The sequence below is a fragment of the Zingiber officinale genome, chromosome 9A, assembly GCF_018446385.1.
Source record: "Zingiber officinale cultivar Zhangliang chromosome 9A, Zo_v1.1, whole genome shotgun sequence".
NCBI lineage: Eukaryota > Viridiplantae > Streptophyta > Magnoliopsida > Zingiberales > Zingiberaceae > Zingiber > Zingiber officinale.
Window position 1 is genome coordinate 116666635 of NC_056002.1, and position 64075 is coordinate 116730709.

Genomic DNA, 64075 nt, shown 5'->3' on the forward strand with positions numbered 1-64075 from the left:
ATGCCCCATCCAAGTGGACCTCCCAAGTCCATCTTCTTCCTCTAGCTTCTTGCTCTCTTGGCAGTTAGTCCTCAGAAGAGCGGCCTCGCTTTGATACCAATTGTTAGGACCTTGATGTCCGCTAGAGGGGGAGTGAATAGCGTCTCATTGCGTGTTCGTCAGTTGTGTCTTGATGATATGCAGTGGAATACAAAGACAAAAACAACTAATGCTAACACCTAGGGTTTACTTGGTATCCACCTCAAGATGAGGTGACTAATCCAAGGATCCACATGACACGCTCACTCCACTATGAAAACCTCCTTCTCGGTCGCAGCCGGAGGCGGAGAAGCCTCATACAACACTCACACACAACACAACACAAATACAACAAGAGGAAACAAAAATACAATGCAACACACTCCTCTTCTTGCTTACTTGTGCTTGTCGTCACCTCTTGAACCTTGGAGAAACTCCCCAAATGCCTTCAAGAATTGGCGTGAGTAGATCGGAGAAGCTCACTGTGAATCGCTGGAGAACGGCGCAAAAGATCGCAAGAGTTCTGCTGAGAAAAAGCTCCGCATAGGCTTTCTACAGTAGCTCAAATCGATTGAATTCATCCCCAATCGATCACCACGTCACATCCGGACAATCCCAGCCGTCCACCACCTGCATCCTGCACAACGGTCGAATCCGAATCGATCGACCGATCGATTGGGAACATCTGGATCGATCGGTGGATCGATCCAGAAGCATTCTGTGCTTCTCGCGATCGCGCGAGAACACCCCTGCCCAATCGATCAACCGATCGATTGGCAACTCCCGATCGATTGGGAGAGCTTCTGTGCTCGCGATTTCTTGACCTCAATCGATCGACTGATCGATTGGGTCATTCCAACAATCGCGCACACTCCAATCGATCGGCTGATCGATTGGAGCCTGTTCAATCGATCGCCCGATCGATTGAACACCCTGGACTTGACTCAAACTCAAGTCCAGCTTCCCAAACCTAACTCCCGGTCAACCGTGACCTATTAGGTTTGCACGCCTAGCATTTGTCTACTTCCGACCAACCTCAAACTAGCCTTCTAGCCTCCTCCATTAGCCTTGCGTCTCTCGGATATCTCCCCATCCTTCACGCCTTGCCTTCTGGAGCTTCCATCGGCCTCATCCTAGTTGTCGAGTTCTCCTCTCCAAGTCACACTAGGACTTACCTTGCCAAGACCACATGCTTGGACTTACAACCTTTGCCAAGATCACAATTGGACTTTCCAATTGCCTGACTCCTCACCAGGACTTTCCTTTTGCCAAGATCACACTTGGACTTTCCAATTGTCTGGCTCCTCACCAGGACTTTCCCTTTGCCTAGCTATACTAGGACTTTTCAATTGCCTGATCTTACTTATCAGGACTTTCACCACCAAGTCTAGTCAACACTGACCTACTTGGATTTTCACTCTTGCCAACCTTCCTGTTGGACTTACCTTTGCCTAATCTCCAATTAGGACTTTCCCAGTCAAGTCTCCTGTCAACCTTGACCTACTTGACTTCTCTTTTGCCTAACATCTAGTTAGGACTTTCCCAGATGCCTAAACTCCAGTTAGGACTTTTCCACTGCCTAACCTCCAGTTAGGACTTCACCACTACCTAACCTCTAGTTAGGACTTCACCATTGCCTAATCTCCAGTTAGGACTTCACCACTGCCTAACCTCCAGTTAGGATTTCTCCACTGCCTAACATCCAGTTATGACTTCCAGACACCTAGCCTCCAGTTAGAACTTACCCAGTCAAGTCTCTTGTCATCCTTAACCTACTTGACTTGTCTTCTTCTCAACCTGGTCACCTCTTTGACCATCTCCATAACCGGATGATTGCCCTAGCAATCTCCATATATTGTCAAACATCAAAACTCAAATCTCCACTCAAACTTGACTGAATTTAAGTTTAGTCAAACTGGTTAAACTTACCTAGGAAAATTGCTCCAACATCAAACACTTTATATGTATATTATTTATATATTGATGTTTTAATCTCACATTTTCAATAGCCAATTAATAATAATAATAATAATAATAATAATAATATTATTATTATTATTATTATTATTTTTTGATTCGGTCCTATGAAAAAATTTTATTGACCATCAAAATAAATAAAGAAGTTGAATTATCAATCTAATATCTTTAGATTAACTATCAATTAAAAGAAACTCAATTGTAAACTCATCTTGTCAAAAATATTTTTACAAAATTATATAAGTCAGAATAATTTTTTCAAGGTGAAAAATTATTTGTTTCATACTTAATGAAATTGAATAGTAAAGCCATCTTATAATGTGGTGCAGTAATTATTTGATAGTGTTGTTAAAATAAAAAATATTTTTGAGATAAAATTATTAATAGGTTGTGCTTTTTGAGAATTTTTTTTAAAGAGATTTTTATTTGTAAAATTTGAGATGATCTCTTCTTGTTGTTATCATAAAAGATGATTTGATGATGTTCATATGGTATTTTCTCTGTCTATCTCTAAGTTATATAAAAGACTATAAATTATAAAGTTAACATATAGTCAATCAACAAATAATTAGAAAAAAATTAGAGATGGAAAGAATTTTTTCTGGAAGATATGTATATGCCCGAAATTAATCCCCTGTTCACTACAGTAAATGAGACCTTCCCCTCTTTTTTCATTGTTGTTAGTGATTTATTTCATCCATGTTAATGTTGAGATGGATTGATAGAGACGTTGAGTTTACGGCCATTGTTATCCAATATTAAAACTTAAAAAGAAAAAGAATGCTATGGAAAATGCGGTATTATGCCTCCACCACCACGAGTCATTGGCCTACCTATCCTGTGATCGACCGGCTATGCGCGGTGGGCAACCGTTGGGATTTGAATTGGCGAAGCGGGCCGGTGGGCCTTCGAAACGGACGGCAGCAACGCCGAGTATGGTTCTGCCAAAGGGATCTTGGCCACCCATTCTACACTCTTCCGATAGAAGGCTGAATCATGGCCGGAGGATTCGGAGTCAGTACCACGATACATTATTAACTTCAAATCTCTGTCCTCACTCAAGTCGCCTGCTGGAATGCGAATGAGAAGAAGCTGGTGGCGATCTGAAGATTCTGAGCCGAATTTCTTACTGTTGCAGCGAGAATTCGTCTCCATTCGTGTTCCATTGCGCTCGAAAGGTGAGTGCCGTCCTCAGTTTTGTTTTTGATTTGTATGGTTGTCCTGTGTTCGAGATTAGGGTTTCCCATTCGGACTCGAGGCTGATGGGAACTTTGATCCGTTCCTGTTTGAGATTCATGAATCTTGATTTCTGGTGGAAGGTTGGATTTTGATGTATTTTTGGAATATATGGCTACGGTTCTCACGTTTGTGTTGCAGGTGGTCTACATTCGGCGTATTGGATGGACGTTGACTAGGCTTATCTCAGTTCATAGAGCGTTTTTGGATTCCATTCTATTATCTCAGCTCATCAACTTGAGTTCTGTATACTTGCCTCTCTTTATTTTCTTCCTACATCGTGAATGCTCTAGTAGTTACTTTTCCCGAATTTGAATTTACACCCCAATTTCTAGCAGAATAATCGGTCCACAAGCTGGTGTTTAATGCTTTTATGTCTTTGGCCCATGAAAATTTTTCCTTTGATCGGGGAAGCTCTTTCCCATGGTTTGGAACTTGTTCCTAAATCATGGTTCATCAAATTGGGATTGGAGTGCCAGTCTCAAAGCATTAGAAAGTGAGAATGGCTAATAATAAAGGGAGAGGTGCTCTGAAAGATGAAGGATCTTCTTCCACCGATGTCCATGATGCAAATGGTAATGAAATCCAGAGGCTAAGATCCTTAAATGGGTACGCACTGTGATTTTCTGGCCATATGACACTTGTTCTTTTATCTTCATTGCATTTGCAAAATCTAAATTTATTTCTCTTGTTTAGACGTGTCCATACCATCTCAGCTTATTTTCTCTTATTTTATCATCTATTAAAGATACATCTAAAAACTCCGGACTAATAAGTAAATATTTGATTTGTCATTTTACAAATCAATTGTAGGAGGACCACTGGTCCAACACGTCGATCAACCAAAGGACAATGGACGACCGAAGAGGTAAGATTAACCCACATTTATTACTTTTGTAGTTTGTTGTTATCAACAAATTTTCTTTATAAAAGAAGTGTGATTAAATAAAATCCTTCTTCTTATTCTTTTTTTTTTCATTTCTTTTTTTCCTACTATAACTGGAGTTGCATATATACTGGTGCGAGGTAGTTGATACTTTAAGTATATACTTGTGTGTATGAAGTGTGTGCTATAGTTGAATTCTTTTGTTTTTCCATGCTTTTCAGATATCACATCAATTATCTAACCTCCTTATCTTTCTCATTAGAGAATGTTTTTAGAGTGCAGACTAATTGTAATCCTTCTGTATCATTTGATCTTACACATTCAACTCTCATTTTTTAACCTAAAGTTTCTCCTTATATTTCTGTAAATCACCCTATATGCATATTCTGATAATTATTAGTCATACTCTAGAGCCTCCAACTCATATTGGATTCTATGATTTTTTATTTCACTTTGTTGTCATACTCTGCATCCTTGTCTGAGTTGATTTCCATACTTGTTCATTATCCCATGAAATCTAGTGAGTATTTGGGAGTCACCCCCAGGACCGCTCACTGGTTATGATTGTTGATTTCCTTATTATGCTAGTTTGTATTTTTTTAATATAGTTTATGCATGCAGGATACCATATTGTGCAGAGCTGTCCAGCATTTTAAAGGCAAAAACTGGAAAATGATAGGTATGCTATTATCAAGAAAAAATGTGTATGTTATAATTAAGTCTCTCTCACACACTCTCTCTCTACATATAATTCTCATAATTTGTTTTTGAATTAACCTTTTATTGTGTATTTTAGTCTATTCTGTTTTGTGGTCTGATCATTTGTATAGAAAGTTAGAAACTAATCATTGACTGATAGACAGTGATTTAAGCTATCTAATGGAAGCATCTTCTCAAGAAGATACATATTCTAAAAACTTTTTGACTCTATATTTCTTTAATAATTTGCTAAATAATCTATCTTTTATTTCATTTTTATATACTTTGGACTCAATACTAGTGTTGTTGCTGATTTTGATGCTTTTAGGAACTTGTTAAGAACACTAAATATTTTTAAAGGTGGAATTGCAATACATTAGTAAAACTAGGGGCCAAATAAACCAATAGATTAGTTTTATGGGATTCCTTGTATTATTTGTAATGATGGAAATTTTCACATACCATTTTAATGTGATCTTCAAATGATGAATAAATCAATCATAGTTGTTCATTTTGACTATTTTTTGATCTTCTTTATGCCTGTTCAATTGTTATTTATGTTCGGCTTGCTGTTTCTTGCGTTTTGTAACTATCATTTTCTTTTCTTGATGAGCTTTATTCATTATTGGATTTTACTTTTCCTTTTGTTCTTGTGTTATTCTTTTTTATCTTATCTTGAAGTAAACACATGTTTTCTTTGTTTCTCTTGATTCACAGCTGAATGCTTTCCAGACAGGACTGACGTCCAATGCCTACATAGGTGGCAAAAGGTTTTGAATCCAGAGCTTGTGAAAGGACCATGGTCAAAGGAGGTGGGAGTCTATTGAGAATGATGCTATGATTTGCTTAGGCTCTTTCCTTTGAAATTTCTTGTGTCCTGATTACACTATGGTAATTCTTGTTTTTTTTCTATAATAGGAAGATGAAACTATAATTGAAATGGTAAGAAAGTTTGGACCCAAAAAATGGTCAGCAATTGCGCAAGCATTACCTGGACGCATTGGGAAGCAGTGCAGGGAAAGGTAAAGTACAAAGTAGTGTCTTAACCAATTCTCTTGACCAGAGTATCAAGTATAGAATTGACCAGAGTATCAAATATATAATCAGTCTACTTGTTTAAGAAATAAAATCTACAGCAAAGTTTGAAGATCTTCAGATGCAAATTAGGGACAAAATCCACCATATTTACAATGTCATGTCAGTATCAACAGAGTTGGAGATGGCAAAATGTACTTTGAGATTAGATAGTATGAATGTGTGACTACAACTTAGATGACTAATGGCATTTTATCATAACATGTTTTTAATAAAGAAGTTTCAGAGTTAGATTAACTTTGCAGTGTAAACATGATTTAAAATAGTTGGAAAATAAATTCTTGCTTAGATACGTGTTAGGTTTTATAGAAATTTTGTTAGAATAATCATTTGTTTTCTTATAGAAGTGAGTATAATGGATCTGAACAACAAAACTAGAAAAAGATTCTTGTGTTGGTCCTTTGATAGTTCAAGAGATTGACAATTGAACCTTAGTGATTTTCAAAGTTATTTTGATATCATTGACACCCCATTTTTAGTTTATTTGCTAAATTAAGACAAGCAATAATTACTCTGGACTGGGACTTCTAGTGCCAGTTTTACTAGAATATACTTTTTAAAGGTTTTCTGCTCCTAAATATCTGTCATGGATTTGAACATGAAGAGATGAATTCTGTTGTTTGTTTCTTGAATTATTCCAACAGTTCCTTTTGTCGCTGTTGTTAATATCTCTGTCCATCAAACATGAGCATGGCATATGCTATTTTATCTCTAAATGACAGATTTGCTACTAATGGGGGATCCTTTAGCAAATTTAACCTAACTCTTTCACTACAACTCTAATAAACTTTTAAAATTGTATCCAGGGGAAAAAAGTAATTTTCTCTTGCAGACTAGAGTTAGTTGTAAAGTAAATATAATTAGTTGATATCTTTTTTTTCTTCTTACTATTGTTTGTTTTACCAATTATTCTTCTTTTATCATCTCATATTTATTTCATATTTCAAATTCGTGATAATTGACAAAACTAATATTTAAAGGAAATTATCTGTAGGTGGCATAATCATCTTAAGCCCTCCATAAATAGGGAGCCATGGACACAAGAAGAGGAAGTTACACTTATTCATGCTCATCAAATTTATGGAAACAAATGGGCAGAGTTAACAAAGTGTTTACCTGGCAGGTGAGAAAAGATTTGAGTTGCATATCCACTTGCTTCATAAACATACATGCTTGAATAGTTATAGTTCTATTTGTTGCTATTCACACCATGGTAATCTCAACTATTTAAAGTTCGTGGTTTATATCTTATCCCTCTATTAACTTTATATTGAATACTTATTTCTGCTAAAGATGTCAATGCGATGTGCCCTTCACATATATTTGAGGTCCTCATTTTAGATGTTAACACTATTGAATTCTATGTTAAATAATTATTTCTAGTATAGATGTCAATTGTTCGTACTTGTGCCAGGTATGGTTTGGGCTTGAGATTTCTCAGTTCTAGGCCCAGCATGGGCATTGACACAACTGCCACCCAAATTTAATAATGAAATAAAATATTTGAAAAATAAAAAAAATAAATGTTAAATAAAAATGTATTAGATACTTTACAAAAAAAATATGAAGACTAACTTAGTAAAATTTTGAATTATTATAGGGATAAAATGGTAATTTACACTTTCTCAAAAAGGAATCATAAAACACACTAATGAGGCCAATTAAGGTTGGGCTGTGCTAAGCATATTTTACTTGGCTCAATTGTCACCTCTAGTTCCCACTTTTCTAGAGAAGCGTTAACTCTACATAATTACAAAATAAGAAAAACTCTGTAGGTACAAAAGAGCTTAAATTTAGACTAAAAAATTGTAGATAGTCTAGATAATTCATAGGATGTTTATTGACTTTTCTATTTTTGTAGGTACAAGAGAACTACTATTTTTGTAGTTCCCACTTTTCTATGAACTAGGAATTCATAGGATGTTTATTGACTTGTTAAAGCTAGAATAATAATATTATATATGTAAGAAAGGGAAAATCACCAGTGCTGATAAAGTCATTATATGAGATAGTCTAGATAATTCTGACAGGATCCAAGTTTGATGGAAAAGTAGAATATAAGAGGCAAGAAAGTAAATGAAAGTGTAACAATAAAGAAGATACAGAGTGCTGCATTTATGACTGTCATTCCACAAACAATTTGGATATGATCTGGGAGACTGGGACTATGGAAGCTTCTAATAGGGCTGCTGTTGTTGGTCCTCTATTGTATGGTTGTAGTGGTTGAGACTTGATATAAGTATAGCCTACTCTGCAATGCAAGATGGGGGAAGGGCTAAGCATGTGAATAATGAAGGAGGTAGAATAAACAAAGAGTAGACATGTTAAGCACCTCAATTATTATCTTCGCCGTGGTAGGAGTGATGGGGAAAAAAGTAGTGGACTCAAAGAATATTACATTAACCAAAACAAAAAGTTTAATATAACTTGGGACAATAACAATGATTGCTCTTTTGTAATTTAGATTATTCAAGTAAGATACACTTGGTAGGCTTATGGGACAATATATCATTCCTTCGGAACAAGATATAGACAAAATAAATGAAGTGCACCTAAATGCACTGTATAGAAAATTGCACATAAATCAAGAGAGAAGAGAATAGAAAAGGAATTCAACTATGAAGAACAAAAGAAGGATTGTAATTTGTGACATAAATCTGATAACTATTTATAAGAACGAAAAATGGCAAATTCAGTAGCATTGAAGAAGATGCTCTGCTACAATGAATTAGTGATGCCATCTGATAACTATTTTTTTTATTTTTTATGCCATTTGCTAACAAGAAGTATTAGTTGCTAACTTGCTATACTATGTGATTTAATGGAGAAAATTTTTAGGATTACCTCCTGAGCTAGTACCCGGTTTTTTTATTTATATTGACTTATTGTCACTTTACATTTATATCTCTTACTTTTGGTGTATTTATAAGTAAACCATTATCTATTTACAATTGAATCCTCAATGATAATTACTGTGAGTTTTGTGTTTTATCAAAGAGATATTGATACACAAGGAATATGTATAATTAGAGTCCTGATATGCAAGGGAAGTGTCTTGACTCTCATTCATTCCATCGTTTCCCCTGACCCGTCCTTCATGTAAACAGTGCATTAGAGCTAGAGAGCATCTGAGTTGAAGATATGATGGTGGAATGAGACAAAGAACTGTTGGTAACATAATTAAAAGTGACTTGAGATATTTTTTTTCTAATATTATAATCATACATAGCATTTAGTGAAGGGATAAGATCTATAACTAACCCCAAATTGTGTGAATTGGCACAGCTGATGATGTTGATGCTGTCATTGTCTGTAAGTAATAAATGTATGGTGTTATTCATTCTGTTGGTTTCTGAAGGCAGTTCCATTGCTTCTTTATTCTTATAAACAGTGTTGTTCTATATAAAACATTACCGCAAAAAGTATGTTACTTCTGGCTTTGTTAACATGTTGATCTGGATATCATGTAGCATGCTACAACTCTGCATTTCTTTTCAAAAACTGGCTTTTCAAATAACAAGTAAATTACTTTCTGGATAACCAGCCATAGTTTTACTTATTTTTTGTTACTTGTGCTCTGCAAGGACGGACAATGCAATAAAGAACCATTGGAATAGTTCGGTAAAAAAGAAAATAAGTTCATACTTTGCATCAGGATTGCTTTCTCAGTTTAAAGGCCTTTCTGACGCTGAAAGTCCTCAGTTAGTTGATAGACAGCCACAGATTGAGAGTGATAGAAAAGAAACGTTAGAGATTGCGGATTCCTTAGATCATTGTGAAACTTCATCAGCTAATTTGGTTTGTTCTCAATCTGGAGAACTTGCCAACATAGCTCCAGTGGATGATGAAATGCAGTTCGATGCAGATATTAGTGGGAAAAATTTTCTGGACTCAAATTTTGGAATGTGCATGAAGTATTATGCATGTTTAGAGGAATATACTTCTGCTGTTTCTGAAGCACGATGTGAAGTATCAGCATCTCCAATCTTAATGCCAGAGGAGATAACAGCAACAAATACTGACGAAGTGATAGCATATGAGTTTCCAAACAATTCTTCAGTAGAAATTTCCCCAAAATCATTGGAGTTAGCAGAAACATCAGAATACCTGAAACTTTGCATTAGAAACAATGTAAGTGAATCTGCTTTGTGTTTAAATCTGTTAGATCATGCAAACCAAAATAACCTTTTGGCCTGCAAAAGTAGTTGTTTCAACAACTATCCTTATGGGCCAGGTATTAATCATGGAAGTAATGAGGAAATTTCTGTCGATCTTGATATTCCAAGCTTTGTGAATTTGGAGTATTTCTCAGGTGTCACTTCCAAAACTTACAGAAGTTCTACTATGTGTTCTGGTAAAGCGTTCCCTAGCAATTCATCATATATGCCCCAAAATTCCCATTGCAACAATTTGGTGACCTTAGTGACTCGTCACCAAAATACAAGTGATGGAAGTTTACATGGCTGTCATATTGTCGATACCAGAGAAGTCTTTATTGGAGGTCAATATCCAGAGGTAGCAGCAGATGGTAGCAGTCAATCTAAGGTTACTCCACTGGAAGAAAACTGGCAGGAAAATTGCACTCCAAAGCACACAGATACAGAGATGAGTTCTGCTTCTTCTAATCAAAAGTTGATGCCTTCAGATGACAATACAGCTGTGCAATCAGTAGAGATGCCAGATTCTGGTGCTTTATTTTATGAACCACCACGCTTTCCAAGCTTAGATATTCCATTTGTCAGCTGTGATCTCATATCCTCTGGAGATCTTCAGCAATCATATAGTCCCTTTGGAATTCGTCAGATGATGATGTCCTCAATAAGTTGTTCTAAACCATATAGCCTTTGGGATTCACCACCTAGTGGCGATTCACCTGATGTCCTTTTAAAAAATGCTGCCAAAACTTTCATGTGTACACCATCTATTATAAAGAAACGACAACGTGAATTGTCATCACCTCTAGCAGAACAACAGACTGACAAGAAACCTGGTAAAGATATGGTGCATGCACCATTATGTTCATTCCTAATGAATCATGAGGAGAAATCTTGCATCGCTAATGGGAATAATGAAGCGATTTTGGATAAGACTTATTTGGAAAGTACTGAAGGGTTCTTTTGTTCTTCTTCAGATAACCAGTGGATTGAACCTGTCCTTTTGGATGAGGGCAAAGAAAACATAATGCCTGCTAGTTATGGAACAGATGGAAACATTTACGAGGTAACTGTCTTAAATAACTTGTCTGATAAAGCGGTATACTCATCAACAACCGTTAGTGCTGCAAGTGCATCTGACGCTGCTGGTGCTATAAGGACACTAAGTTTATTAATCATTTCCATTTAATTAAGCTATCAATATCTGCTAACAAAGTTCCTATTTCCTATGATTGTTATTCTTATGACTTGACTATCTACACTTTTTGTTTGAAAAGAAAAATTTTCTGCACAAATAGCTTCTTGATGCAATTATGTCCAATAAAAGATCAGTAATATTTTAGCTTGTGATTAAAGTGAAAAGAAAGTCAAAAGAGTTCAGTAGTCATATATAAATAAGTGTATAAATTTATGGAGATAATAGTCTTTTGTTGCTTGAGTTTAAGTTAATTGTCATTGGCTTGTCTATTTGGTGGATGAGTAGGAGAAGAAGAGGGGAGGAGAAGGGATAAAAACAGTCCGACTACATAAGCTAAAGCTTGTTGGAAGCATGTGACTGTATCAATGTTTACTTGGAATGTCGCTTGCTTATGTGTTTCTTGCTAATAATACAATAGGAATGATTGGACCTTCCTAGTCTTGTAAAATCTAAAATTTTATAATTGTTGCTTAACCATTAAATTTAACATGATTTGTGTCTTTTACATCATATCCATGTGAGGATTATTAAAGTTCGAGGAATTGTGTCAATTAGAGTGGAAGACGTAAGTGGTGGAGGTTGACCAAAGAGAGCTTATTGCAGTAAAAAATGATTTAAATTATTTTTATATTGCTAGTGATATAGCTTTGGATAGTGCTGTGGATGGATAAAGTCCATGTTAACTACAAAAATAGTTGGAACAAATGCATACACATCTTGATTATAATTATAATTATGATCGATGTAAGTGCAATCTTTTACTAAATCATAGGTTAGTCATGTCTAGTTCATTACCAATCAACTGGTTTATGACAATTAATTCGGGTTGTATCACAGTAGGTGGGTTGACTTGCTTGATCAATTTACTTTGTCCATGGTATGATAGAAATTAGTCCTAGAAAACTTATTGTTGTAAAATCTTTTCTCTTCATGGCTTCATCAGAGTATACAATTCAGCAAATATGCCTCATGTGTTTCATATTTTATGTGAATTGAATATTCAAATTTCTATATGATTATCTTTGTGGTTTCTAGAAATACCATATTTGTCATGTTTTATATCACAAATAAATGATTCAGGACTTGCATGTCTAAATTGCCTACTATCTACTATGCTAACACAGCATTTTAAATATTACAGAACTGAACTTTTATTCAACAAACCTAGGTGATTTTTTTTAAAGGTAAGCACAAGAAAGTTTTATTTTTAACGCGGGGTTTTGTATTGAAAAATTAAAAGTATTAAAAGATTGCTGAAAGAGCACGAGCAAAGGGGGGAGCAAATAAAGAGACGGTGGTAATCACAAGATTGCAAAGAGCATGGCAATCCATACTATTAACCGAGGAATATAATCCATATACCCTAACTTATTACATGAGGTAGATAGGTAGTACCTTGCTGACTTAGATTATGATAATCTGGATTAATAGTTTCAATGGTACTTGTAATCTTGCAGATTTCTTCTTTCCAAACTAAGCTTCAAGTCTAATCCCATGTTGGGGTTTCATTGCCTAGGCTACTCATATGCCAACATGCCATGTTCCGAACACCTCCTAATATCAATTTTAGGCTTTAAGTACCATGTGTAGGCATGGTTTTAATTATATTCCAAGCAAAATTGAACTTTCCTCTCTACTTAAAGTTTGGGAAGCATAAATTGTTTCCACTCTATTTTAAATGACCAAACTATTGCTGTATTATCAATAGACTGAAAATCAATTCGTCTTCTCAAATATTCATCAAATACTCTGTAAATAAGACAAATGGGGAACAGCTTCAATGGCTCACTGTTCTAGGCTGTTTTTTAATAAATTTCAGTCTCTCATCTTCCCTCAAATATTAGAAATAAGATGTATTTCGAACTTTACCCAAATCCATTCAATTTTCTGATGCTAAATTTTGACGCTTTAAAGATCTCACTGGGTTTCATGGATTCATCTGTAAGTTATTGTTGTGTTTTTTAGTATTAGATTAAAATGAGGCAGTTCATCAATTCCTCTTGAGTTCTATACATTGAAATTTGTTTTATATTATTTTTTTGGGGTTCTAATTCCAACCTGAGTAAAATCAAATCTTCTCGTGATTTTCTTGAGACAACCATTTCATGTGCTCATTCAGTGCAATTCCAAAGATCAAGGACTCTTTTCTCCATGTGGCAATGAAAGTCCTTCCAAGTTGTCATCTACCAAAGGTTCAAAGTCATTGAAACTTGAAACCATCAACGGATCAGAGAATGCATCAAGCAAAGGTCAAATAGATCCCAATGCTGCATCTCTGATGCAAATCTCTATTGTGCATTCAGTTCGAACAATGTTAACTCCATATTCTCGATCACAGGCTGTTCTCCTTTAGTGGTTGGAAAATGCACTTCAACTGTTGATGACATTACACACCTAAAAATGTAAGAAAGTATATAAACAATTTAATTGTTTCACACTTTCACTTCAGTATTAGACATTAATTCAATTATATTCCATGAATCAACTTATATTTATGCGTCTTAAAATTTTAATGGAGACCTTTTATCATTGTCTTAGTTCTACAATTAAGGAATGGTAGTATGTCCCTTCTATTCTTTCTTCCTCCTCAACAATCTGTAGCATTAAAGTCTTACCTGATCATTTGTGTTTGAGTTAATTTTTATTAAATCTCTGTTCTTAACTTTATGGTTATAGTTGTCTTGAAACAAAAAGATAAAATTGTCACAACAGAGGTATGATGATGTGAGAAAATTGTTAAACATCATGACATGATTTGCCTTGTTAGCTTTTAGGGTAAGCCATAGACCATTTCTTGTTCTTCCTAATTTCAATATTGTCTCCTGACAGTTTTGATGATACCCCTTGCATTAAAAGAGGGATTGAATCTCCTTCAGCATGGAAGTCACCTTTGTTTATGAACTCTCTCCTTCTAGGGCATGCAATCAGCAGTGAACTTATGTTTGAGGTTAGGAAGAATCTTCTTAGTGACTTATGTATATTTTGCTTTTCTTTCCTTTCTTTATGAATAATCCCATTGTTTGCTATATTGACTCTATGAATCATGTACGAAGTCTATTTATCTTCACTGCTCAGAATGATAAAATAGTTCTCTCTACCATTGCTACGAAATTAACATTTTATCTTCCTTTTGCAACCTTGTCTAGTTTATGTTTGTGTTAAATTAACATATATTGCTTTTGGTTAACCTTTTTAAGAGTTATTGTCACGAATTTCTCTCCCAAAAATTTCAGGATGTAGGATATTTCTTGAGCTCAGCCGATAGAAGTTATGATGCCGTTGGTTTGATGCTGCAGTTTAGCGAGCACACTGCTGCCGTAGTTGCAGAGGCCCAAGAGTTGCTGAGAAGTGGAAGTGCTGGCAAAGCATCGAAGGCACAATTGGAAAACAAGAAATTCTTAGAAAATGGCAGTCATGACAGAGAAGCAGAAAATTTTAGTATGCCAGCAAAAATGATGGTATATCTTACTTTTGACAAAAAATCTTTGGCTTTGGCTCTGAAATTGCACTGGTTTCCTAATGGATACTTTTATCTTATAAATGAAGTGGGCCAGTTTTCATTCATGAACACACATAATGGTCAAGGGTCATGCAAAGTCAAACATGTTTTCAAGATTTCTAATCATTTTTGAATTATTCAACTTGGACTTAGTTAACACATCAGACACCTCATAAAGACCTATATTTGTTAATACAATTCTAGGTCATGAAAAATCAAATATTGCTGAATTAAGATATAGAACTAGGTCCCTTGTGATTCAATATAAATTTCTTCATTTGTTAATCTCCAAAATCTTATATTTCTTTAGCACATAGAAGCTGTTGCTGCAGATAAATTCCTTGGTTTGTTAATCAACAAAATCTAACTTCTCTTCGGCACTCGGGATTTATTTCTTGCCTTCACATTAGACACTTTTCATATGTAATTGAAATATGAAATTTAATTATCATCTCTCTTGATTGCCAAGGAGGAAATTAAATAGTTTGAAGCACTGTGATTATGACGCCTTATTTTGTCAGTTTCATTTTTTATCAAGCTTTCTGAAGCTTTTGAAAAAACAATGAATCCTAACTGCATGTAATATTTTTTAGTGACATGTTGATCTCAATTGATTGTGCTTACTTCAAATATTGAAATATTCTCCAGGCTGATGCCCGAGTTCTTGATTTTAGTGGATGTGGCACACCTGTTAAGAGATCAGAAAATCTAACAACAATGAATACAGAAATGCCCATGAGCCCTTCCTCATATCTTATGAAGGTCTCTACATAGAAAGATCCAGGCATCAAACTGGAAAGCCTTTATTTCTTTATGCCTCTTAGCCGACGTAGCTGTGATGAATTACTGCATCTCATCGTCTTTTCTGTATTCCCATTCGGTGGCATAGTCATCATGTTAGCTGAAAGACAAATGATTTGGAGTACTGGACGTTACATGCATGTAGTATTTGTATTTGCAATAATTCTTCTAAGTTTTTTGTTTTGAGTTGCATCACTATACATCTAATTTTTCTCCTGTCAGCTGACTTGTGATAAGGTTTTTTGTTGCTCCGGTCACATTCTAAATTGAAATATATTCTGATCCATATTCAGAGGTACGTATCCAGAAACCTTGAACAAATTCAATGTAAATCTGGTTGGATTATACTTGTTAAAATAGTAGTTTTTAGTAGGGTTGAGGTCCTCTATTCCTCTCGTCTTCTTGATGTCCATCCTTTTGTAGCAAAAATGATTATGCTCATATCAAGTATATTAAGGGAGATAAATTACGGAGTTAATTATAATCAACCGTCAAGTGATTAGAGTTCTTAATGCTCATCCTATATGTTAGACAAGAGGAAAATACATGGTCACTTTTTAACTGATTTAGATGAAGTGCTTGCCCAAGGAGATTTTTATTGCACAATGTCTGTAGTTAATGGTGCTTTTGTCTCTAAAGCTTATATAATTATTCACAAAATATCCTTGGTTCTAATTTGTTTAGATGGCATTTGTGTGAATACCAACAAGTAAAGGTCCAAGGGCATTGTGATTTTGACGAGCATAATTTCTTATACATATTGGTAAAGTTATAGTCACAAAGTCAAGTAGAGGAAATAATATTTTACAATATAGGATAAGATTATATATAATAGAATCAATTTTTAGAACTTTATAACTTTTACGTGTTAATAATTTGATCGCTGCGTAAAGCTCCTCTTCGTCAAAGCTCCTCTTCGACTTTGACAATCACACTTTAGCAAATATGCATAAGTGTATTCAATGCAATCATCCTATTAACCACCTAGATGTTGTAAAACGTTCATTATGATCATCTATCCTATTAACATCACCTAGATGTTGTAAAACGTTCATTATGATCAACTTCATTGTAATTGCAACCAATGAGAATGACTTCTAATTGTCCGAAACGAAAATTATAAAATGTTTGCCTTTGGTCGGTGAATTTTTTAAATATTTTTTTTCAGTTTTTGTTATTAATTTGTAGATTTTTTTTTTAAAAATGTGAAGAGTGATTTGTTGAATTGAAGATAGAAAATCAATGGGAAAATTTTCATTTTCATCAACTTATCTCCATAATATATATTCTTTTTTATTTTTTTAATTTTTTTATTTTTATTTACTAATTTCTTAAATGTTTGTTTTATATTTATTATAATTAGACCTAGATTTATCAACAGTACCGAAAACAACAGTAAACATGATGGTTAATATACAATTCCAAACCCTAATGCGTAGCATATATGGTGGACGTATGATACTTTTAATGTAATAGTCAGTGGTTAATTCTTAGGAACTGACAATTTGATATTTATCTCATTATACATCTAACGCTTATGTATATATATTTATTTCTTTCCATATCTATAAGAGATCGTTAATATAATGAATCTATATTTTTTTAATATACAAATCCAAATATTGAAAGATGATATTTAAATTGACAAACACGATTCATTTGTTCATGTTATAAAGAGATCGATATGTTCATCACCCTACTTATTTAATTCAAGTTTAAATGTATAAAATTAGAGGTTAAAAGTGTCTTTTAAATGAACCGTGTAAAAAAACTGAATTGACAGCCTTTAATCTAACTCGTTTCAACTTAGGGCAAAACTCAAAAGATCACCTTATGGTCCTTATCCCTCCAATCACTCAAATATAATTACTCAATTATCCTTCAATATATTGTTTTTATTTTTATCTTTCACCGTTTCCGAGACAATGGTGTCATAATAAAATATCTAAATTATCACCCAGACACTCACGGTTCAAATCTCAGTTATGATATATTTACAGGAATTTTTCCTCCAAATAGAAGGTGTAACAAAAAAGATACTGGGCTTCTGGACTAACCACCGCGTGCACTTCTCGATTTACCCTAATGGTCGATAGGAAATTTTCGTGGGACCGACCGGTCACCCCTAGGGATAGTCATTGAAACTAACTGGGATTATCATTTTTATTTTTATTTTTTATCTCCCGCCTAAATTCTGAATCGATCAAGTGTGTTGTAGCAGTTATGAAATCATGACTGCTACAATGCATATTTAACATATTCAAAAATATTCACAAAATCATAGTTGTTACCATGCAGATTCAACTCTATTCATCTATCATTCACATTGTAGTAGTTATGAAATCGTAGTTGCTGTAACTAGTATAGTAACCATAATTTTATAGATATTATAATACAAATTTGACCTACTCATTTAATATTCATATTATAATAATTATAAAATCATTATTATTATTTTGTAACTGTTATAATATATGTAATATCTATCGTTTCATAACTACTGCAATGCGCTTCTGATTTAATATCTTCGGAGAGATAATAATAGGAAAAATATATTAAATGATTGTTCGTAATTATATGAGTTGACAGCATAGTGAAGATGCTTTTGATAAAAAAATAATAATAAAGTGGGCGGCGACCCTTTTATGAATTGAAAAAAAATTATGCACTCTTTTGAGTTTTGTAAAAAAATAAAAATTACCAACCCATGTGTCTAAAGTTTTAAAATATTCAACCATAACTAAGTTTCAAAATTATTAAATCAGATGGCCATACTCATTTTATCCCTTTTTACTGTATAGTAAAATCCCAAATCAATAACTGCACTATAATAATTGATTATTTTTTTAAATGGTCAATTTATATTTAAAAAATCATATGTCATTCTGAGTTTTCTAGATCTATCAACCAGTTTCGACCATCAGTCGATTTCACTAATAGACATAGAGAGTTTATAATGACATGAAATTAAGTTCTATATGTTCGTCTAGTTCTTCTGATTATATCATACCTCAAATCAATTGCTATACGATAACGATTAATTTATTTTTAAAAATAATTGTTTTTTGCCGAAATGCTCATGAGCCTAAAGAGCTCGCTCGGAATGATGAAAAAAAAATTAAAATGAATATGGGTATCTAATTTAATAATTTTAAAACTTAGTAAGGTGATTTGGATAATTAAAAATTACTGTATCAAATGTTAATTACGTTCGTCCAAGAAATTTCTCACAGGACTACAGGAGGTAAATTATCGGGTGAGTTTTTTTTTTTTTTCCGAAGGTGTGCATCCGGTGAGAAGGAAAAAAAAAACAAAACAAACAGAAGGAAGAGTTTTTTTAAGTTACGATCAATGTGAAGCAATGGCATATCTTCATCGGCGCCGAGTTGCACTCGTGCATGCCTCAGAACTCTAACAGAGCAACAAGACCAGCAGCGCTAACCGCTCTGCCGCCGTGGCCACCAAACCAAGACAACCACTCTCTCCTATTTTAATCACCTATCGAGTACATTCCCTACACTACATATACACTGACGCATCCCCGAGGTTGATGGTAAAGTCCACCAGGTAAACAGAAAGAGCCGTCAAGATTGCTCCTTTGGCATTGATTACACCTCCGAGCCATCGTCCTCGACCTCCCAGCGTATCAAGTTCTCACCTTTCCCATGACCTCGACATCTTCTTTGGCCGGCGGCTCTTCCTCTCAGAGATGTGCGCTGCGCCGGTCTAATGCTCTGCGGTCGAAGTATGGAGCGGTGAATCCTGTCATAGTTCGATTTCTCAAGCCGGCGCACGGAGGTGACGCGGCGGGGAAACGCGAGGAGGCTTGCGATGCCTCCGCGCGCAAACCGCCAAGTCTGGTCATGCAGAGTGCGTGTGGGATTAATGCGGCAATGGAGGGGAAAGCGATCTTCCATAGCAAGGGAAGGAAGGTCGGATGCCGGCTTGAAAGGCAGCAGAATGAGGCAATGCCTACCTTGCGAGGAAAAGGTGCCCGCCTAAACAGATGCCCTTCAGGTGAATGACGTTATGCCCAAATGAAGATATATCCATTATTCATGTGTTTTGGAGTCTTTTAAAGCTTCAAAAACCTCTTTTTTGAAGGAAAGAGGGTAGACTTTTGTATCTTTCCTATGTCCTTTCCTTCTATTTTTTTCCAACTAAAATTTGCAATTAATGTACTTAATTAGCACAGCTAATTAATGTACTTAGTTTTTGCATTTAATTGAATAAATTAGCACAGCTACTAGAAAATTATATATTGGTCTTTTACTAGTTTTATCTTGGTTTTGACTTCAATATTGATAGCAACCTTGTAATTTGTTTACTTTTTCTAATAATCTATTTTTGTAACTTGTTTTGGTGCAGAAATGGAGATAGTGAAGGAAAAGTTTTCAAAGCTACTTTTGGGTGAAGACATGTCTGGTGGTGGTAAAGGAGTGTCATCAGCTCTTGCTCTGTCCAATGCCATCACAAATCTTGCTGGTATCTTTCATGTATCTGATTTCTTGATGTTTCCTTTGAGATTTCATTTTCAAAGCTAGAGCAACACTTTCAGTAGTTTCACTAAGTTGCCATGCAAACTTTTCGTATGATGCATTGTTACTTAGCTGCTGTTCATGTAACTCATAGAGAGAATGCTTACTCATTGTTTGATTGTGCTTCACAAATTGTAACCAATTACAATTTCATTGCTAAAGCAACACTTGCAGTAGTGTCACAAAGTTGTCATGCAAATTTTTCGTTGGATGTTTTGGTACTTAGCTACTGTTCATGTAATTCGTAGAGAGAGTTTATTCATTGTTTGGTTGTGCTTTACAAATTGTAACCGCTTAAAATTTCGTGGCTAAGTTTACCTATAGCAGTTGGATGAAATTATTTTTGTTTTGATAGATTGACAGGCTTTTTCTGTGCCAAGATGCAAATTATCACATGCCTGGTTCTGTTAAATTTATAATTCCTTCAACTAATGAATTTTCATACACGAAAATGATCTCCTTAGGTCTATGGGAGATAACTTAAATTGCTCGTAATTATTTGTTTCTTGCTTAATGCAGCCTCTGTATTTAGTGAACAGCGGCGTCTAGAACCTATGCCTACTGAAAGAAAAGTTAGATGGAGAAAACAAATTGATTGGATACTATCTGTCGCCGATCATATTGTAGACTTCATTCCTTCACAACAAAAAACTGATCATGGATCCAACATGGAGGTCAGCTTAGTAGTGATTTTTTAGCATCTGATTATTATTATTATTAGTAGTAGTAGTCCGCTTGATATGGAATAACAATTGCTTCGGATCTGCATGCACCTTAAAGTCTCGTTTTCTTTTACAGGTTATGGTGACAGTGCAACGCAGAGATCTTCAAATGGCTATCCCTGCATTGAGAAAGCTCGATGCATTGCTTCTTGTACGACTACCTTCTCATTTTCTTGTAAATAACTCAGCACCAAGTTCTTGTTTTATTTCTTACATATTGATATTGGTTTCTTCCCTTGTTATATCTCATGTCAGGACTATCTTGACAACTTCAAAGATCATAATGAGTTTTGGTATGTATCTAAGGATGCTAATGAATCTGAGAAGGAAAATTCAAACAAAAATGATGGCAAATGGTGGCTTCCGATCGTGAAAGTCCATCCAAATGGACTATCTGAAGTTTCCCAAAAATGGCTTCAATTTCAGAAAGATTCTGTTAATCAGGTTCTCAAGGCAGCTATGGCTATAAACTCTCAGGTTCTAATGGAAATGGAAATCCCTGGAGTTTACCTAGAATCCCTGCCAAAGGTAAGGCATTATTGTCCTCTCCATATTGGGTAATTTCAGTTCGATATTTGTTCATTAGTATGTTTGCCATGTAAATATTGATCTCCCTTATTACTTCAGATATTCAGAGACCATATTGAATTTTCGTCTGTGACATCTGTTCATCTTTAGGATCTTAGTTGTTCTCGTCTTTCTAGTATTGAGTAAATTTGTTAGTTTGGAAGAGTTCTCTCAAATGTTCTTTATTGCGCTTGATATTCTTTAACATTTAAAATATATTAGAGCATATTATTCATTTGTATTTCCCTTATCTGTACAAAATCTTGAATAAATGATATGTGTATAGCCATGATATTTTTTACATCACCGAGTTCAACTTACCACAATGACTGAGATCGTTTCAGTTATAATGCAATACTTATATATGACGATAAATTAGAATGTTAGTAGTGTAAAAAGAGCATGATTTCAGTATCTTTACTGATATGTGAAACGAGAAAAAGGGAAATAAAAGAAATACAATTCCGAGGCAACTCTTTTGCGAAATTAACCTCTCTATGCAAAGTTGTATGATATTCCAAGTAAGCATATTCCAGGATTTGATTTAAATAGTAGATTGCAGTCGAATAAATGTCTCCAAATGCTGCAGAATGGGAAAGCTTGCCTTGGTGATGCAATTTACAGGAGCATAACTGATGAGGTCTTCGACCTTGAACAATTCCTCAAATCAATGGACCTGTCGACCGAGTACAAGATCCTTGATCTCGTAAATCGAATTGAGGCATCGATTGTCATTTGGAAGCGGAAGTTGCAGAACAAGGAGAATAAAACATCATGGGCTTCACCAATCAGCTTGCAGAAGAGGGAGCAGTTTGAGGAACGAGCCGAGACCATTTTACTCCTTATCAAGCAGCGGTTTCGTGGCCTTCCTCAATCAGTTCTTGACACGAGCAAAATACAGTACTGCAAAGTGAGTAAGCAGAATTCTGTTCAAAATCAAACCTTTCTTTTATCTTAGCAAAGAATGAAGTTGATGATAAAAATGAATGTAGGCTCTTTGATAATTATTTCAATTTTTGTTCAGGATGTTGGGCAGTCCATCTTGGAAAGCTACTCGAGAGTTTTAGAGAGTTTAGCTTTCACTGTGATGTCACAAATCGAGGACGTCCTCGATGCTGCTTCAGAGACAGAAAAGAAGAATGAAGGAATCTGTAAAGGCATTTCAAACGCAAATGACACGAAGAAGAGGACACTTCCTGATGCTGCAAAAGCAAAGAATTTAGCATACTTTGATAGGCTTGAAAGTCTGTGAGGTATAAGAAACCCCACACCATGCTCCACGGCTCGCGACTGAAGACTTCCAAGAAGCATAGGAAAAGAAGGAAGCTGACACAAACTAGGAAAAGAGAGAACGCCGAACAGCTCTTGCTAGCTGCTGTCTAAGGAGCAAACACAAGGAAGACAACCAAGATTCTGCCTCCCTTCCTTCATGAGTTCCTCCTCATGTGCTGCTCATTCCTTGTCATTTTTATGTGAGCCATACATGAGCATAGAAATGATTATAAACTCAAGTGGCGTGCTACTAAATCAATCTCAGGCGTTTCTGAGGAGATTTCCAGTAATCTCTGAAAATGTCTAGTAAACTAGATCAGTGACTATGCAAGAGTCAATAATTTTTATTTTAATTTTTTGACACATCGAAAAGGGACAAGTCAGTTGACAATAGATGTGTTTTATTGAACTGAATCAAGGATGATAGGTATCATACCAGCAAGTGTAAACATGGACCCGAAAGCAAGAGTTTTTAACATGCCGGGAATGTGATTAAATATGTTCTTGGAAATGATAGGTTTTTATTTTTCATTTCTCCAAACAAAAAAAAAATAGAATTTGAAGATTGAAAAGAACAACAAAATAAGTACTTATAATTTACTTTTTGACATTTATGAATTTGTAAGAGGTGATTGATTGGTATTCAAAGGTTAATGATAAATATTTATTTCCGCTTTCAAATTCCTTAATGTTATTTTTTGGGAAAATGAAATCTAAAAATAGAAAAAAAAATCATGAAGAAAGTGTTATCATATTTTCAAGATCATGAAATATAGCCATCTATATGAAATTGAATGGCATAATAAACGTAGCCATTACATAAGGAAATATAGTCATCTTCAAGTCATATCATAAATTCCAAGTATTAGAAAACAATCCTATAAAGGGTTAATTTGAACAATTGACAAAAAATTAAGAATCTTTGTTTATCAAGTTTGATCATATTTGTAAAACATTTACAAGAGTAGAGACTACCTACAGATAGTTAACAACTTTTTGTAGGGCTAGACGAAGATATCTTACATCAAAAGCTTAACCGCAGGAAGAAGGTAGAGCAACAACAACTAAACCTGAAAGCTTTCTAGGATAACCTAGAGAGCTAGACGACTCGAAGACTAGGTAGGCGCCGCTTACTCATTCAATTACTGTGTAAGAAAAGAGCCTAGCTTAGACTGGGATGATAAGCTTGCCTCTGGTGAAAGTCGTATCCCTTTAGACGATAGGGGAGGCCTAACACAAACTAATCCCCATATCCTTGATCAACTTGCTACCAAGCCGCTTCTGAGCGAGTAACCAAAAGTACTCATCCTAGCGGCTCAATGAACATCTTCAGAGATAACAAACTTGAAAATTTTTCAATCTGTTCAAAAGACATCCCGACAACTCTTATTTTGTAGGACCGCATGATGATGCATGAACACTCCCAGCTCATCTATTTACATTCCACATGATGTAATTCGGCCGTTTAGCTTAGCGCAAAACATCTACCTCAAAATTAGTTGTATTTACATCTTTGGGTAACAAAATGGAGGCTTAACTATTGCACAATCTAAATAAACCTTTGTTATCGATCTTCGTCTGCTAAGATTAGACTAGCTTCCTCAAGATAGTCATCCGGACCATCTTCTTCGTCCGAGGAAAGAAGGGAAGAACCCATCCAAGCTTTGAAGCCTTCATTAACACGCCTTTCCACATCAGGAGTCACTATCGTTGAGGGTTCCAACATCTCCAGCCCGAGATTGTGACTAGCATAGTCACCCTCATCGAGTATGACAGCTGCTTTTCTTCTCAAGATGTAGGCAGTGCCGCTGTATAATATGACCAAACCCCAAGAAGCAATCTCGTAGGACCAAAAGAGTGGCATTGAGCAGCTATTGCCCATTGTCAGTAGGCTTGACCCGAGGAAAAGAGCCATGAGACCAAAGATAAGAGCAAACACAATGTTGAGAAGGGAAAGGCAGCGGACTCCACCTGAAAAAAGTGAAATCGCTTATAAGAGAATACAACACAAAATAAATAAGGAACCGAGATGCGATATAAAATGCCTGTGTTGCTAACAGTATAATAATCAAAAGAACCAACTGTCCAATGAAGACCTTAAATGGTTGGATGTGCAAGTAAATTATAAAACTGTGAAAAATAAATAATTGTGAATGTTAAAGAATAGGCATGAAAACCAGAAATTTAATTTTGTTAATAGTTTTCATTATTTAAGTAACAAACAAATAATTCAAGTTCTTTGTCAGATTTAACATCGAGTTTGCTGTTCACTTGAGCTCAAGCATAATTTAGTGCATACTTCAACAACTTGAGAATAAAAAATCATTCTCAATATGGATTTGCAATATGAAAAGCATAGACTTGATTCCTGTTGTAACAGGGAAAACTATTAGTTTTAAATTCACATAGCTCCCATGGTCTATGTTTAACTATGCATTGCAAAATTATAAATATGTTATATACAATCAGGTCATCAAAATTCTCCCTCAATTTCACTCAAAGATATTAGGAAAACCCAATTTGCTATAGATATGCTCCATCCAATACCTCCTTAGTACCTCTTAGAGTCTTGGTTCATAAATCTGCCAACTAATATTGTAGCTAACTGATGAAGTGGCAATTTGATAGGATTGCACCCTCCCTTTGAGAAAGTGACTCACCTCATTCAATATTAAATTGAAGCTATATACACGGTAGCTTAGTTGTCACAATACTAATTATCGGCTCTCTATAAGCATATCCCAACTCAACATTAATTATTTAAGACGAATAAACACACATGTAGATGTAGGTTATAACCCTGTATTCTGCATTTGAACTAAATCTAGTTATAACAATTTCCTTCTGGTTCATTGAGAAAATCAAATTGCCTTTTACAAGAATGTAATGCCTAATATGGATCTTCTATTTGTGGGTTAACCTATTCGGTCATATTCAATGCACCCCACAATATGAAGGCAACCTCGATCCCGATACATAAGATCTTTCTTCACTTTAGGTACCTAGAGTTCATATTCAATGCACCCCACAATCATGTTGTTGGCAGGTAGTGATCAGCTGCAAATTGGTGAGTGACTGCAAAATCGCAGCCAGGCCTTGATTGGCCAAAAATCGCAACCGCAATTTCTCCGCAATTTTGCAGTCGATCCCGGCCACCTGGACGTGGCCATGATTCACAGTCAAGAGACCATGATTGGTTGTGAAATCGCAGCTAGACAATGATCGACGACAGCAAAATTGCATCCATAGACACAACCGACCACGAAAATGCAATCAGGCTGCGGTGGTTATAATTTCGCAGCCGATCACAACTGCCTAGACCCAACCGGCCACAAAATTGTGGCCGCCAATAGGCAGCGACCGGCTGCAAAATCGCAGCTAGGCCACAACCAACCATGAAATTGCAGCCACTTGGCTGCGCTTTTGCAGCCTATCACAGTTGCTTGGACCTGGCCACGATTTCATAGAGAGGAGGCTGCAACCAGCTGCGAAAGCACAACTAGGCATGACCAATGGCTGTGAAATCTCAGCCAAACCATGAACAACTGTGAAATCACAATAGCTTGGTAGCGATTTTGCAGCAGGTCACAGCCACCAACAACGACATCACACCAGGTCGTAGAGGCCGCAATTTCTTAGTTTTTATATCAAAAAAAGAAAAAGAATATTTTAGGAAATAATTATGCTCTTTGATAAATATGAAAGTTAATTGCACCTTTTACTTATTTTTTAACGTTGAGTGCGTGATATGGAGAAGTTATACATCTGAAACATAATTGTTTCATCTAAAGTAGAGAAGAGTTTTGTACTTGGGTAATTACAATTTCTTGGTTGCTTGATTGATTTTTTTTCCTTTCTGAGTTTTGAATGATCTTGTTAGATTGTGAGATTTGCATTGTTTGCATGATCGTATGCCTTCCTTTACTTGTAAAATGCACCATTTGTGTTACCTGTGCAAACAATTATTCTTGTATGTATTTAGTTTGTGAAAAGTATTCATTATATTTGAAGCTAATTTACCAAAAACAGTATAAGGAACAAACACGAGAATTGGAATTGTTCTCAAGTTTACACTTGCATCCAAACATTATAGATTCCTCTTTGTGAAACTGATTCAAATCAAATTCACATCAAGATGCCAGTGAAAGAAAACTACTTACCCCTTCTGGAAGCGCAGAAGTTATTCTCAACTATCTTGAGACATGGATGACTTCTTGGTGCAGCATAAGCCACGGCTATTCCTACAAAATAACAAAAACACAATAATGCATAAACTAAGTCTGACAAAAGACAACAAAGCAGCTATTTTCAAAATCAGAACAAGCTTATGAAATGAAAGTAAGTCAAAAGGAACTACAAACTTTGAGATGAAACATGTCAAAAATAAGTAGCATGAGCAATTCACATCCAAAACATATTGTTCTTTACTATACAAGTGGCAAATATGATTTGCTAACATACAAAAGTTTTTGAGACTTTTATATATAGTACTGAATGAGTATACCTGAGTATAAGATCAAAAGGATATAAAACTAAAAAAAAAGAAATTCAGGCACTTTACTAAGATGAAACAAGCCTCACTAAGACAACAGTGCAGCAATTTTCAACACGAAGTATATATAAAGTGGCATGTGAGAATACAATTTTGTGCATGCTAAGCCTCATACTCATTTTAAAAATTAGCTACATTCTCAATGTTATAAAATTAAAAAAATAATAATTAAAAAAAAAAGCAGAATGATCATGACCAATGGTCCATACAACCAGTAGCAATAAGGCAATTATATTTAGCATTCATAACGTTAATCAAAATAAATATGTTATGCAGTTAGTTACAAACATACATTTACAAGCAACTACTGTGAATGGTGTCAACATTTAAATTTGTTTTTTCCATATTAGAGTACAATCCAACTCGAGCACATGAGCAGAAGATGAGAGCAGAGATGAGGATGTTAAGGTGAATATGTGGATATACAAAAATGGACAGAATAAGAAATAAGAGCATTAGAGAGAAAATCAAAGTTACATCTATTGAGGGCAAACTCCGAGAGGCACATTTAAGATGGTACGGACATATACACGAACAATAAATGCTCCAATTAGACAATGTAAAACTATGACAAACGCGCATATCAAACCAAGAAGAGGAAGACTAAAAAAGACTTGGTTAGCAACAATCAAATAAGATAAAATTTATTTAAGTATAGATGATGTTATAGTAGGAGATAGAACTCAATGATATAAGAGGATCCATATAACCGATGTCACCTAGTGGGATAAGGCTTGGTTGTTGTTGTTGTTAAAGTACAATCCTGGGCTAGTTTCACTATTGTACAATGCCAACACTCTGAGCACATCAAAAGTATAGCAAAATGAATTTGGACGGGTAGGAATTCTTTAAACTCTTTCGCTTAGTTTTTTGCATTCAAAATAGGACTATAAAAATTAGATAGTCAACTATCTCAAGTTGAATCTCTAGCCTCTGTGCATGTTGCAAATCTGGATCACCAGAATAGTGTTTAGAGGTCAATTGCCTATCTAGACATCATTAAAACATTAGAAGTTAATTATATTAATATTTCTAGAAAACCCCTTTAATTAAATAAATGAAGGACTAGGATTATCTACATGGTATAGCAATAAGTCTATCATTATCTACATGGTATACCAATAAGTCTATAACAGTCTGAATATTGGCAAAAAAATTCCAGGATATTTTATTGTAACTGTTCCATTAGAAGGGGATAAAATCTATTGATATAGAGATACAGAGTTGCATTACGTTCATAATATTCACCTCTTGGTGCCATGGTATAAATCAATTGCTCAGTAATTAAATTTTTAATTGGTTGTAGCAGCATCTAGGAAGAATCCAATGTTGCCTTCTCTCATAAAGCATCTCAATTTCACAAATGAAGCATGTTCAGATGTTTTCCCAAGAATGGTTTCTACTTTGATTTAGTTTGTTTTATTTTTTAGGGCAAAACATGAGGTCGATCATATGGGGGATTTCATCCTAAATGCTGCCAATGGAGGATTATTGGGTTGTACCTTATAGGCAAGGTCGCAAACTTTGCAAGTGGGACACGTCTTACTCTTAGGTCAGTGCCTAGCAGACCTCACATTTCCAAGTTAAATTATACATTGTTTTCCAATTGTATTAGCATTTCATTCTTGCTCATTTTTTTACAGGTAAGAACCATTATCTTGTTGTTTCTCAGTAAAATACTATAAATTTTGACAATATATTTCACCAACCAATAAACATATTATTGAAACAACATGCAACATTATCTTCTAAACAAAATCTTTAAGAAAATTGCTGTAGAATCCACTTTATATTTAAAGATTCCCAGGAAATTTGTCCTTGTAGCCACTTTGCACATGATACCAACTCTAGAGAAATATCTCTTGGGGAAAAAAATCAACATTTTTCTGCAGCCTCAAGAAACGATGCAATCAAAAATGTTCCTAACTAAATATTGAGAAACTATGAATGTTTAAGATGACAGTCCATCAATATGCGGAAAGTTACGGGCATAAATCAAGCAATTAAAAAAAGAGAGTGGGAAGATTAAAATAAACTAGACCTGAGACGAGGTACGCAACAGAGACCAAGAAGATAATTGCGGAGGGTACGAAGACCACCATCCAATAGTAATCGACCACCTCCTGGTCCGTCAGATAAAACGCTCCGTGGTACCGATGCAACTCCGACTCCTGACTCATATTCAGCTGCAGAGCCTGGAGAACCTTCCAATCACGGCAGAACGGCCGCTGGCTAGCCTCACGTGGGAAAACGATGTTAAGGTTCACAACGACGGAGACAAGGACAACGAAGCCAACAGTGGCCGCGGTGGCCGTGACAAGAGGCCGCTGCAGGCGCCCCCAAGCCCGATCCTCCTCCCTGAGCCTCCCATACTCGTGCTCCGGCATGAATGCCTGCCGAAGGGCGTCGCCAATGATCGCCATCGAGAAAGCGAAAGGAAATTAAAAAAAAAACACTCTTTCGCTTCGAATAATAGAAATCATAAAACCAAAAATTCCCAACTCCGAGGCAAGTTCTGGAGAAAAATGAGAATGATACAACGAGATAGAATCGGGGGTGAAAATGCTACAACTTGAACTCGACGAAGAATCACGACATTAATTGCTCTAAATCAGGTACGATGTTTCATCGTTCGAACCCTAATTCTGCGGTCTCGCGAGAGAACCAATTGGAAGCTTCCGACAGGGGCGTGGAGGAAAGCTGGAAGCATAAATGCATTTTAGACCCTTATTTTTCGAAAACAAATCATTAAAATACATAAGATAATTAATAATAATAATAATCACAAATGTCAACTTTTTGAAAAATATTTATGCAATTCGAGTTAGTAATTATTGGATAGAGTTTCTTCTAAGTTAAGCTTAAAATAATTATATAAAGATATTTTTAAAACAAACAAGTGTAAATCAAGGATTAATAACGAGATTAATGGGAATTAAAGGCTCTCTCAAAATATGGACTTGTTAAAGAATTGAAAAAAGTACTAATAATAATTTGTTTTTCCAAAAAATAACAAAATAAACGTAGATGAAATTTTTAGGAATGTGTAAAAAATATTTATAATAATAATATTCATTTTAAATACAATGCAGTGTTAAGAGGGATAATTGGGAGAATTAGATTGCTTGGGATACGCTTCCCACTAAGACTTAGATCAGCATTTTATCAGTGGCGGCACTTCTGCGGACAAGACGCTTCTCCTTCCCTCCTAATAAAACTTCCCACTAAGACGATCTAACTACAAACAAAAGATCCCATGGATGAAAAAGGTTTAACGAGGTAACAAATTGATCGATTAGATGAAGAACATCATGATCACAATTTAAAAAGTACTTTTATTTGTGAAATTCATATATTGGTTCTACGATATTGGTGTTTTATAGGATAGAAAGAATTTTCCAAAATTTTAAAAGAAAACTAAAGTGATATTTTTTTAGAGGATGTGATTAATTTATGTAAAATTTGCATGAAACTTTTAAAGGCTAAGACTAAATAAAGTACGATCGAGGAGCTTAGATAACCGTTAATGTTAGGTAAGGTCCAAGTAGTATGATGATCGAAGAGGGAGAATAAAAAGTTTGGACTAGTAGTTAAGGTCTTAAGGATGAGAAAAAGTTCTCACTAATGATGAATGAGTGACCACTGTCCCCTATCTAATATGTCTCATTGAAGTCATTCACCCCTCAGCCCACATTTTAAACCTCCAAGAAATTTCACTCCTATTTTATCTTCAACATGAATTTTATTTAATGGGCACACCTAAGAACGCTTATTGATGGAGTGAGCCTGTTTGTACTTCCAAATATATCCTTCTAGCTGGTAGAAAATTTTTATGGGATTAGTCAACATAAGTTGGATATTCAACTAATTTTTTTTTAAAAAAAAAACCTCCAATAAACCCTCTACGTGGTGTTAAAGTGAGAGCATCCCTTCCCGGTTAGCTACCTTACTACCCTGTTTACTTAGAGGTGTGAATCATATAAAGGATGAATTACAAATCAATTGAAGCACTTTTGGTTGTTTACTTATTTAAAACAGTATCAACAGACATATTTTAAATTTGTTCGGTAATCAAATTTAATACATTTTTTTTGTCCATCCAAAAATGGACGAAACATGCATTTTCATCCGTCCTTCCTTCTTGCTTCTACTGTTTCTAGGTTGCTCGACAAGCAATCATGAGGTCGCAAGTGTCACGGAAGAGGCATGAGGTCGCGGCCTCGCAGGCGAGGTCCAGCCTCTCGTCCTCATCGCGAGCACGATCTGACCTCGCGACCTCTCTGCGAGCGAGGTTTGGCCTTGCGACCTTGTTGGAAGCGAAGTCCTACCTTGCGACTTCATCACAAGGTCGCAGGCGAGGTTAGACTCAACCCAAGTTCGAAACTGACCGTTCAACGGTTCAGAATCACCAGTTTGATGGTTTCTAGTAGGTTGACGCTTAGCCTTAATCATCCAAGACGATTACCGTTCACAGTTCAGAATCGTCGGTTCATGATTCGTCAAAGTTCAAAATTATATTATTTAAAAATATTTAAAGATTATAAATTTATATAAAAAAAATAAAGAATAGCTTGCACTTACATAAGTTATATATGTATTCCTTATAATTTTATAAGAGTATCCTAAATCACCATCGGTCAAGCCCGGACCTATAGTGCAACAAGTGAGACAAGTGCCTCAGGCCCAAAAAAATTTAGGGCACCAAATTTATTTTTAAAAATATTAGTTTGATATGCATGAGCCCATTTTCAGAAGTCCATAAGTAATAGTTGATAAATAAATCATATCTTAATTTGTATCCCAAAAAATATCATATCTTAGTTTTAAACGTGATTATGTAGAAAAGAAATCGATAGGTTCAAAAAACACTAAACAAGAGAGAAGACGTCAGCATATTCATCAAACATTCACACGCTGAAGAGAGGGAGGAGTTTATTTCTTTTCTCCCAGAGTTCAGAAAATCTAAATTTGATCAAATCTTGGTTGAAGTTAAACATTTTGCAAGTGAAATAAGAATTGAACATATTTTCCGAGAAAAGTGCATCATTCAAAGAAAAAGATAATTTGATGAGATCAACAGTAAAAAGGTAACTCAATTTCCTAAAGAATCTTTTCGAATTAATTAGTTCCTATTTATAATTGATTAAGCTCTTTCTTCTTCAAATTCGGTTTGAGAAATTTCAAAAGTATTAAAAAATCTTTGAATTTCTATTAAGTATGAAGAAGTTATAGTCTATTGATGATGATGGTCTCTTGAGCTAATGTGTCAATCTTCAAAATTCATTAACATATGATGGGTGTTCCAATGTTAATAAACCAGATTTATTTCTAGAACTAAAGTTGTTAAAATACTCATTACCTGGAAAAGCAAAAAGAGCGATTGATATGCTGAATTATTTAAAAATCATGGATGGTTGTTATCCAAATGGCTATATCGCATATCAAGTTTTTCTAACTATACCCGTTATAGTTTCATCCATCAAAAGGAGTTTTTTCAAGTTGAAGTTGATTAAAACTTATCTTCGATCAACTATGTCGAAAGAAATACTAAATGAGTTAGCTATATTATCTATCAAGAAAAAAATTATTGTGAAAGTTGATTATGCAAACTTAATCAATACTTTTAATTCAAAAATGCAAGACAAATAATATTCAAGTGGCTGTACTAGTTTGGAATATGAATTTTATATTTTGTTTGATTTTTTATTTTTTTAGTATTTACTTCTGACATTATTTTTGATGATATATTTTGTTTATATTTTATTTCTAGATTTCATATTTCAACTATTATTATATTTATATTGATAAAAAATATATGAATATTAAACTTTAAGAGTACCATGTTTTGTACTCGCCTCAGACCTAAAAATCTCAGGTCCGACACTGCCATCGGTAGATCCATTTAAAAAAAAAAAACTCTTACTTTCCCATAACAATTAGAATCATCGGTCTTATGGTTGAAATTGCTTTTACTTCTTTTCTATAGATTTTAAATTACACTAATATATACAAACTATTACTGATTTGAAAGAAATTATTTTTTTACTCTCTTATTTTTCTTTTAACTATTAAGAATAGTGATATAGCAAAAGAAAATTATTAATTAGTTATTAAATAATTAATTAACACATAAAATTATTAATATATTACAGTCTAGTTGGTTAGGATATTAAGTTTTCTCTAAAGAGATCAGGTTCAAGTCTTGGCAACGCTATTTTTTTTAACAAAATTTCATATAATCTAACTGACAGGTTAAACCAGTGGTCAATCGCTAGCTCAATAGCTTTAAATGGGCTAGAACTAAGTCAACAAGTATTCGACCCATTAACTCGGTTATGGGCCCGGCCAGGGTCCGATTCAGACTCGGACTGGGATGGGGTCTAGGCGAGGTCCGACCTCACTACGACAATGAAGATGACACTGACTGCTTTTCTTTACCTTCACCTCGTTTACTTTTATCCTTCATCATTTCATGCCTTTTCCTTGAGATATATTTCCATGCTGAATTTTTTTTCCTTCTCCTTCCGTGCCAACAAAGCATATACGAGGGTTGAGAGGCATGAAAAATCTTGTAAAAAATTAATTGACTGAGTACTTATTAGCTAAAGCAATTTAGGAGGAGCTTGATAAGGGGTTTATGGGTCAGGAATGAAAATGAATCATATTTGATTCCCATTTATGCTGCTTGGAAAGGTCAATAGTAATCAAAATAAAGTAATGATTCTTACAATTCTATTACCAACCCTCCCCCGTTAATCACAAAACTCATTACCCTTCTCAATCAAACCTGCCATTTTTTGACAAAAAAAATCTTCTCCTCAACTCATTACCCTCCTCTGCTTCTACCCTAAAATCATTAACTCCTTTGACTGCTTTTGCCCTAAAATCATTTGCCTCCTTTGACTGCTTTTGCCTAAAATCATTCCATGCTTTTTCCTTGAGATATATTTCCATGCTGAATTCTTTTTCCTTCTTCATCCATGCCAACAAAGCATACAAGAGGGTTGAGAGGCATGAAAAATCTTGTAAAAAATTAATTAAATGAGTACTTATTAGCTAAATCAATTTAGGGGGCGCTTGATAAGGGGTTTATGGGTTAGGAATGAAAATGAATCATATGTGATTCCAATTTATGCTGCTTGGAAAGATCAATAGGAATCAAAATAAAGTAATGATTCCTACAATTCTATTACCAACCCTCCCCCGTTAATCACAAAACCATTACCCTCCTCAATCGAACCTATCATTTTTTGATAAAAAATCTTCTCCTCAACCCATTACCCTCCTCTAAAATCATCAACTCCTTTGACTGCTTCTGCCCTAAAATCATTTGCCTCCTTCAACTGCTTTTACCTAAAATCATTCCATGCTTTTTTCTTGAGATATATTTCCATTCTGAATTCTTTTTCCTTCTTCATCTGTGCCAACAAAGCATACAAGAGGGTTGAGAGGCATGAAAAATCTTGTAAAAAATTAATTGAATGAGTACTTATTAGCTAAAGCAATTTAAGGGGCGCTTGATAAGGGGTTTATGGGTCAGGAATGAAAATGAATCATATTTGATTCCCATTTATGCTGCTTGGAAAGGTCAATAGGAATTAAAATAAAATAATGATTCCTACAATTCTATTACCAACCCTCCGCCTTTAATCGCAACACCTATCACCCTCCTCAATCGAACCTATCATTTTTTGACAAAAAAAAATCTTCTCCTCAACTCATTACCCTCAACTGCTTCTACCCTAAAATCATCAACTCCTTTAACTACTTCTTCCCTTAAATCAATTGCCTCCTTCGTTTGCTTTTGCCTAAAATCATTCCATGATTTTTTCCTTGAGATATATTTCCACGCTGAATTCTTTTTCCTTCTTCATCCGTGCCAACAAAGCATACAAGAGGGCTGAGAGGCATGACAAATCTTGTAAAAAATTAATTGAATGAGTACTTATTAGCTAAAGCAATTTCGGGGGCACTTGATAAGAGGTTTATGGGTCAGGAATGAAAATGAATCATATTTGATTCCCATTTATGCTGCTTGGAAAGGTCAGTAGGAATAAAAATATAGTAATAATTCCTACAATTCTATTACCAACGCTCCCCCGCTAATCGCAAAACCCATTACCTTCCTTAATCAAACTTGTCATTTTTTGACATAAAAAATCTTCTCCTCAACCCATTACCCTCGATTAACTTTGTGTTAGATTCAGGTTTAGCTTTGAGTTCAACAAGTAGGCATTCTTTGGATAAACTTCTGGGCTATGGTGAGTCGCAAGGACATCATTAAAGTAATCATGCCTTCGAGGTTTTCCAAATAGTCTTACCCATTGAACTTAGTACAAAACCTTGGTCTAACTGGTTAGGATCCATAGAGGGTAGCTTCGGTCAGTTCCACTTAGCCAAATACACCAGGTCGAAGCCATATCTTCCTAGACATGCGATGACTAAGTTTCCCTAACGTACTATCATTCAATACTTCACCAGTATCGTGGGTTAAGTTAAACCTAGCCCATTTTAATCTAACCTTAATTACCCGTCCGGGTAGTCTACTCTTGTTTATTCTTATCGGGTGGATTTAATTTCGGAGGTGCCAGCTATTCTGGAGCCTTCCTTTGGATTTAGTTTGATTTGAGTTTAATTTTAATTGAGTTTAATTTAATTGAATTTTTAAAATCAATTTGAATATAGTTTTATTTTTATTATTTTTCTTCTAGCTCCCCCTGGATCATAGCCTCGATATGATTTATCGACGTAATGTATTTGATCCTTAGAGACCCAATATTGTCCAAGTCCAACTTGATTGATTAGGTTGGACTTGGCGACCCATGTTTGGACCATTTTTCTATTTGTCCTTTGTATAAGTGATAAATATGATTTATATTTCTTTTTTGATTTGAATCCTAGTCTAGTTCTATTGTAGATTGCCCTTTATGTTCCAAGAAGTAGGTCAAGGTTCTTGGAACCCAAAGAGAATCATTCTAATGTTTTTTCCAGATCCTTGACCTGAGTTTTCAGGCTGAAGTTCTCTTTCTCAAGTTTTTGGACTTGAGTTGAGTTTCCAGTCTGAACTGGTTCAGTCAAAGATTCGGAGTTAGTCATTTCTTTAAGAATAGCTACTTCCTTTAGAAGTGACTTAATTCTTAGATTAGACTTAGCTAATTTTCGTAATAAGTAATTAACTAGATTGTTTAGTCGAGGGATACTTACAGAGGGGTCAAGCCCTTCGGAAACGGATACGGATCCAGGGCTTCGCTCGGACTCGGCTTCTGAGTCGCTCTCGCTCTCGGACAGTTCAATCTGGTCCCGGGCCATCAGGGCAAGTAAACTCGTCTGATTGAGTTCATTGTCGATGTCTTCTTCTGAGGATTCTTCCCAAGTCGCTTTGAGTACCTTCCTTTTCCTCTGTTTCTTTGCATCCTTTTGGTTTGGGCAGTTGGCCTTGATGTGCCCCTTCTGGTTGCATCCGTAGTAGATCACCTCAAATTTGACCTTTGAGCTCGGTTGACCTTCCTTGGATTGGACTGCCTTCTTTAAGTCTTTCTTATTGAAGCCCTTCTTCTTCTTGTAGAGTTTCTTTACCAAATTCACGAGTTCGGTTGCTAGTTCGTCATCTTCATCGTCTGATGTTGGTTTTGGTTCCGACTCTGGCTCGATTCTGCGTCGTGACCTTGGTTCGCATGTTCTACTTGTACCTGCAAGCAAAGCTACACCTTTCTCGAGTGGTTGTGTATTAGACTGCTCATGAAGTTCAAATTCATAAAATAATTCATCTAATCTAATGGAAGACAAATCCTTGGACACTTTGTAGGCATCTACCATTGATGCCCACAATGTGCTCCTTGAAAAAGCATTAAGTGTGTACCTTATGATGTCCCTGTTCTCGACCTTTTGCCCGATCGCGTGGAGGGAGTTTAGGATGTCTTGTATTCTAGCGTGAAGTTGACTGGTCGTCTCGTCTTTCTGCATTTTTAGATTATGCAATTTATTAAATAATAGATCACGCTTACTTACTTTGGTTTCGTAGGAGCCCTCGTGTAGTTCAATTAATTTCTCCCACAGCTCCTTTGCCGTTGAGAACGGACCAACTCTGTTGAGCACCTGCTTGGTCAGTCCACACTGGAGGATGCAAGTAGCTCTTGCATTGGCTTCCACCTTCTTGATTAGGGTTGGTTCCCATTTTTCACAAGGAGTTGATTCACCATCTTCATTGGTTGGTAGTTGAAGTCCAGTCTTTATGATCATCCAAGTATTGAATTGGATCTTCAAAAAAATTCTCCATTCGTCCTTTCCGATATCTGAAATCCTCTCTGGTGAAAAGTGGGGGCCGAACGGTGCTATAACCTTCTTATTGGCCCATTGAAACCTTGCGTGGCAAAAACAAAAACAAACTATTCCAAGACTAAGTCTTGGATTAGTAGTGCGGAAGAAAAGAGAAAATATTACGAACTTGATTGGTGTTGCACCAGATTCGAGCAAAGCTGATTCGTAAAAAAAAAGAATTAGAATGTAGCTATAAAGCTAATTCTAATTGACTCTGAAAAGATTAAAACGACCACGAAAAATTACTTTGAATGGTAGTTGCACCAATTCAAAACGACCCCACTCTGATATCAATTGTTGGATCGAGACGCGCTAGAGGGGGGTGAATAGCGCTCGTGGCTTTCACAATCAATTTCGTAAAACACGAGTAATAACGCAGCGGAAATAGTAAAATGCACAAGGACACAGAAGACACGAGAATTTACTTCGTTCAGAGCCTATCTCGACTCTTACTCGAAGGCCCGCGATCGTTGACCGCTTTCGGTGGGTAGCAACTATAGTATCACAAAAAGAATTACAGTTGTGAAGTACAAGTGAAGTAAAATCAATAATAAGACTAATTATACCGACGACAAGAACAGTATTTCGGAGCTTCGGGTCATCGGGATCTTGTAGCAGCACTTCCGGGAGTCTTTTGGAGCAGCACGTTGAAGAAAGAAGGCTTGGAAATCGTTGTATCAAACTGCTGCTCGGAACCCCCTTTTAAATAGTGCTCAAGGCGCCTTGAAACCCCTCCGAGGCGCCTCAAACTCAGCGAGTCAGCCGCATGGATCAGCGCAGACTCCTTCTGCGCTTATCCTCCTCAAGGCACCTTCAGGCCAGTCCAAGGCGCCTTGAACCCCAGCTCCAAGGCGCCTTCAAGCCCTTCTGAGGCGCCTCCAGCATTTCTGGACAGCTATCTTCGGCTAGCACCCGAGGCGCCTCCAAGCTCCATGGAGGCACCTCGGATACTGTTCATCCGAGGCTGAGTTCTGAATTTTGGCCCTGCAAAACATGTTAGTTCACAAATACAAAACACATCCTGCAAAACCAAGTTATCACAGAAATAATATGATAAATGAAATTGTCGACAGTCATTAGACTGCCCGGGTCTGACTTCAAATTTCCGACCAGAAAACCTAGGTCGACCCGACGCCTACTGTTCCCTCTACGGGGAACGTGTCCTCACATACTCCACTGAGGAGATTTACCTGTTGCCAGTGCGATCCTCCAGATCGACTCGACTTTTGCTCAGCGTTCGAAGCTTCTGGACTTTCTGCTGGACTTCCGCTTCCCGGCTGGTCCAGTCTTTCACCTGGTTCGCGACACCAGGACTTTCCACCTAGGGTTACCCCCCTAGGACTTTTGCCTGAAGCTCACGATCCGCCAAGACTTTCCGCATAGGGTTACCACTCCCTATGACCTAGGGTAACCACCCCTAGGGTTTTTTCCCTTTGTCTAACCGCAGCTAGGACTTTCCTGAAACACTTAATCAAGTGCATTAGATCACAAAACAACTTAACTTTGAATTCCTTGGTCATTATCAAAACAATGGTCGATCGTCGGATGCTTCTCGCACCAACAAAAATTTGTTTTCTTATTTTTACAAAGTGTTGGTTTAAAAAACTCTTTTGAAACCTCACTAAAACTAACTTTGAAAATGGTTAACAATAATATCTATTTTCATAAATACTTTAGAAAATATTTTGAAAGATGTTTTTGAAAATACTTTGAAAAATTTTATCCAATTCTTGTAAAGTTTATCTTTGCAAAATGTTTTATTTTTGAAAATTTTAATTTTCAGACATTGAAAAACCATTTGCAAAATGTCTTGTTTTTTAAAATTTCCTTAACTATTTTGAAAATTTCTTTGAAAGTTTTTTGCAAAATCTTTATGTAAAATGTTTTGAAAACTGTTTTAACAATCTTGCTTTAAAAGGTATTTTTGAAAATTGATGTTTTTGTAATACTTTACAAAATTTAGCTTTGCAAAATTGAATTTTCAAAATTTTGAAAATCTTTTGTAAATTTTGAAAAGCTCCTTTGAAATTACTTTGAAAATTTTTCATTTACTCCTCCCTACAATAAACTTGAGTTTTTTTTAACAAAAAACTTTACCTGTGTAAACTTTATTTACTTGAAAATATTACTTGCAAAAAATTTTTCAAAAGATAGCATTTTCTATTTGCAATGGTTGTTTTTTAAAAAAACTTGTTTTCAAAATTTAAAAACTTGAAATCACTATTTGAAGACTTGTTTGAAAAACTAAGTTTGCAAAATCTATTTATTTTGCTAAAACTTTATTTAAGTTGTTTAAAAACTAACTTTAGTTTGGCATAAACCAACATCTTAATTGAATTGTTGTTATTTCTGCTTAATATGTTGCATTAATTTTTGATGTATACCAAAGGGGAGAATAGTGGGTTAGGTTAGAAAAATTAACTCACTTTACTCAATTTGCATTACATGTTTAATGTTTGCTTAATTGTCTTATTTTTCTAACTTTACACAGGTTGTCATTACATCAAAAAGGAAGAGATTATTGGTGTGGGTTGCATTGATAATCATATTTTGATGTATGACAAGTAGGTTAAAGTTAGATATATATTATTTGTCTAATTTTTTACCAAGTGTGCAGGACTTGATGGGTCTAGAGGAATGAAACACTAGGCTAAAATCTAGCTAGGTTGATAACTGGCACAAAGTCCAGATTGGTTGAGATTTGGCAGGAGGAAGTCCATATTGGTTAAGATCTGGTAGAAGAAAGTCCAGTTGGGTTGACAACTAGCTGAAGTTCAGATTAGTCAAAATCTGGCAAGAAGTCCTAGCGGGTCAAGGGATCTGACATCAAGAAAGTTTGCGATTGGTAAATGGAGGTAAGCAACTGGAGGAGAGATCTAGTGAGGACGTGTTCCTGGTTGAGGGAACAATAGGCGTCGGTCCGACCAAGAGTTTCATCGAAACTCAAAGTCATGATCAGACAGTCCAAAAGCTGTCAAAACTATTACTTTCTATATTATATTTGTTTGGACTACTCTTTTTTTTATAGGGAAGACAAAAATAAAAAAAGAGTGGCCCAGGCACCTGGTCCAGCCTCGATAAGGCTAGGTGGGTGTCTAGCCAGGCACTTGGACGGTCTGGGCGCCCGGAGCAAGTCCAAGAATTTGGACTAGCATAACTCATCTTCACGCTTAGTTGGAGCGCAGTGACTAGCCAACCCACGTTAGAGGTCCAGGCGCCCGGAGGTGGTCTAGGCACCCGGAGGTGGATAAACTCAGAGCATGGAGTTTCAATGAAAACTCACCATGTCAGCATAGTCCAGGCACCTGGGAGGAGATTCAGGCACCCAGACGGGGTTATACAATGAGGCTTCAACCAGCAACTTAAATACAATATTTGCTACAACTTTTGTTCTTGCGCACTGCTCCGAGAAGGCTCCGACTATCCTAAAAAGCTAATCCGACAACATATGATTAAGAAATTCTATTTATACTTTCTTCTTGTCTGTAATCTTTCATTTTATAGTTCTTATACTAAAAATTTGTAACTTATTTTCGATCTGATAATGATTGTCCAATGAACGCACTCAATGAGTGTGAGCCTTGGAGTAGGAGTCGTTGAAGTCTCCGAACCAAGTAAAAAATTACTTGTGTTAGCGCTTGTCTTTTCTTTTTCTTGTTTCTATTCCTTAGTTTTATTTCCATTGCAACTCAGTATTTTTATAAATAAAGAATATTTTTAAAATCACGTGATTTACCCTCCTCTTATGTGCTCACGATCCAACAGTAACCTTCCCTCTGATCAATTATATGAAGTTCTACAAATGCTAAGTAGATCACTTTGTCAAACTAGGACAAAATATATAAATGAAAAGAAGAAATATGCATGTTTGTTAGAAAATCTTAATAAACTTAAAATTGAAAATACAAAGTTAAAAGGTAAAATGGAATTATTAGAAAATTTGGCATACTTAAATCCTAACATTCTTTGTAGTTTAAATTTTAGGAATTATAATAATAGATTTAATTGGTATTTAAGAAATTATAAGGGCCAAATTATAAAAATTATTAGAAATAATATTTCTAAAAAATACTTGATAAATCCAGCAGGTAAAAAGTTATTTCGGATAGTAAAATTTGCACTATCTTGTTAAATTAATTTCATGTGTATGCTAGAAAATTAATTTGCTTGATTTATTTTTTTAGTAAAATTAAATATTTTGTAAACCTTCTATTCATATTTTCTGTTTAAATTTTTTTTTTGAAAACTAAAATATTATGTGCTAATAATTTTTTTTACTGTTATACTATTTTTTTTAATTTATTAAGGAAAATAGATTTTTTAAATTAAAAAAATACTTTGTAGTTTGATTTTTAGAAAGCTTAATTTTTTTTTGTAATAAAAGATTATTTTTTCTATTTCTAGAAAAAGTTTTAAAATCTTTTGACTAATAAATAAATTATTATGAATTTTTTCATGAAAATCATGTTTTAATAATTTAAAATATTTGAAGATTTATTTTTGAAAATTTTATTTTTTTTGGATAAATATTATATTTTATATGCTTAAAAAAGTAACAAGTTTTTTCAAAGTCAAAATATATCTTTAAATATTTTTCATATTTCTATAGAAAATTATTTATTTTAGTTAAAATAAACATAGTTTTCTCATGAAAAATTTTCTAATGATCTTAATACTTCTGTTTAATATTGATAAAAAATTTTATGATTTTTCAAAGATTAAAAAAATAAATTATTTTTAGCAAATTAAGAGTTTTTTCTTAACAATTATTTTTGAGAAACTTATGTTGGTAAAAATACAAAAATTTAGATACTTTGCAAATAAACCCTTAAAATTCCTTTTGTATTTTCTTATGTTATGTTTTATTTTTTTTCCATATTTTTATGTAATCAAAGAGAGAGAAATTGTAGAGGGTTAAGGGGGAGATTGAAAAAATTATGTTTACATTATTGCAAACTTATTTTCAGTACTAAATTGTAATTTTATTTTTTATGTACTAAATTGCAATAAATTGTCTTATTATTTTATTTAATCCTAATCTTAATTCGAGTTGATGCACATAAAAAAGGGAGAGATTGTAAGTACCCTGGGTTAGTGTTGATGTGGTCAACCAAGTTAGGTTAGATCCTACAATTTTGATGCCTTGCGTTTGAGTGTACAGAAACTTAGAAACACAAAAAGTCGAACGAAAGACGCAATGAACAAGAAGGATGACATGGAAAGTGAGTCAACGGGCTCGATGGATCCGAAGTATGAGAAGCTGTAGAAGAGTAAACTAGTGGACAAGAAGGAACGCATGCAGCACATTCGAGAGATGAGAAATTGGGGAAGAAGTGTGCTCGAGGAGAAAGCCAAAGTTAGATTTAGGTGATCTCAATTCTGGATGGCCGAAGCATCACCCAAGTGAGCATGGGGAAAAGAATGATCAATACGACAATTAACCATTCATATGAACAGTCTCGTGGCGCCTCCAATGGCTTTGGAGGCATCTCGAGCTTCAACAGCGAAACTATTGAATTCAAGACTTGAGGCACCTCAAATGTGGCTAAGGCTATAAATAAGTCAAGCCGAGCTAAGCTTTGAGGTGTTCAAACTTGTTTGATAAGATAATCAAGCCGAGCTGAGCCTAAAATGAACCAAGCTTTTGAAATAATTGTTCAAGCTTGACTTAGTTTATTTTTGATGAGCTTGAGCTTGACTTGAGCTTGGTTCGTTTAGATGTTATCGAGCTTTCAATTCAATCTTGGCTTAGTTCATTTAGATATTATCGAGTTCTCAATTTAAACTTGTTTGATTGTTTAAAACTTTTACTTGTTTGATTAGTTATTGAGCTTGATAATTCAAACTTATTTATTTTATTTTATTTATTTAGCATATTGATAAGAGTTATATTAATGAATATGGTTCACGAACGTTGTTCACGAACCTTAATAAGTTAAACACATATGTGTTCAAGCTTGTTTGTTTAGGTTAACGAGTTGTTAAATCTTGTTTATTTAATCGATCTTATGTGTATTGAACGAACATAAACAAGCACTTACCAAGCCGAACACCAAACTTGTTCACTAAAGTTCGGTTCATTTGCAACCCTAAATGTGTCTGAAGCGTCTCGGATGAACAGTACTGAAGGTACCTTGGATGAACAGTAGCCGAGCGCCTCCAATCACATTGAAGGTGCCTCCAATGCGGCAAAGCCATTAAAGATCGTTGATTGCGTGGATGAAGTTTAATTCATTGAAGGTGCCCTCGATGCTATTGGAGTTGCCTCCAGTGCCACGTCAGCAAACGACAACTTTCTCTAAAAGGCTATAAATAACACCTTAGAGCTAGGAAAAAGAATAACAATCACTGTAACAACTTTCTTATTCCTTCTTAAACTTTCAAAGCATGTAAGAGGCTACTTCGTCTTCAATGAAGAAGGCTTTTTAATAGATCATTAAACTACCTTGGATTAATAACCATCTAGGTTGTAACCAAATAAATCTCTGAGTCTCTTATTTGTTTATGTTTTATTTATATTTAATTAATATTATATTCTAGTTAAGTTCAAAAGCAAGAGAATTTTTCTAACTTTTTTTCAGGACCACTTACCCTCCCTCTAGCCAGTAGCGCCAACGGTCCTACAAACCTGCATTTACTCTATTTTCCTTAGTGTAGGATGTTATTATCCGGTAGATGTTGAATATTACAATTCAGATGGATTTCTGGCACACTATTGCAGACATAGGTATTGTTGATACAGTCTGACCTGACTGTTGTTTTAATGTTGACACTGATTTAAGTTTGTATCAGATATTAACTAAACTCAGACTGATTGATGATCAAGGTTGATCATGTGGAGAGGAAAAGTCCAAGTACTGATACTTGGCACGCAAGATCAGAGAGGGCTCGGTAGCTCGTTCTCTGGACCGGACGAAGTCGGAGAGGGCTCGGCAGCTCGTTCTCCGGACTAGGTCAGAGAGGGCTCGGTAGCTCGTTCTCTGGACCGGACGAAGTCGGAGAGGGCTCGGCAGCTCGTTCTCCAGACTAGGTCAGAGAGGGCTTGGTAGCTCGTTCTCTGGACCAGGAAGACGTTAGGGTTTAGGGCTGGGAGGCTCTAAAACTAACACAGGGTCATTAGATCGGTCTGTTGACCGATCCAGTGATACTCTGGTTGTCTGGATCGGTCGACAGACCGATCCAGTGATACCTTAGGTATCTGATCGGTCTGTGGACCGATCAGAAACCACACAGAAGCTTTCTGTGGGTTATCTGATCGATCTGTGGACCGATCAGTTACCACACAAAAGACTTCTGTGGGCTATCTGATCGGTCTGGTGACTGATGTGCATAGATTATATACTCTTTTATGCATGTTTTTACGCACATTTACATACTTTGAGCATGCTTGATCTATGCACTTTTATACTTCCAGCTTTCCTTTTAGCATATTTACTCTTTTGGTTCGGAGATCTGCTTTTTGTGCATTTTCTGTACACAGAAGTCGAAATTGGTGAAGATTATGCGTCCTCGGGCAAGCTTGGAAGGAATTGAAGGGAGAGAGCATCAGGCCGTGTACCACACACGGCCGTGTAGTTTTAACAGGAAGGGAAGAGGACATGGCCGTGTGAATCTCACACGACCGTGCCTTGATTTGAAGAAATTAGAGCAGATGCCTTACATGGCCGTGTAGATCTACACGGCCGTGTGAGATATCCAGAGGCCAAGCAGGTGGTGGACGTGTGCACCACACGGCCGTGTAGCATTTCCAGAGAACAGAAGGGTCCTGGCCGTGTGAGTCACACGGCCGTGCAACTTTGGCAGAGAAGGAACTGGACATGGCCGTGTGAATCTCACACGGTCGTGTCGTGTGGCCGTGTGGCGCCCGATTTCCTCCTCTATTTAAACCCTCCTTCATGAATTGAAAGGGGATCTCTCCCCCTTTGGGAGAAGGCAAGATTTGGTGGTATCCTCCCATTCTTGGGAGGATTTCTGGGCGATTCGAGGGGAGTTCTTGATGATTTCGACTTCGGAGCGAGGATTGGATCCGAAGACGAGGCTTCTTCGTAGATAAGTTTTCTCTTTCCCCCTTTTCTTGGTTTCTTGGATTGAGGATTTAAGAAATGCTTATAATCTTTATTTCTTCGGGTATTCTTCCTCGATTCATGGAGTAGATCTTGTATTCTAGGATTAAGGGAGTATTTGTATGATGGATTGATGTAATCTCTTATGGATTTGCCAATTTCTTGTTTCAATGACATTGTCTTTCTTGTATCAATTAGATCTTGAATGATTAATGGTGATTTGTGCTTAATTCTCATTCTTGATTGATTGTTTGGATTTCTTGTGGACTTTGTAAAGATAAACTCTCACTCGATCATCCGAGGGATCCACGTGACAGGTGCAAGCCCGTGTAAGGACGTTTGAGAGATAATCTTGAAGAGGAAATAGGAATATTCAAGAGAGTAGGATGGATCTTGTGATTAGTTTCTTGTATCTTGATAGATTAATAAGTTGTGGGCTTTTATGTTGATATCCGAGGAAGGCATAGTAATAGGTGCGCTTCTGTGTAAGGACAACGTAGGTTCACGTCTAATTGATCATATTTAGATACATTTCTCAGTCCTTAGCCGGTTATCTATTGCAAGAGAGAACCGGCAACTTTCTACAAGTGTTTGACAATTGAGGGATAAGACTTGGTGAACCATTTACATTCAAGAAATCTTACAAAGAAACCGAAACTCCTAGAATCTCCCTTTATCATAACCCAAAACACTAAACTCTTATTTGTTGATCTTTAATATTAGATTTGTTTACCTTCACTTTGCATTTGAAACAATTGGATAGTTGTTTAGCTAATTCACATTGAGACATTTCTAGTGCTTATTCCAGTCCCTGTGGATACGATAATCTTTTATATTACTTGCGACATTTTCATACACTTGCGGAGCGTAACAAGTTTTTTGCGTTGTTGCCGGGGACTGCGCTATAACATTAGGAATTATCAATTGAGTTAGACTAAAAATAACATTTGTTTTCCTTTCATATTGCATAGTTGTAACTAATCATTAGATTTCTGTTTTTACTTTCTTGTATAACTTTTACTTCTTGTTAATTCTTTTTGTACAAATTCAATTCTGCATTTTTTATTCTTTTATTTTTCTCTTTTTCTGTTGAATTGTCATTTGCTATCTTGTTCTTGTGTATGCGAAGATCTAACTTTGCAGGGGAATTCTTTCCTTTTGACCCTGAGATTGACAGAACTTTCCATAAAAGAAGAATTCTGCAAAGGTAAATTGAAGAACAGGAACATTTGAACATGGCGAATAGACCACTCAAGGATTATGCAGCACCTTATGCAAGAGGTTTTCGATCTAGTATTTCAAGACCTTCAGTGGAAGCTAATAACTTTGAGATCAAACCCGCAATTATATCTATGGTGCAGCAGAACCAATTTGGTGGAGGACCTCATGAAGACCCCAATCAACACTTAGAGGTCTTTTATGAAATATGTGGTACCATGAAAATGAATGGAGTTCCTTCAAAAGCAGTTAGATTATTATTATTTGGGTTTTCTTTAAGAGATAGGGCAAAGCAATGGCTGAATTATTTAGCTCCTAATAGCATCACCACTTGGGAGCAGTGTGAGCAACAGTTTCTTGATAAATTCTATCCACCAAGCAAAACAGCTCATATGAGGAATTTAATTGCAAACTTCAAGCAAACTGACTCAGAATCTCTTTTTGAAGCATGGGATAGATATAATAGTATGCTCAGACAATGCTCACATCATGGGTTGGAAAGATGGTTAGTGCTGCACACTTTTTATAATGGTATCAACTATCATACCAAAGTGTCCCTTGATTCAGCTGCTGGAGGGGCACTTATGAATAAAAGTTTAGATGAAGCTGAAGAAATTATTGACAGTGTAGCACGAAATCATCATCAATGGGCAAATGAAAGAAGTGGTGGATATTCTTCTGTAAACCCAACAATTAAAGCATCAGGGAAGTTTGATGTAGATGCAGTCACTCTTTTGTCTGCAAAATTGGACGCTCTTACAAAGAAATTTGAGAATATGGGGACTAGTGCTAATATGGTCAATGCTATTAGTACATCTTGTGAAGTATGTGGGAGTTCAGAGCACTGAAATGACTCATGTCCATTGGGAGCAATCACTGCACAAATCAATCAACTGGAACAATGTGATGTAATCATAAGTTACAATCAAAGGCAGAACAACCCATACTCAAATACATATAACCCTGGATGGAAGAGCCATCCCAATTTTTCTTACAGAAATAATCAAGATCGAGGACCATCTATGGGGGCGAGACCAAATTTTCAAGCTGGGCAACAAAATTTTCAACATCTATCTTCTCAAGGCTTACCAAAGTCAAATATTGAAAAGATGCTTGAAGAAATTATCTCAAGTCAGAATGAAATGAAGCAAGATTTAGCAAAGCTCATTCAGAGAATGGATAATTCTGAAAAGCATCAAAAGATCCAGGATAGTCAAATTGCCCAACTAGCTTCCTCATCATCCAGAGCACCAGGACAACTTCCAGGAAAACCTGATGTGAATCCTATGGAGCATTGCAATAGAATTGAGCTTAGGAGCGAACGGACCTTGGGAGACTCCCAAGTGACTGCTCCAAAAGGGATACAAAAAGAAGAAGAGCTCTCTCCTCTTATACCAAATCAGATTCAAGCTAATGAGGAGAGTACCATTGAGGTTGAAGAGACTCTCCCACTGAACCATCAGAGCAAAGTTGTCCCTTTTCCTCAGAGACTTACAATGCTTAAGAAAGATGAAGAATTTGGCAAGTTTTTAGAAAAAGTTAAGGAAATTTGTGTAGAGGTACCTCTTATTGATGCTATTCTTCAAATGCCTAGATTTGCCAAATTCCTGAAGGATCTCATGTCAAACAAGAGAAGAAGAGGAGAGGTTGAGACCATTGCGCTTAGTGAGGAATGTAGTGCTATTTTGGAGAAGAACACTTCCCCAAAACTAAAGGACCCAGGGAGCTTTTATATTCCTTGCAACATAGGAAAAGAATTTTTTGAAAAAGCTTTTTGTGATTTGGGGGCAAGTGTTAGCCTCATTCCCTATTCAATTTGTAATAAATTAGGTCTCAAAGACATTAAACTTACTACTATGGCACTTCAACTTGCCGATCATTCCTGCAGGTACCCTTTGGGTATTATAGAAGATGTGGCAGTAGAGGTGGATGGGAATGTTATTCCCACAGATTTTGTCGTGTTGGACATGGAAGAGGACCCCAGGATTCCTATCATATTGGGAAGACCTTTCCTTGCTACAGCTGGAGCTATAATTGATGTCAAAAATCATAAGCTTTCTTTGGTAATTGGTAAGGATAGGTTGGAATATGATTTATCTAATATCTCTAACCATGTCTCGTCTCTTTTAAATGCTTGTAGCAGGACAAGCATTTATAAACTTGAGGAATGGAATTTCCATCCTCATGGAAGGCCACCAAACGAAGGAGACAATGTGGTGGAAGATGTTGGGAGAAGATCTCCCAACAAAAATGAAAAGTATATCTATCCTCCAAGGGCGAGGAAAAGAAGTGAATGATCAAGTTTGGTCGAGCTAAAGACCTTAAACAAGCGCTTCTTGGGAGGCAACCCAAGGGTTCTTTTAGTTAGTTTTGATTTGTATTTTAATTTCTTTTAGTTTGATGCATTCTTTTGATTTTGTTTTCAGGTTAGGTGCAAAACAGAGCCCGCCCGTGTGCTATATACGGCCAGGCAAAGGTTGCAGAGAAGGGAAGTGCTTGGGCCGTGTCATCCAGACACGGCCGTGTAGGATCGCCCGAGGAGAAAAAGGTCTAGGCCGTGTCTCAAACACGGCCGTGTAAAGAATCCCGAGGAGAAAAAGGTCTAGGCCGTGTCCCAAACACGGCCGTGTAAAGAATCCCGAGGAGAAAAAGGTCTAGGCCGTGTCCCAGACACGGCCGTGCGAAGAATCCAGAGAAGGAAGAGGGGGAGGCCGTGTGGATCTGCACGGCCCGTGTAGGAGAGTTATTAAAGTCTTCTTTCTACCTTACACGGCCAGATCTTGGCCGTGTTCCGCACACCCCCAACTCTCCAAAACATCTCTTTCTCTTCCAATCTCTTAAAAACTCCTCCCTAATCTCTCAAGATCTCTTAGATCCGGATTCTCCTCCTCTCTAAGACTTGGACTTTTTGTTCTCCTAACCTAAGATCTTTGCTCTTTGAAGTTTTGTTCTTTGAGTTCCATTTTTCCAACCCTAGATAATTCTTCCCCTATCTAAACTCATCAAGATGTCCAACATTTTGAAGAAACTTCGCAAAGGAGGTGGTGGATCCAGTGGAGACAAAGAGAAGGAGCCATCAAGGGACAAAGGAAAACAACCAGTGAAGGGCAAAGGCAAAAGGACTTCACGCAACGAAGATAATGACAATGAATTCAATATTGTGTTTAGAAATGATGATCAAGTAACTAGATTTGCAATTCTTGTCAATAGAAAGATAGTGTGTACTAGATATATGGACCCAACTGTTCTTGATATGCTTGGAATCAGGGAAGATGTAGATTTGATGATTGGGTTTTTGGATTGGAGTGATATTATGTACACACATTTGCCTACATATCCTTGTCTTGTTTTGGAATTTTTAAGTTCATTGGATGTCCATTTTACTAATGAAGATGATTATTTTGGAAAAATCTCATTTAGACTAATGAATCAAGAATTTCTATGGGCATTTAGTGACTTTAATTCTTGTTTTGGATTAACCATCGGTAGCCCTCGTAGGTTTAATCCAAGGTTTAATTGGAATCATTTTTGGAATGCAATAACTGGGTTAGATCAACCTTATGAGCCTTCAAGAGCTAAGGCCTCCCATATGCAAAACCCCATCTTTAGGTATCTACATAGAGTCATGAGTAAAACTATTTTTGGTAGGGGAGAGAGTGATGGGGTGGTTAAAAAGATAGAGCTTTATGCTTTATGGGCTATGCTTTATAAGGTTGAATTTGATTCTGGTTTTCATTTTGTTCAAACCTTATTAAGATCTGCTAGGGCATCATCGGGATCAATTGTTTTTGGTGGTTTGATTACCCGAATAGCTTATAATTTAAATCTTGATGTTGATGGGTTGGAAATAATTCATGGTAATGACATGATTGACACTTCTCTTTATCTGATGATCAGTTTAGGGAGGTACAAAATCATTTTCAGTTTACGAGGAATTTTCAAGGTCAAGTGGCTGAGTTTGTGCATGATTATGATACTGATCAGGCTAGGATGAGAGATTTTATGCAGAGCATGATGCTTACTAGCCAACAAGTAGATGCTTTATATGAGTATCATAGATCCTTGGGTGAGATTCCAAGTTTTCCTAGTTTTCCTATTGGCCAACCACGTCGTAGACCTCCTTTCCCTCGTCCACCTCCACCTCCTCCACCATATTGATTTCATCGGGACGATGAAAAGTTTAAGTCTGGGGGGGTGTTATGTACTGTTTAGTTTGGTTTTCAGTTTTTAGTTTTTGTTAGTTTTTCATGTTGGTTCTTATTTTCATTGCTTGTTGCTTTATTTTGCTTGTTTTTGAAATAATCATGGCAAAAAATTTGAGAACATCAAATCTTCACTTATATGCTTTCTTGGATTCAAGTGAAATGTTAGCACGATTATTGTCTTGATTCATGATGTTCGAATGATGCTAGTAGTAAACTTTGTGTAGTTCTTTTTTCTATCTTGGGAAGCATTAATAAGCTAAGAATCTTATGGTGATGAGTTTTAGTTTTGGTTCAACCTTAAGGATTTTATCTTCACTACACTTGTGCTTGATGCTTAAATAGTTGATGTCATTGAAATAGTCATGATTCATCTTGTTTGCTTAGTACTTGGTTTCCATGGTGATTTCTTAACTTTCATTTTAGTTACTAGATGAGGCTCAAATCATTAAAGCTCATTTGGAAAAAATCAAAATATCCCAACATGTGTGCTAAAAGTACATTTGTGAATAAGTTTTGCACAATGCAAACACTTATAAAATATATATATATATATATAAGGGATATAAAAAACAGTTGTCATGAGTGGAATCTAGCAAGTCACCCCTTTGAGACCGAGTTAGGTTACTGGGGAAATGACTACTTAGCTTCCCTTGAGATTGAGCACACCTTTGAGACCTTGGGTTAGTTGAGAAATATGAACCAAGTGAATGGTGAGTAAGTGCCTATCACTGGTTACTTGTCTTTCACTGGAAACACTAGGAATTCAAATTTGATGACGACTTGACTAGGACATGGATTGAAACTTGAAGGGTGTTGAGTTACTTTTACACTGTGCACAAGATTCTTATGCTTGAACCATACTTTACTTGTTTCCATGATCACGCTTGTTAATGAAACTTTTTGATAGAGTTAGGAAAGTGCACTAGGTTTTATGAATGTGTTGTAGAACATATGAATTTAGACTGCAGCATTTTGCTTGAGGACAAGCAAAGGTTTAAGTCTGGGGGTGTGATGTGCGTAGATTATATACTCTTTTATGCATGTTTTTACGCACATTTACATACTTTGAGCATGCTTGATCTATGCACTTTTATACTTCCAGCTTTCCTTTTAGCATATTTACTCTTTTGGTTCGGAGATCTGCTTTTTGTGCATTTTCTGTACACAGGAGTCGAAATTGGTGAAGATTATGCGTCCTCGGGCAAGCTTGGAAGGAATTGAAGGGAGAGAGCATCAGGTCGTGTACCACACACGGTCGTGTAGTTTTAACAGGAAGGGAAGAGGACATGGCCGTGTGAATCTCACACGGCCGTGTCTTGATTTGAAGAAATTAGAGCAGATGCCTTACATGGCCGTGTAGATCTACACGGCCGCCGGAGCATTCCAGAGGCCAAGCAGGTGGTGGCCGTGTGCACCACACGACCGTGTAGCATTTCCAGAGAACAGAAGGGTCCTGGCCGTGTGAGTCACACGGCCGTGCAGCTTTGGCAGAGAAGGAACTGGACATGGCCGTGTGAATCTCACACGGCCGTGTCATGGGGCCGTGTGGCGCCCGATTTCCTCCTCTATTTAAACCCTCCTTCATGAATTGAAAGGGGATCTCTCCCCCTTTGGGAGAAGGCAAGATTTGGTGGTATCCTCCCATTCTTGGGAGGATTTCTGGGCGATTCGAGGGGAGTTCTTGACGATTTCGACTCCGAAGCGAGGATTGGATCCGAAGACGAGGCTTCTTCGTAGATAAGTTTTCTCTTTCCCCCTTTTCTTGGTTTCTTGGATTGAGGATTTAAGAAATGCTTGTAATCTTTATTTCTTCGAGTATTCTTCCTCGATTTATGGAGTAGATCTTGTATTCTAGGATTAAGGGAGTATTTGTTTGATGGATTGATGTAATCTCTTATGGATTTGCCAATTTCTTGTTTCAATGACATTGTCTTGCTTGTATCAATTAGATCTTGAATGATTAATGGTGATTTGTGCTTAATTCTCATTCTTGATTGATTGTTTGGATTTCTTGTGGACTTTGTAAAGATAAATTCTCACTCGATCATCCGAGGGATCCACGTGACAGGTGCAAGCCCGTGTAAGGACGTTTGAGAGATAATCTTGAAGAGGAAATAGGAATATTCAAGAGAGTAGGATGGATCTTGTGATTAGTTTCTTGTATCTTGATAGATTAATAAGTTGTGGGCTTCTATGTTGATATCCGAGGAAGGCATAGTAATATGTGCGCTTCTGTGTAAGGACAACGTAGGTTCACGTCTAATTGATCATATTTAGATACATTTCTCAGTCCTTAGCCGGTTATCTATTGCAAGAGAGAACCGACAACTTTCTACAAGTGTTTGGCAATTGAGGGATAAGAATTGGTGAACCATTTACATTCAAGAAATCCTACAAAGAAACCGAAACTCCTAGAATCTCCCTTTATCATAACCCAAAACACTAAACTCTTATTTGTTGATCTTTAATATTAGATTTGTTTACCTTCACTTTGCATTTGAAACAATTGGATAGTTGTTTAGCTAATTCGCATTGAGACATTTCTAGTGCTTATTCCAGTCCCTGTGGATACGATAATCTTTTATATTACTTGCGACATTTCCGTACACTTGCGGAGCGTAACAGTGACCGATCAGTAACAAGCGACGAAGACTCAGAACTGTGGGGGATCGGTCTGTGGACCGATCCACGCACAGGCTGATCGGTCCACAAACCGATCAGAGTCTTCCCAGACTGATCAGGATGAGTCCTGATCGGTCCAGAGAGCTATGGATCGGTCTGATGACCGATCCACAACGATGTCGTTTGTCTTCTGCTATTTCTCTGCGATTTCTGATTCACTGATCAAATCTTCTGCTGTGAGATTTTTGAATTACAGGTTGCAGGTGTTGTGCCAGTGCTTAATTTCAAATTAAGCTCCATCAGAAGAATAAGAACAAGTGCCCTTTATGTTGTGTTTCACTGCAAGTGGTGCAATTCGAGCTTCAACGATCACTGACTGAGATCAGTTGGACTCTTGCTCATTGATTCGAGCTCAGAGACACCAGTGAAGACCATGGATGGTATTGGTGTGAGTTCAGAGAACCAGATAAGAAGGAAGAGTGATTGGCGACGCTTGAGTTGGTTGCAGTGATTCGACACAGGTGACAGTGATTCGGGACAGTGAGAAAGCAGAATAAGAAGAAGGAAGAAGACAGGTTTGCTAAGGTTATGGAAAAACTCTCTGTCGATCAAGCAAGAGGCTGTGTTGAGCTCTTGGCTGAAGCTTCCTTCTGTCTTTGCATTTTTCACTTCGTGGCTGTAAGTTCATTTGCTCAATTCTTTAGCCACTGAACTCTGTAAGTCATTGTGCTTTATTTTCAAATCTATTTTGTGATTTTTGTGGAGAGGTTACTCCACCGAGAAGGAGAAATACTTAGCCGGAATTTGTTCGGGGTGTGATTTACCGAAAGATCAAGGGATCGTCCACCTTACGGACACGCCGAGGAGTAGGGGCAAGTTATCCCCAAACCTCGTATATACTTGTGTAAGCTGTGGGTTGGTTTTCTTTCCTTGCATCAGTTTTTGTTTTGTTTATTTCCGCTGTGCTAACAAAGTTTTGTGAGGAAATTGATTGAGTTTTTAGTGGAGGCTATTCACACCCCCCTCTCTAGCCATCCGAAGGTCCTAACAAGTGGTATCAGAGCAAGGCGCTCTTCATCTGGATTAACACCCTAAAGAGCAAGAAGATGGCTATAAAGGAAGGTTTTAGTACCAATCGCCCACCCTACTTCGATGGAGCGGACTTCCAATATTGGAAGAGCCGTATGGAGTATTATCTCAAGACCGACATCTCCATGTGGTTCTCGGTCAAGGAAGGTTTCACACCACTGAAGGATGAAGAAGGTAAGGAACTAGAGTCGTCAAGGTGGTCCGCTGAGCAAACTCGCAAAGGACAAGCCGATGCCAAGGCGGTGGTCACACTACAATGTGGAATAGCCAAAGATCAACTTGTCAAGGTAGGTCCATTTGTGAGTGCAAAGGATTTGTGGAACAAACTCATTGAGCTCCAAGAAGGAATTTGAGACTCTCGGATCGCCAAGAGAGACTTGTTCCTAAACCAACTACAAAATCTCACCATGAAGGAGAACGAAACGGTAAGTGAACTACACGGAAGGTTCAAAGAGATCATCAATGGTCTTCATTCCGTAGATGAACGCGTAGAGAATCGCGATCTTGTAAGGTACGCTCTCAAAGCTTTTCCGAGGAATGCCTTGTGGTCATCTATGGTAGATGCCTACAAGGTCTCCAAGGATCTTTCAATTGTTAAGTTAGATGAATTCTTTTGTGAAATGGAATTTCATGAACTTGCTAACAAGGGTCAAAAGGAGAAAGGTATTGCTTTAGTTGCATGAGAAAAGAGCAAGGATGGAAGAAGGAAGAAAGAAAAGAAGAAGGAGAAAGAAATTCCTATATCCTCATCCTCCTCCGAGTCCGATGATGAAGGTGGATCATCATCAAGCGAGATGGCCAACTTCGTGAGAAGAATCATGAGAAGGAGCCGGAGATACAAAGGGAAAGGTAAGTCTATTGATCAAAATATTGATAAGACTAACGTTACGTGTTATGAGTGTAGCAAGAAAGGACACTATCGGAGCGAGTGTCCAAAACTCAAGAAGAAGGAAGAAAGGGCCAAGAAGAAGAAATCTCTCAAAGCTTCTTGGGATGAATCCTCCTCAAGCTCATCGGAGGAAGAGAAGGAGAAAAGCACTCGTCAATTAGCGCTCATGGCAAGGGAGGAATCGGACTCCGGAAGTGATACATCAACCACGGCTTCATCATCTTCGGATGATGAAGAGGTAACTTCTCCACATTTAGAAAAATATTATAAAACTATTGCACATTTATCAACTTTGCTTAAGAAATCAAAAACTGAAATCAAATTATTAAAAGAAGAAGTAGAACACTTGAAGACTCTTAGGGAAGATGAGGTTGATGACCTTCATCAAGAGCTTCTTGAGGATGAAAACAAAGCCTTAAAGAGTGAAGTTGAGAAACTCAAGAAAATGCTTGAGAAATTCTCAACTAGCTCTAAGACCATAGATATGATTCTAAATGCCCAAAGGGCGGTCTACAACAAGGCTGGATTAGGATATCAACCTAAGGAGTCTAGTTTCATTTCCTTAGTGTCTAGAACCCAATTTCATAGATCACATGCTTCTAGGGTTCATGAGACTAGGAAGGGTGTGACCAAGCATGAGTTCCTAGGTCTTTCATTGTAGATGCATTAGGTCCCAAGATTTGGGTACCTAAAACATCTATCTTTCGTGTCTTGTAGGCATTTGTCAAGGGGGAGCATCTATCAACTTGGTTTGTTGATAGTGGATGCTCCAAGCACATGACCGGGGACAAGTCACTCTTTACTACCCTTCAAAACAAATAGAGGTAATGTGTCCTTTGGTAATAATGGTAGTTTTAAGGTTATAGGAGTTAGAGATATTCAAATATCCGAATGTCTCCAAATCAAAAATGTCCTTCTAGTCAAGGGGATGACCTTTAATCTCCTAAGTGTCAGCCAATTGTGTGATACGGGTTACACAATTGAGTTTCATTCAAGTCAATGTCTGGTCAAACACATTGACACACTTGACACGGTACTAGTAGGTACAAGGGTAGATAACATTTACCAAGTATCTTTTAAAAGTGCTACTAATGCCTCTGCTAAGTGTTTCATGTCAAAAGAAGAAGAATCATGGCTGTGGCATAGAAGGTTGGCCCACGTAAACATGAAGAATATTCGAAAGCTGGCCAACAAAGGATTAGTGCGAGACTTACCAAGCATCAAGTATCAAAAGACAAAACTATGTGATGCATGTCAAAAGGATAAGCAAACAAAAGCGGCTCATAAAGGTAAAAGCACTGTAAGTACATCTACTGCTTTAGATTTATTGCATATGGATTTGTTTGATTGCAGTAATGTTATTTCATTGAATGGGAGTAGATACTGTTTAGTGATCATTGATGATTTTACTAGATATACATGAACCTTCTTTTTGAAAAATAAGGATCAAACTATAGATGTTTTTGTTTCTTTTTGTAGAAGAACTGAAAATAAAAAATCGACTACAATTAAAACAATTAGAAGTGATCATGGTGGAGAATTTCAAAACCATAGATTTTTAGAATTTTGTCAAGAAAAAGGATATAGGCATGAGTTCTCTACTCCAAGGACCCCACAACAAAATGGGGTTGTGGAGAGAAAAAATCGAGTCTTGCAAGAGGCTGCACGAAGCATGCTCAATGAGTACTCATTACCGAGCTACTTATGGGCTGAAGCGGTAAATACCACTTGCTATGTGCAAAACTGAGTCTTGATACATAGGTTTTTAGGAAAGACTCCCCATGAACTTTGGTTTAGGAAACCCCCTACAATTAAACATCTTAGGGTGTTTGGTTGTAAGATGTTTATCTTGAACACCAAGGATCATCTTGGAAAGTTCACAGCTAAGACTGACGAAGGGATACTAGTCGGGTACTCTCTCACCAGCAAAGCCTATCGAGTCTACAACAGTAGGACTAAATTGATTGAAGAGTCCTCGGATGTAGCATTTGAAGAAATCTCTAAATCGAATGATCAATCAAAGGATGTAGGAGAAATTCAATTTGAACTTAGAAATCTAAGTTTAAATGATCAAAACATAGAAAGAGTCGAGGCTGACTCTGATGACGATGAGCAAAGGCAAGAGAGGGCTCAGTCTGATCCTTTACCTGATACTGAGCCCCTGCCTGTGTCTAGTGAGATCACTCATGAGGCACCGTCAACACCAAGGCAATCTAGGATAGCCTCTAGTCATCCCCAAGACCAGATTGTGGGAGACATTCAACAAGGGGTTAGGACTAGATCATTCTTCAGAAATGAGTCTAATGAGGTCGCTTTGATCTCAGAAATTGAACCAAAATTAGTTGATGAGGCATTGCACGATCCTGATTGGATCATAGCTATGCAAGATGAGTTAGGTCAATTTGAAAGGAGTCAAGTGTGAGACTTAGTTCCTAGACCTAAGAAGACCACCATTATTGGAACCAAATGGGTCTTCAAAAATAAGTTAAACCAAAAGGGAGAAGTAGTAAGAAACAAGGCAAGACTTGTAGCCAAGGGCTATAGTCAAGTCGAAGGCCTCGATTATGATGTGACTTATGCTCCTGTGGCTCGATTAGAGTCCATTCGTTTAATGCTAGCCTTTGCTGCACATAGAGGCTTCAAGCTCTATCAAATGGACGTTAAATCAGCCTTCTTAAATGGTTTCATTAAAGAAGAGGTCTATGTTGAACAACCACCGGGGTTTGTGAATACCGAAGCTCCAAACCACGTGTACAAGCTCAAGAAATCCCTTTATGGGCTTAAACAAGCACCTCGAGCATGGTACGAAAGGTTGTCAATTTACTTATTAGAAAAGGGTTTTGTAAGAGGTCAAATAGACCCAACACTATTTCTGCGTAGAGATAGTGAAAACATATTTGTAGCCCAGGTGTATGTCGATGACATAATTTGTGGCTCAAACAACAAGGGCTATTTGAATGAATTTATCACTCACATGGAAAGTGAGTTTGAGATGAGTCTGGTGGGAGAATTGACATTCTTCCTTGGACTTGAAATCAAACAAACTCGAGATGACATTTATGTCCATCAAACAAAATACACTCAAGAGATGCTCAAGAAATTCAAAATGAGTGACTCTAAGGAAGTATCCACTCCAATGGCGACAAACACTCGCCTTGACAATAATGAGAATGGAAAACCAGTTGATCTAACGCAATATAGAAGCATGATCGGTAGTCTTCTATATCTCACAGCTAGTCGACCAGGCATACTTTTTGCTGTGGGCATGTGCGCTAGATATCAAGTCTGTGCCAAGGAATCTCATTTAATTGCAGTCAAGAGAATTCTGAGATATCTCAAGGGCACAATTCGAGTAGGTCTATGGTACCCTCGTACGGAGTCTTTTGACTTGATAGGCTATACCGACTCCGATTATGCTGGGTGCAAATTGGATCGGAAAAGTACTAGTGGGGGTTGCCAATTTTTAGGTTCATCATTGGTTAGTTGGTCAAGTCGGAAGCAACATTGCGTTGCTCTCTCCACAACCGAGGCTGAATACATTGTCATGGGAGAGAGTGTATCACAATTGTTGTGGATGATCCACACTCTAGAAGATTATGGACTTTCGTATAAGGGAGTGCAAGTGTTGTGTGACAACATCAGCACCATAAACCTAACAAAAAATCCAGTCCATCATTCAAGGACCAAACATATTGAAGTGCGTCATCACTTCATTAGAGATCACGTAGCTAGGGGAGACATTGCACTCACATATGTTGAGTCAAAGTCAAACCTAGCCGATATTTTCACCAAACCTCTTCCAGAAAATGAATTTAGTCATTTGAGAAGAGAATTGGGAATGTGTTTGACTCAATAAGCCATTAGGACCCCATCATGATCAATAAGGACAATTAAAACAACAAGAGAAATTGGGAAATTAATTTGGGCAACTTGGGAACATCTCACACAAACTATAAGGTTTAACAAATTATTTTGTTTGCTAGAAATTGGGTGAGATGCTAGGATCAGCCGAATTATTCAAAATGTATCATGCATCCCTTGAATAATTAGGTTGAAGAGACATAAATTGAGTATGGGGAAGACCATTACATAATTCATGTGTATTTGGTTCCTAGATCTTACTCATATATTCCAACCAAGGAAACTTGGTTGGACCTTAACCTAGAAATTATGTAACTTTGGTTGATGGACTGTTTGATACATTTGAACGATACTTTTCATGATTTTGATTGAAACTAGGACAAGTCCTTGAAAGAATGATAGCAAGTTGGTTATATTTTGACAAACTTGAAACTGAATATAACTAGTCGAAAATTTCAGTTTTCAGGCCTTAAGTTGCCTGTTTTCTAAATGTCTGAAATTTTCGAGCTATAAACAATTTCAGACCATAATTTTTAGGAAATAGTTATGCTTGTAGATTCTCCAGGTTCTAGGTATTGAACTTGGAAGTTTTCCTGGAAACACTTCTACGAATTATCGTACATCTCTACGAGTTTCAGTTACTGAAATTACTGAAAAATTTAAGTATCAGACACTGATCGGTCTACGGACCGATCTCTCCACCCTTCTGTGTGTAATCTGATCGGTCCGGGGACCGATCAGGTCAGCCTGGCACGGAGAGCCCGCTACTGATCAGTTTCTGATCGGTCTACAGACCGATCATGTAGTTCCCTGATCGGTCCGGGGACCGATCAGGTCAATTTGGTACGCTACTGAGTGCCTTCTGATCGGTCTACAAACCGATCAGAAGGTTCCCTGATCGGTCCAGGGACCGATCAGCAACTGCTGATCGTCTCCTGATCGGTTTATAAACCGATCAGGGTGTCTCTGGATCGGTCCAGGGACCGATCAGGAGATTCTTGATACCTCCTGATCGGACAGTCGTCCGATCATTCCATCACCTGTACACTCATCTCCCTTAAATCTTCCCGATCCTTTCTTTTCCCCTTTCACGCGAAAGCCCTAGCCGACTCTTCCCTACACCTCACCTCTTCTCTCCTCTTTGCACGACGGAACCCTACCCGAAGCCCTAGCCAAAGCTCGATGGCACCAAGGTAACTCCTTACTTCTCTAGAACTTGGCATTTCGGTCTCATTTCTCACCATATTTGTGCTTTCTGTTTTGGGTGTTGGTGGCTCCGGTGCTCACTTATTTCCCCTATTGGATCCCATTGTAACACCTTAGGAAGAAACAAGTAGGTGAGGTGACCTCTAAGTCACCTGAAAAGTCTAAGTCTAAGGCTCCCTCTCGACCTCAACCATCAGTCTCCGGGAGATTCCCAAACCACCATTTTGAACAAGCTTTTAAACAAAGAACCTTTAAATTACTCCCTTGTAAGTCTGTGGATCGAAAATTCATGGACGAATTTTGTCCAACCGTGTCAGAAATCATCGCCTACTACAAACTTGATTCACTTGTCTACCTAGAACGAGATATTAACTATGACTTAGTATCTGAGTTTTATAACAATCTTCATCAAACTAGTGATGTAAGTTATAAAACAAAAGTTGCTAAGCAGACTCTTGATTTCAGTTTTTCAGCTTTCTTTGACTATCTAGGTTGTCGGAGGTGTTCCGGAAATATCTTTTCGATATATCCTGACCTACCAGACCCCTTACCTCCACCCTTTGATGTCTCATCTGACGATATTTATGAGTACTTCTTCAGACATCCTAGACCGGGTGGCCTTGATGAGTTAGACGTTGATTTCCCTACTTTTGCAGCCTTGAGATTGTCTGCTCAAGATTACATTCTTTTTAAAATTGTCACGAACTGCCTTCTGCCTATCACATCTAAACCATTGTCTGAGATCCGACCGTATCATTGCCTGATGCTTTATGGATTGCGTCGGCGTCTCGACTTTGACATTATGTCCAGCATCTACTCTTCGATCATCTCCTATAGAGAGCCAAACTGCTTCACTGTTTATATGCCTTATGGGCATATAATTACAGATTGGCTCGAGACCCTTCAGATTGATGTCTCCAAGGGTAGAATAGTCAAGATGGTCAGGCAAGATTGCAAACTTGGGAAACGGGCATTTTCCAAGTCTGGCATCATAGGAAAAAATGGGGATGTTCGGTGGAAGGATGGGAGAGCTCTAGGTGAGTTACCACAGGGACCTCCACGACAGGTTGCAGCTGCTCCTGTTGCTGCTCGACGATGGAGAGGTCGATCCTGATCTGCACTGGCAGATCGCCGAGCTGGAGAGTCGCTTTGATCGACACAATGAGCTGCTGGTTGCTGAGCTTCACGGGCTGCGCGTCCGGATTGTCAGGCGATTATGGATTGGATGGCCAGATACCCACCTCCGCAGGATTTCCCGGGCTATCCATCCTCGAGCAGCGGCATGCCACCTCAGGGACCCTTTCCTCCCATTGATGATGCTGATGCTCCTCATGATGAGGAGGCTGATTGATACACATTGTTCTTTCATGTCATTTTGATTGTCTATGTTTTTGATGTTGTTTGTTGGATATTTATGTCTGACCTGGATATTTGTCGACTTCATATATTTATGCTGCTCATTTTCTTATTTTTCTCTATGTTTCACTTCTTATTTGTTATTAACATGTTGTTCATATGCCATGTCCTGTATGTCTCTTATTTCTTTATTACTGTCTTATAATACACTTAGAAGGCATTCTAGGTGGATTAAGAAAAAGACAGTATGTGTTAAGGGGGAGTCCTTTAACGCTTTCTTACCTAATTCGCACCTTTTCGGTGTTTGACAAAGGGGGAGAGAATAACTAAGTTTAGAGATAAATGAAAGTTTGGCTTTAGGGGGAGGATCTTGATTCCCCTAAAATTGATAAATGAAAGTTTGGCTTTGGGGGAGAATCTTGTTTCCTCTAAAGTTAGGGAAATAAGAACATTTCTGATCTAAACTTAAATCGTGTTGTCAAACAACAAAAAGAGGGAGATTGTTGATACAGTCTGACCTGGCTGTTGTTTTGATGTTGACACTGATTTAAGTTTGTATCAGATATTAACTAAACTCAGACTGATTGATGATCAAGGTTGATCATGTGGAGAGGAAAAGTCCAAGTACGGATACTTGGCACGCAAGATCAGAGAGGGCTCGGTAGCTCGTTCTCTGGACCGGACGAAGTCGGAGAGGGCTCGGCAGCTCGTTCTCCGGACTAGGTCAGAGAGGGCTCGGTAGCTCGTTCTCTGGACCGGATGAAGTCGGAGAGGGCTCGGCAGCTCGTTCTCCGGACTAGGTCAGAGAGGGCTCGGTAGCTCGTTCAATGGACCGGACGAAGTCGGAGAGGGCTCGGCAGCTCGTTCTCCGGACTAGGTCAGAGAAGGCTCGGTAGCTCGTTCTCTGGACCAGACGAAGTCGGAGAGGGCTCGTTCTCCAGACTAGGTCAGAGAGGGCTTGGTAGCTCGTTCTCTGGACCAGGAAGACGTTAGGGTTTAGGGCTGGGAGGCTCTAAAACTAACACAGGGTCATTAGATCGGTCTGTTGACCGATCCAGTGATACTCCGGTTGTCTGGATCGGTCGACAGACCGATCCAGTGATACCTTAGGTATCTGATCGGTCTGTGGACCGATCAGAAACCACACAGAAGCTTTCTGTGGGTTATCTGATCGATCTGTGGACCGATCAGTTACCACACAGAAGACTTCTGTGGGCTATCTGATCGGTCTGGTGACCGATCAGCCTGTGCGTGGATCGGTCCACAGACCGATCGGGATGAGTCCTGATCGGTCCAGAGAGCTATGGATCGGTCTGATGACCGATCCACAACGATGTCGTTTGTCTTCTGCTATTTCTCTGCGATTTCTGATTCACTGATCATATCTTCTGCTGTGAGATTTTTGAGTTACAGGTTGCAGGTGTTGTGCCAGTGCTTAATTTCAAATTAAGCTCCATCAGAAGAATAAGAACAAGTGCCCTTTATGCTGTGTTTCACTGCAAGTGGTGCAATTCGAGCTTCAACGATCACTGACTGAGATCAGTTGGACTCTTGCTCATTGATTCGAGCTCAGAGACACCAGTGAAAACCATGGATGGTATTGGTGTGAGTTCAGAGAACCAGATGAGAAGGAAGAGTGATTGACGACGCCTGAGTTGGTTGCAGTGATTCGACACAGGTGACAGTGATTCAGGACAGTGAGAAAGCAGAATAAGAAGAAGGAAGAAGACAGGTTTGCTAAGGTTCTGGAAAAACTCTCTGTCGATCAAGCAAGAGGCTGTGTTGAGCTCTTGGCTGAAGCTTCCTTCTGTCTTTGCATTTTTCACTTCGTGGCTGTAAGTTCATTTGCTCAATTCTTTAGCCACTGAACTCTATAAGTCATTGTGCTTTATTTTCAAATCTATTCTGTGATTTTTGTGGAGAGGTTACTCCACCGAGAAGGAGAAATACTTAGCCGAAGTTTGTCCGGGGTGTGATCTACCGAAAGATCAAGAGATCGTCCACCTTACGGACACGCCGAGGAGTAGGAGCAAGT

At 37.1% G+C, this 64075-nt stretch overlaps 3 protein-coding genes across 10 annotated transcripts; 2 read left to right on the forward strand and 1 right to left on the reverse strand.

Moving 5' to 3' along the window:
* The first annotated feature begins 3006 nt into the window (after positions 1-3006).
* On the forward strand, positions 3007-15861 carry LOC122020723 (transcription factor MYB3R-4-like). 8 transcript variants are annotated; one of them, XM_042578738.1, is made up of 14 exons: positions 3013-3173; positions 3373-3840; positions 4045-4099; positions 4739-4796; positions 5534-5628; positions 5735-5838; positions 6906-7034; positions 9496-10901; positions 11043-11131; positions 13383-13512; positions 13602-13665; positions 14093-14210; positions 14497-14721; positions 15411-15861. In XM_042578738.1, exons 2-14 carry the CDS (start codon positions 3734-3736, stop codon positions 15534-15536), a joined length of 2706 nt encoding a protein of 901 aa, XP_042434672.1. In that variant the 5' UTR covers positions 3013-3173; positions 3373-3733; the 3' UTR covers positions 15537-15861. The 8 variants fall into 8 exon arrangements, 5 of the variants coding, with proteins under 5 accessions (XP_042434671.1, XP_042434670.1, XP_042434672.1 ...); XM_042578735.1 differs by having other exon boundaries at positions 3373-3472; positions 3570-3840; positions 9496-11131; XM_042578737.1 differs by having other exon boundaries at positions 3010-3173; positions 9496-11131; positions 14560-14721.
* Positions 15862-18907: 3046 nt separating this feature from the next.
* On the forward strand, positions 18908-23015 carry LOC122018607 (rho guanine nucleotide exchange factor 8-like). The gene is made up of 7 exons (XM_042575970.1): positions 18908-19580; positions 19932-20048; positions 20621-20775; positions 20900-20974; positions 21079-21351; positions 21980-22300; positions 22415-23015. The coding sequence occupies exons 1-7, from the start codon at positions 19229-19231 to the stop codon at positions 22640-22642; spliced, it is 1521 nt and encodes a 506-aa protein (XP_042431904.1). The 5' UTR covers positions 18908-19228; the 3' UTR covers positions 22643-23015.
* Positions 23016-24145: 1130 nt separating this feature from the next.
* LOC122021039 lies at positions 24146-29911 on the reverse strand. The gene is made up of 3 exons (XM_042579105.1): positions 29256-29911; positions 26823-26903; positions 24146-24633 (listed from the first exon to the last, which is right to left on the reverse strand). The coding sequence occupies exons 1-3, from the start codon at positions 29635-29637 to the stop codon at positions 24227-24229; spliced, it is 870 nt and encodes a 289-aa protein (XP_042435039.1). The 5' UTR covers positions 29638-29911; the 3' UTR covers positions 24146-24226.
* Positions 29912-64075: the final 34164 nt, after the last annotated feature.

What these genes read in the sequence shown, in the direction of transcription:
- LOC122018607 (XM_042575970.1), top strand. Translation starts at nt 19,229, where the DNA reads ATGACCTCGACATCTTCTTTGGCCGGCGGCTCTTCCTCTCAGAGATGT. An exon ending in CCTAAACAGATGCCCTTCAG is followed by an intron (nt 19,581 to 19,931) that starts GTGAATGACGTT and finishes GTTTTGGTGCAG; the next exon opens with AAATGGAGATAGTGAAGGAA. An exon ending in ACCTAGAATCCCTGCCAAAG is followed by an intron (nt 21,352 to 21,979) that starts GTAAGGCATTAT and finishes CAAATGCTGCAG; the next exon opens with AATGGGAAAGCTTGCCTTGG.
- LOC122021039 (XM_042579105.1), bottom strand. Translation starts at nt 29,637, where the DNA reads ATGGCGATCATTGGCGACGCCCTTCGGCAGGCATTCATGCCGGAGCAC. An exon ending in TGTTGCGTACCTCGTCTCAG is followed by an intron (nt 26,904 to 29,255) that starts GTCTAGTTTATT and finishes GTTATTTTGTAG; the next exon opens with GAATAGCCGTGGCTTATGCT. An exon ending in CTTCTGCGCTTCCAGAAGGG is followed by an intron (nt 24,634 to 26,822) that starts GTAAGTAGTTTT and finishes CACTTTTTTCAG; the next exon opens with GTGGAGTCCGCTGCCTTTCC.
- LOC122020723 (XM_042578734.1), top strand. Translation starts at nt 3,734, where the DNA reads ATGGCTAATAATAAAGGGAGAGGTGCTCTGAAAGATGAAGGATCTTCT. An exon ending in CAAAAACTGGAAAATGATAG is followed by an intron (nt 4,797 to 5,533) that starts GTATGCTATTAT and finishes CTTGATTCACAG; the next exon opens with CTGAATGCTTTCCAGACAGG. An exon ending in AAGGACCATGGTCAAAGGAG is followed by an intron (nt 5,629 to 5,734) that starts GTGGGAGTCTAT and finishes TTTCTATAATAG; the next exon opens with GAAGATGAAACTATAATTGA.